Below are 71,382 nucleotides of genomic sequence, written 5' to 3'. Positions count from 1 at the left end.
GGAAGTTTATTTTTTTTTAAGGAGAAAGAAAACGCACACACGCACGCACGCACGCACGCACACCCGAAACTTTTTTTTTGTGTGTATACATTATACACATTGAAAAAAAAAAACAAAGTTTTTTTTTATTAAGTGTTCGACAAGTTTAATACTTTCTGTCATAAACACATAATTTAAAGCTTAAATTTAAAAAAAAATTTTTTTTTTATTTTATTTTCTCCATAAAAGGAAAAAAGTTTTTTTTTTGGAAAAATTGTGAAAATTTTTTGATTTTTTTCCCCAAACAAAAAAACAAAAAAAAAAATGGCGAAACGACACACGTTTATTCATTTTTTTTTTAAAAAAAAAGGTTCGACCGAAATAAAATTTAATTTTTTTTTTTTTTTATTATTTTCCCACATCTTTTTTTTTCTCTCCAGTTTTTTTTTCTCCCCTGGAATATCCAATCACGAGTAAATTATTGGCTGGTTATCTCATTATTTAAAAAAAAAAAAAAGAAGGAAAAATTTATGGTAAAAAGTTAAGTTCGGGATTTCTTTTATTCATTTTTTTTTTTTAGTTACTTAAAAAGATAAAAAAAATATATTAAAAAGTTTTCCTTTTTTTTCCTGTTTTTTTCTTTTTTTTCACCAGGTTTTTTTTTTGGAAAAATATTTCGAATTTACATGAAGTGGACATTCGAATCGTTACGGATTTATATATAAATAAATTTATATTTTTTTTAAATTTAATTTATTACGAAATATTTAAAAAAGATAAAAAATTTATTATTATTATTATTATCATCATCGCGATGACGTCACCGGTCCTTGACGTTAATGCCCTTTGATAATAATTTACCGTTAGTGAGGCTAAAAACGCACGAACGAAAATTATTTTTTTTTTTAAAAAAAAAGGAAAATCGAACGCGAGTATTTTTTTTTCAAAAAAAAAAATTTCCCGCCTTTTTTTTGTTAAAAAAAAAAAATTTTCGTTTGCTGTAAAATAAGAAAAAAAAAGGAAAAAAAGGAAAAAGAAAAATGAAAATAATTAAGAAGATCTTTCTAATTAAAAATTTTCCGCCATTTTTAGTTTTTTTTTTTTTTTACTAGGTTTTCAAGGCATTATTATATTGCCAACTAATGAAAAAAAAAAAGATATCGTTTCCGGTTTGAAAAAAAAATGTTGAATCGGTGCGCGCATTAATATAAGATTAAATGAAGGTGAAAATTTTTTTTTTTGTTTTCTCTGGAAAGAAAAATTTTTTGCGCTAATTCGACTATTGCTAATTGACATGATCCGGCTTTAAAATTGAGATTAGCTATAAGGAAACATTTTTAACAACCCGAAAAAAAAAGCAAAATGAACGCCAGCAAAAAAAAATTTTTTTTTTCCTTTTTCTAATTTTTTTTTTTTTAAATTCATAATAATAATAAAAAAATATTTACGATGTCGAAACGCGTGCCCGCAAGCGTTTTCTGTAAATACGCAACAATAAAAATCATTCATTCATTCAGTCATTCATTCATTCAGATATTCAGTCATTCATTCATTCATTCATTCGATCGATCCATCGATTTTTTTTTTGGTTGAGAATTAATTTCTTAAAAAGTATTAAAAAAAAAAGTTTTTTTTTTTGTTTGTTTGTTTTAATCGAACTGAAATTCGACGATTACGTCATGACAGGTTATAAATTTTCTTTTACCTTTTACCACCACCACCATCATCATTATTATTATCATTATTATCATTATTGACTTAAACTTTTTTTTTTAATAAAAATTATTAAAAAAACCGCACCGGAAAAAAACAAAACAAATTTTTTTTTTTTTTAATTATTTAAATTGAAAATGGAAAACGCGGCGGCGAATCGATTCGATACAATTTTTTTTTTTCAATGATAATAATAATAATAGTAATAATAATAATAAACAAGCATTTATACCGTTCAGAATTGCGTGGATAGAGAAAGAGAGAGAGTGAGAGAGAAAAATCTGAAACAGGAAAGAATTTTTTTTTAAAAACTCTCAGAAAAACATAAAACTTTTTCGTAGAATAAAATCGAATATGATGATGATGATGATAATAATAATAATAATAATAATAATAATAACAATAACAATAATTTTAAAAAGTTTATACGTGGACGCATACGCACGTATTTATATTTTGTTTTCTTATAAAACTTTTAAGTCTCTCCCTTTCGCTCCCCCCCCACACCTCCTTCCGTTTTTCTTTTCCGAAAGTTTTTTTTATTTTTTGACGAGAAATTTAAATTCCAGCAAAAGTTTTTCACGAATCACCGCAAAACTTTTTTTTTTTTGTATTTTTGTTTTTTTTTTTTTGAAATTTAAAAGCTATTAATAATAATAATAATAATAATAATAATAATACTAATAATGATTTAGAAAATGGTTGAAACTTTTCACGATGTAGAGAGTAGTAGAGGAGTATATTAATCGTAATTTTCACGTTAAAAAAAAATTGAAGGTGAACGAGTGGGGTGGAAAGAAGGGTGGTGGTTGTTTTCGTAAGTTTACGAATTACGCGCGTAAAAAGGTAATAAAAAAAATAAAATAATAATAATAATGAGAACAAACAAAAGTGTTACGTAATAAATACGTATACAGGAGGAGTGTGTAAAAATAATTTTGATAAAATATAAAGATACGCATTCGGTTCGTGAACATGAATAGGTTGAACGATGTGAAAACATTAAACAAATTTTAATTATTATTATTATCATCATCATCATCATCATCATCATTATTATATATTTTTGAAGAATCACAATGCATAAACTATAAACAATCGAAAAAAAAAAAAAAATGTTTTTTTTTTCGAGAAAAGTTAATTAAGTGACACGTTAAACGTAAACAACAACAACAACAAAAAAATTAATTTTCCTTCATTTTTACGTTAAGAAAAAAAACCGAAAAATCGATGAATCGAAAGTGTGTCTAAAACCACGAAAAAAAAGAGGGGGAGGAGAAAGGAGGGGGAGGCTTAAGTTCACCACGTTTGAATCGGTTAAGCGTGTAGAAAGCTAAAGGAAAAAATTGTACGTGAGGGAGGATGCGAAAAGATTTTCGGTGTAAGGAGCTAAGGGAAGAATGAGAGGGAGATAGAGAGAGGGGGAAAAAGAAAAAGGAAAGATAGAAAGAGAGAGATAGAAACAAAAAAATTTTATTTTTAATTCCTTTGGTAGTTTTTCTTTTTTTTTAAAAAGTTTTATCGGTTCGAATCATTAATTATATAATTTAAATTTTTAAAAAGTTTTAAAAAAAATATATATATATAAATTATGGCGCTTAATAGCGAAAATGAAATTAAAAAATAAATTTTTTTTTTTTATATTAAATTTAATAAAAAATTTAAATTTAAAAGTCTAGAAAAGTAAATAAATTTAAGTTTAGGTTTCGTTATTATTATTATTATTATTTGTTTAAATTTGAAAAAATAATTAGTTTTTATTTAATTATCGTAAAAACAAAAAAAAAATTATTAATAAATTGTGATTTATTAATTTTTACCGGGCAATTTGTTTTTTTTTAACCTCTAAAAAATATTTATTATTTCTCTCTCTCTCTTCCCTTCTCTCTCTCTTTCCTCTCTCTCTCCCCTTTTTCTTCTCTTTTTCTTTCTATCTAATTTTTTGTTGTTAATATGTCGGTATCCCTCACTCAGTTTCTCTGTTGTTCTCTCTTTATCTCTTTATCTCTGTTTCTCTCTCTATGTTTCATTCGATTTCTCTCTCATTCTGTTGCACTCTCTCTCTCTCTTTCTTTCTCTCTTTAACTTTTTTTTTTCACTTTACCATTTTTTTTAAATTTTGAACGTTTTGCTACGACGGTAAGTCCCACGAGTAAAGTATTCCTAACTGTTTTGTTTATATTTAAATTTACCTAAATTATGGTTTTTAACATTAAAAAATGTTTATTTCATTTGCTTTTCTCTCTCACTCACTCTCTTTCTCTCTCTCTCTTTCCCCTTCATTCTTTCTATATAAAAATTTATTACGTTTCCTGCGGTGGATGAACAAAACAAACAAAATTTATAATAATTTAAAAAAATATTTTTTTTTTTTTTTTTACCTTTGACGAAAATTTTTAACTGGGGGGAGGGAAAAAAACCCGGGGGAGGCGGGGAAGGGGAGAGAGAGAGAGAGAGAGGGGAGGAGGGTGCGTGCTTCATCCCCGTGTTGTGGTTTTTGAGTTAATTCAACGAATACGAAAAATTGTTTAATAATAATTTTTGTTTTTTTTTGTTTTTTTAAAAAAAAACCGATCGATCGATGACGTTTGTTTGTTTGTTTGTTTGTATTTTTTTTTTCATTACAAAAAAATGTCGAAATTGTCGATTGATTGAAATTTAAACGCGTCAATATTTACTTTCTCTCTTTCTATCTCTATCTCTCTCTCTCTCTCTCTCATTTCTTTTTTTTGAAAATTTTTACGTGAACGTTTTTAATTATTTAAGTTTAAAAAAAGAGAAAAACAAACGTGCGTTGAAAATTTTCATTTGCGTAGGAATAAAATTATAAAATTAATATAAAATAAAATAAATTTTTTTAATAAATAAAAAGAAAGAAAATTTAAATTTTATATTTTTGACGCCAAACGAACGAACGAGATTTAAATTTAATTTATTTTTTATTATTAGAAAGAAAAAAAAAGAAAAGAAAAGAAAATCATTTAAAAAATAATTTTGCTAAAAAAAAAATTTCGCATTACGAAAAAATTATTTATTTCCCGCTTTCTTTCTTTCTTCCCCCCATCTTCTGAATTCCTCCCCTTCCTCTTCCTACCCGCCCCACCAAAAAAAAAAACGTCATAACTTTAAAAAAATTTTAAAAATCATCATTCGAGAGTATCAAATAAAAAATGCGAAAACGTTTAATGACGCGTAAAAAAATTTTAATTTTTTTTTTTTTTTTCGATTTTATTATGAAAAATGAAAAAAAAGGGGGGAAAGGGAGGAAAAGAGAAGAGAATGGCAGGGGGAAATGCGTTCGAGGGGGGAAAAAAAAGGAAAAATAAAAATGGAAAAGAGAAAAAATAAAAATTATTACATTGACGCGGTCGGTAATTTACCGGAAAAATTGATATCAATTAATTTTTTTTTTTGTTTTTTTTTCGGTTCATTCTTTTCTAAAACAACAACAGTAACAGCAGCAGAAAAAAAAAATTTCTCTCTCTCTCTCTCTCTTATTTAATAATTAATAATATTGATAATAATAAATAAAATGTTAATAAATTTCTTTTTTTGTTTTATTTAATTGTTAAATCGTTCGGTTGTAAATCGATGAATGGAGAGGAAAAAAAAATAAAATAAAAAATTAATGATAATAATAATGATGATGATGATGATGATGATGATGATGATGATGATGATGATGATGATGATGATGATGAAAATTTAGGAAAATTTAGGAAAATTTATTTTTAGTTAAAATGAAAATAAAAACAACCCGAGAAGGGATAACAAGAGAAAGTAAAAAATTTTAAGTAAGGTTAAAAAAAATAAAGAGTAAAAAGAAGAAGGGAAAAAAAACCGTTTTAAATTCATGATGATGAAAATAATAATAATAATAAAGCAGAAAACAATTTTTATTTTGTCAAGGTGATCAAGGCAACAACAACAACAAGAAGAAAATTAAGTAACGAGGTTAAGTTAAAGTAACATAAAACTTAGTTAAAAAAAAAAAAAAAAAAACTTTTAAAACAAATAAAAAATTCAAAAGAGAGAAAGAGAAAGGGGGGGAGGGGGGAGAGAGAAAGGTCGTAAGAAAAAAATGGGCAAAGATAAGAAATTAAAGATGTTTTCCATGGCTGTAAATATTATTAAAAAAAAAAAGGAAAAAAAAAATTTGAGTTACGGAAAAACGACAAAAACATGAAAAAGAAAGAAAAGAAAAGAAAACTTAAATTAAGTTTTTAAATAAATGAGTCTTCCATTTTTACAAAAAAAAAAAATTACGCAAACTATAATCTAATTTAAAAATCTCCCCACTCTCTCCCCACCCCCCAGCTTCTTTCCCAATCTAAAAAAAAATTTTTTTCGCGTCGAGAAATCCCTCGCCTCTCCACCACCCCCGAATTACAAACAATTATAACAATTTATTGTTAATTATTAATAACGAATGACGATATCATATATAATAAATTATATTAACGACTTTAATTATACATATATACGCAAAGAGCTCTTTGAAATTACTATTTCCTCTTCCCCCGCTCCCCTCTCTTCCTCTTCTCTTTTCCTCCCCCCAAAAAAATGTAAATTTTTAACGGTTTTTTAATGATAAATAATAATAATTTATTCAATAATATTTTTCGTTCACGTTTAAATCGTCTAAACCGCTGACGCGTCATTCGCCTATGTACCACTATTATTATTATTATTATTACGTTCAATCACAGCATGGTTTACGTTCTTGTGTGTACTGTGGTGTTGCTGCTGCTGCGGAAATTTGCTGTCGTGACTGCGCTTAGAACGTGTTTGTATCTTTCTTTGACGATTTCATTCCTTCATTAGATATTTTTAGGTGTTATCGTGAGTGTTTTCTTAGATGTACTCGTTTTGCCAATCAATACCGGACGACAAGGGGAGGTGAAAAGGTCGATGGTTTACGATTAGGATTGGCAATATTGTCAGGTTGTCAGATTTTAAAAATCAATTTTTCGTAATTGTGTGTCTGTGGAGTTTGTTTTTCTGCAGGTTTTATTCAGTTTTTGATTTCCCACGTGGGTGTCAATTATGCGCGTTCTTTCCCTTATCGAAGTCTGAAGCGTCATCGTATTTAAGTATTGCCAACTTTTTCTATTTGTCCTTGAGTGTTTTTTTTCGGTGAAATCATAAGTTGCTGCTTGGGATAAGGTAGAGTGTTAATGTTGGGGGGGTTTCATAAAATGTGCCCCTCACCCTTTCGCTCAATCGAAAAGGCAAAACCACAGTCAAAAACTGTTCATTTACCGGTTACGTTTATTTATTATTATTATTCTTGCCGTTATTATTATTATTATTATTAATTAAATTTAAAAGTTTTTTTTGTACATTTTTTTTTAAAAAAAAAAGTTTTAAATTAATATCAAATAAATTTTTTTTTTTTTTTTAAATTCAAAAAAAACTTGTTAAACAAAAGAAATAAAAAAAATGTAAAAAAAAAAAAATAATAATAATAATAAAAGTAAATAAAAAAGGTTTTGTTTTAACATTGTTTAAATAAATAAAAAAAAAAAGAAAAAGTGGAAAGAAAGAAAGAAAGAAAATTATCCTTGGAGGTTTTTCTCGTAAAATCCACGGAGCAACGGTTATACAATGACGTCACAATTATGAAAAATTTAATTTTTCTTTCGAAAACAATTAAAATTGTAAAAAAAAAAAAAAATTTAATAATTTTCCGGTCGTTATTAAATAACAATCCAACTTTTTTTTATTTACGTTTTGTTTTCCATTTTTTTTTTCATTTCTATAACTATTATTTACAATTTTCCAAAAAAAAAAAAAAAACAAGCATTAATGAAAACAAACAAACAAACAAACGAACAACACAAAAAAACAAACAAACGATAAATATTTATTAAAACTCGAATAAAAATTTTCGGGATGAAATTAATAGAAAAAAAAAAAAAAAGAATCGAATACATTTTTTTTTTTTTTGTTTAAACAATTTTCATTATAAATAAATAACTAATTAATTAATTTTAAAAATAATAAAAGTTTCGAAACCTTATTTAAAAATAACTTTTTTTTTGTTTGTAAACAATTTTTTTTTTGTTTCGAAACAATGAAAATTAATTTTTTTTTGTTAATAAGAATTTAATTGAAATTTTTTTCACATTTTTTTTTTCTGGGAGAGGAGGGGCGGGGATGGGGCGGGATGGAAAATTAAATTAAATTCAAACACGTGAAAGAGAGTAGCGGGAAGGAGGGGAGGAGAGGGAAAGGGGGAGGGGGCAAAGCGAGAAGTAGGCTAAGCGGAAGTAAATAAATTTAGTTCGTAGTATTTAAAATAATAAAAAAAAAGGTGGTTTAAAGGTTAAATGTAAACAATGAGAGTGAGAGAGATAGAGAGAGAATTTACTTTACGGTAATCGCGTTGAACACAAAACCATTTTGAATTTATATATATGGAATTTAAAAAAACTGGAGAAAAATTATTATTACTATTAACGTTTCTCCAGTTTGTTGGTTTTTTTTCTCGTCTCGATTAAGATTGAATAGGTTTTAATAATGACGATTTTAACTTTGGTTTTATTTCGCTACCCTTCCTCCCTCCCCGTCACCAACCTTTCTTGGAATATCTTATCGAGATAATAATAATAATGATACTAATAAAATTAGAAATCTTTTTACCGGAAATAGTTAAATACGTCAAACGTTATCCGAATCCTTTTTCGTAACTTACCAAAAAATAAAGTTTAAAACGAAAGTTAAATAGTTTTAATTTAAATAAAAAGAAAAAAGAAAAACTTGAGAAAACTTTTTTGTTTTTTTTACACGAAAACTTTGAAATTAATTAAAAAAAGAAAAAAACTGGAGAAAGAGAGAAAGGGAGAGAGAGTAAAAGTGAAAGAGAGAGAGAGGGAAAGAGGGTGAGGAGGAGCGAGAGAAAAAATAAAATAAAATAAAATAAAAATTTAATTTGACGACAGTCAAATAACAAACGTTTTTCCTTTTTTTTTTATTCCCCCCTTCCCCTTCTTTATTCCTTCCACCTTCATTCATTCATTCATTCATACATTTAATTTTTTAATTAATTAATTAATTAATTAATTACTTTTTGTTTTTTTTAACAGTTTGAAAAAATTAAAAAAAAAAAAACGCAAATTATTAACGGGGGAAAAATATTTTTTTATTTTTAATTTTTCTCCAGTAAATTCTCCAAAAAAAGAAATAGAAAAAAAATAATAATTATTTACGTAAGCTCAACTACAGACGCAATAAAAAAAAAATAAGAAAAAAAAAATTTAGTCATTATTTATTTTTATTACTCTCTCCAAAAAAAAAAAAATTTTGGTGAATTTTTCGTTTTTTGTTTTTTTTTCCGACGGAGGGCGGAAGGGAGGAAGGGACGGAGGAGCGGAAAGAATGTTCCAGATTATCATTAAGTTTAAAATCTGATAGAAAAAATCAATAAAACTTTCTTTTTTTTTATTATTATTATGTCCTAGGGCGTAGGTAGTGAAAATTTTGTTTTTTTTTCCGGTAAAAATTTTCCTAGAAGAAAGGAGGAGGGGGGAGGAAGATAAAAAAGGATTTAAAATGAAAAATTTTTTACTGTCGAAAATCTTGACAATTTTTTGTAGGGGGGAGGAGGATGGGGCGACCGAAAACAATAAAAAAAAAAAATTTTTTTTTACGAAATAAATTATTTATAAAAAAAAAAAAGTCGACATTAAAATAATGATCGGGAAAACGAGTAGGTAGGGAAAAAAAATTTGACTTGCAAAATATAGGAAAAAAAAAAAAAATTAAACGGAGGGGGAGAGGGAAGAATAGGTGGTGACGTCATCGGGATGTCAGTAAAAAAAAAAATAATAAATTTACATTTATTTCAAATTAATAATTTGAATGTCATTAAATTTTCATTCGTTTATTAATATTTTTTTTTTTTTTAAATTTCGAGATTTATATTAAAATGAGAGATTTAAACGCGTGACCATGGTTTTGATTTTTTTTTTGTGCGACATGGCAGCAGATTATTTTTTTTTTCTAAGAAATTCTAAAAAATAGTCGTTATTTTCCAATTTTCGATAAGATGATAAACTTAATCAATAAGTTTTAGAACAAAAATTATTCCGTTTGTTTGTTGTTTGACTTTGATGAAAAACGTTAATATTTTATTTATTGGCAGCATTGTTTTCTTACCTCATAAATATAAATGAATACCTACTTAACAAGCACAATATTCTTATCATTATTATCATCATCATCATTATTATTACTTTTTAATAGAAGAATCGAATCCCCGACAAAAGGAATTTAAAATTTTAGTTTTTTAACTTTAATAAAAAAAAAAATTATCAAATTTATTAAGTATAAAGTTTATATGTCTTCTTAAATTTTTTTTTTTTTTTGTTTTTTGAAATCGTCAACGAAAGTGTTGCCAACCGAAGAACAAAAAAAGAAAAAAAACGAAATTTATTATCAGGGAGTAATGATTAATAATAATAAAATGTTTTTATCTATTGTGTAAAAAAAAAAAAATTTATTTTAGCAAAAAATCGCTGGAAGCAATTTAATCCCGCCCCTCATTTTTTTTTGTTTTTTGTTTTATTATTATCATAATCATCATCATTATTATTATTATTATTATTATTATCCACCATTAAACACGACAAGGCTACTTGTCGGAGTTTTTAAGTATTTATCCGAGGTTTCTACCCGATTCCTTAGGGACAAATACTCGAATTTCGGTGGTGCCACTTATTATAAGATAGCACCACATCAATTCTTGAAGGTCTTCCTGAGTCCGTCTTTTTCGATGGGAACGATTTGTCTCCTGAACTGGGCTCCGGTGACTAACATCTTTGGAGTGGCCAGGGTCAGAAGCAGTGAAATTCACGTTCTCGTCGAGCTGCCTCAGGTCGACAGTAGAACAAGATTTTGTTTTTGGTTCTTACTTTGTCTTGTTCTCATTTTTTTGCTCTTTTTAAGCCAACAGCACGTGGCGTTCTCAAACGGTCACCCATCCAAGTTTGCACCACGCCCGATGCTGCTTAACTTCGGTGATCGTACGGGAACCGGTGTGACCAGCACGCTATGGCCGTTGGCTTTATTATTATTATTATTATTATTATTATTATTATTATTATTGTTTTTTTTTGTTTTTATTTCAATGAATTCAATGGAAAAAGGAAAAGTGAGATGTGAATGAGGGGGAGAGAAGAAGGGAGGGTAAGGGGAGGAGGAAAGATTTAAAAATGCAAAATGGTGGAAACGCGCGTTTTTTTTTAATTTTATGTTTAACGAACCGTAAATTCGACGAATAATTCCAATCGATGACTACTGATGCTGGGGATGTCATCTCAATCGTGATCTTTCATTTTATTTTCAAGACGTCACTATCCCTCCCTCCCCCCACACCCTCTCTATCAAATTTTTAAAATCTCAAATCAAATTTATTTGGGGAAAAAAAAAAAATTCCGCGTTTGTATTGATTCGTTGCGGTTAAAAAACAAAAACAAATTTGATAAAAATTTTCTATTTAACAATCGGCCTATGTAATGAAATGAAATTATCATTATTATTATTGTGTGTTTTTTGGGGGGTTGGGGGGAAAGGTTTGAATTTTATTTTTTCACAAAGGTTGGTTGTGTTCCATTTTGTTGTTGTTATTTTAGAAAATTTTTCTCGTTTTTGCAAATATTTGATCGGAATAAAGTAAATAACGGGTTCTTTCCCCTTCCCCTTCTTCTCCCCTCACCACCAACTAACAAAAAAGAAACCATTATTATTATTATTATTATTATTATTATTAACTTGCGGAATTAAAAAATTTAAAACGTTTTTTTTCTGTTTCTTTTTTTTTATAAAACCGCAATTTTTTTTATTTTATTTTATTTTTCGTTAAAAAGTTTAAATAAATAGGTTTTAATTTTATTATTTGTAACCGCTAATACGGTTTTTTCTCTTACCTATTTTCCCTCACCCCCTCTCTTTCTCTTTCTATCTCTCTCTTTCTCTCTTTATTCAACATACAATAATACGTTGCTACGTATATTTGTGTTAATAATTTATTTCCAGCGGTTTTTTTTTATTTTTTTTAATAAAATACTTATATTATTACACTCTTGCGAATTTAAAAAAAATTTCGTAAGCTTATATAGTAAAACATACAGCAAACAAACAAACAAACAAACAAAAAACAACAATAAAAAAAAAAAAACAAAAAAAAATTTATACGAAAATAATTCAAAATAAAAAAAGAAAATTTTTGAATTAAATTTATTTTACGCGAATGACCTTTTTTAGTTTATTGCGTATTCGTTCACGCACGTGCACACACACACGCGTACACGCGCACGCACGAACGCACGCACGAATAATAATAATATTTTTTATTTTTTCCAAAAAGAAAAGAAAATTAACAATAAAACATAATTGACTGGATAATTTTAACTAAAATTATATGAAAATTTAAACGTTGTTAAAAACAAGAGAGAGAGAGAGAGAAAGAGAGATAGTCGTGAATATTTAACATACATGACTCGGTTTTGTTAACTGTGATGTTAACTCTTAATTACATTCAACTTGTAATGAAGAGAGAGTCAGAGAGAGAGAGAGAGAGAGAGTTTTGAGGTCAATCAAAGTTTTGTTTTAAGCTTTTTTTTTTTTTTCTTTTTGACTGACAATCGTTTTTTTGTTGTTGTTGTTGTTGTTATTACGTAATTTAATTTTCGCATATATGTATATGTACAATGAATGAATTTATTATTATTATTATCATTAATATTATTATTATTTAATAACAATAATAAAACAACCCGTGTTTTTTTTTTTTTAAATGTAAATCGATCCTCCCTTTCTTTCTTTTTTTTTTTCATCTTGTCATTATTATTAATATTATTATTATTATTATTAATTGTAAAAATTTTAAAAAAAGATATCCCGGAACCGGAAATACCGATCTCATGGAATTTTTTTTTTTTTTGGTTTTTTTTGTTTTTTTTTGGTTTTTTTTTTTTTTTATGGCGTTTTTCGACGGCAAAAAGGATACAAACGAAACTCGATCGTAGAAATTTTAAATTGTTTTTTTATAATAAATTTTAAAATTTCGTTTGTTTTATTTTTTTTTGATGTCTTCACGAGGAATTAAAACGACGCCATATTTAAAAATTTTTAATAAAATTCAAACGTTCTCTTGTGCTTTCATTTGTTTGTTTGAAACAACCAAGTGTACTATATCCTGCTTCTTCATTTCTCTCCCCCTCACTCTCTTTCTCTCTCTCTCTATCTCTTATTTACACCAAATATATATGATTTCACATCGTAAAAAAAAAAAAAAACAAAAACTTCTAATTTATAACTATTATTATCGTCACATTCGTGATTTTCTTTTACTTTTTTTTTGTCGAAAAGTAGTAGTAGTAGTAATAATAATAATAATAATAATAATAATAATAATAATAATAATAATAATAATAATAATAATAATTTAAAAAAAAAACTTTTATAAAACAATAGTTAAAGTTAAAAACAAAAACACACAAAAAAAAAAATATATTGATTTAGTAATTTACGAAAAAAAAAAAAAACTCATTTTTAATTCACACAATGAAAGATTTAACGTGGCAACATGGTGCCAACATTTTTTTTTTATTTTTTTTTCGTTCCGTTTTCCGACTCGTGTGCAAAAATAATAATAATAATAATGATAATAATAATAATAATAATAATAATAATAATAATAATAATAATAATAATAATAATAATAACGCACGTAGTTTTTTTTTATTTATAAATGTAAATTTTGGTTATAGTGCGATCAATAATTATTAACGAACGTATTTTTTGTATCCCGAAAAGGGGATGATCAAAACAAACGAAATTTTAATCGTATGTATCGGATAATAATCAAGGGTTTGCCTGTTTTTTACTCCTCCTCTTCCCTCCCCGCTTCAGAAAAAAGAAAAAAAATTTTATTTTTTTTTGTTTTAAACATGAAAAAGGTTGGTGTTAGAATAACCTTGGGGAAATAACGACAGGATTTGTAATAAAAAAGTAATTTTCACGGTACGCGAGAAAATCTATTTTTTTACGTTTGTCCATTTCGTAAAGAAGTCGAAGAAACGCAAAAAAAAAAAAATCGTCTGAACATCATTTTAAGATTTTATGTATTTCGTTTGTTGGAAGAAGAGGGGGAGAAGGTGATGGAGAAGAAAGAGGAGAAAGGGGAGAATGGGGAGAAGGTAGAGAAAAAGGAAAAAAAAATTTCAAAACGTAATAAAAGTTATTTTATTTTTATTTTTTTTTTTTTATTCAAACCGGATATCATTTTCGTTTCCTCTTAAAATTTTATATTACATATAAATGTATATAATTTGAATACAAAAAAAAAGAAGCAAAATCACAGAAAACGATTTCGATAGTGGCAGCAGTAACAGCAGCAAAAGCAGTAGAAAAAAAAAAAAAAACGTATGAACGAAAATGATACGAATGATCGTTTCCTTTTATTATTATTATTATTAAAAAATTTTAAAGACTTTTCATTACGTATGTATGTGCGTGCGTAAATTTGATAAAAAGTTAAAGATGAATACAAAAAAAAAAGGAAAGAAAATGGCGTCGATACGGTGAAAACACGACGATAAGGTGATGGAAACGTTGATGTTAACACACAATACAAGTTTTACATTCTTATTCTTAATTTCTCTTTATTATTATTATTATTGTAAGCCGAGTGTATGACTGGCTGGCTGGCTGGCTGGCATTTCTCCAGTTCCAAAATAGATATGGGAGAATCGCTTTAATTGCTCGCATCGTTTAAATTAAAATTATTATCATTATTATTATTATTACGAATAGATGATAAATATTTAAACTGACAATAAAATTATGAAGAAATTCGCGGTGTTAAAATAGATAAAATCGTAATTAAAAAATAACGCGCGCACGCACACGCACGCACGCAAAATTATATTTTGTAACGATATAATAATAATAATAATAATTAGTAATTACGAGTGTGATGACGTCAACGATGATGACGTGTAACGATTAGAAATTTAATTGTACTTTTTCGAATTTCGAGATTGATTCGCGTAAGATGATCAAAGCGTGCGGGGAAGAGAATTTTTTTTTTTTTTACATTTTTTGTTTCTCTCTCTCTCTCTCTCTGTTAGAAATTTCTAGAAAATTTTATTAAAATAAAAAAAAAAGAAATCTATTTACGTATATTTATCGAATTTGAAAAAAAAAAAATTTCAATATTGGAAAGCAATAAAAAATTTAAAAGGTAAAAAAAAAAAAAAAAAAAAAAAAATTTTTTTTTTACATTTGAGAAAATTGAGATTTTAAGATTAAGAAGAAGAAAAAGAAGAAAAAGAAGAAAAAAAGAAAAAAAAGAAAAGAAAAGGAAAAAAGAAAATTTTTTTAAACATAATGCAATGTGACGAATAATAATAATAATAATAAAATTTTAAACGGTACGGAGAAAAAAAAATAAAAAAAAAATTTTTTCGCGCGAAAAAATGCGTCGAAAAAATTCGTTTATAAATTTATTTATTATTATTATTATTAATATTTTTTTTCTTTTGTAAAACGAACGCGTGATAATTTAAATAGAAAAAGAAAAAGGGGAAAAAATTCCCTCGTCGTTGTAATTTAAATTTGAATCCATAGAGTAAAATAAAAAAATAATAATAATAAGAATAAAAAGAAATAAATAATTTTTTTAATTATAACACTTTTCCAACAAAAGTATTTTAAAATTAATTGATCAATTAACACGCAAAAAAAAATTTAAATTTAAATTGAAATTGAAAAAAAAAATTGAATAATTAATTTTCTTACGTAATTAATTTCGTCATCACCACCACCACCACCATCATCATCATCATCATTATTACAATTGAAAAAAGAAAAGAAAAAGAAAGAAATTATCAATTTTTTTTTTTTTGTGGATTTCTATAATAATAATAACGAAGATAATAATAAATTAAGACGATATTAATAATAATAATAATAATAATAATAATAATAATAATAACTCAAGATCAGGCATTGCGGACCCATAACTATGAAAAAGTAATTCTCAAAGTCCGCCAAGATGACAAGTGCCGAATTTGCCAATCACAATCGGAAACCATCGATCATTTAATTTCCGGTTGTCCGATACTGGCAAAACATGAATACTTAGAAAGGCACAATAAAATATGTCAATATCTCCATTGGAATATATGCCGAGAATATGGAATGGATGGATTACCCAAGGAGTGGTACAACCACATTCCAAGCCCGGTTACGACAGTAGGTCCATGCACAGTTCTATATGATCAACAAATCCACACTGATAGAACTGTGCCAGCTAACAAACCGGATATCATACTCAGGCATAATGGGGAAAAATGGTGTAAGTTAATTGAGGTATCCGTGCCGGCAGAAAAAAACACCACAGCCAAAGAAGCAGACAAAAGGCTGAAATACAGAAATTTGGAAATTGAAATAACCAGGATGTGGGGAACAAAAACTGAAACGATTCCGGTCATCGTGGGAGCATTGGGAGCCATGCCAAATTCAATAAAAGGAAATTTAAAGAAGATTATGAAGAACCTAAAAGAAGAAACCATCCAGGAAATCGCACTATGTGGGACGGCCCACATTCTTCGGAAAATATTATAAATAGCACCACCGATATTCGAGTATTTGTCCCTAAGGAATCGGGTAGAGACCTGGGATAAATGCTTAAAAACCCCGACAAATAAGAGCCTTGTCGTGTTTAAGAGTGACCATAATAATAATAACACGAAGAAAATCGATCAGCAGGAGCAGAAGCAGCAGAGAGAGAACAACCGGAGTGTTGTTTTAGGTTATTATTTAACTTTTTATTAATTAATACAAGATAAGAAATTTGTTTTTATTTATTTTTTCCTGCATTATGGCGGCAGCATCAGCATCAGGATCAGGAGGAGAAGAAAAAGTAAAAATTAATTTCATGCACAAGTTAGAAGAAAAATAAAAAAAAATTTACAATTTAAATTAAATTACATCAATTTAATAAAAGTCTCGCGCGTCGCGTTCGTTTTGCGAATTTTAAAATAATTTTTTTTTTTTTTATTACCCGTAATATTTATTATTTTTTACGGTTTTTTGCGCACACGTGCGTGATTCGTTAATGTCACGCGCACACGCGCACACACGAAAAACCTAATGACGTTTAATAAATTTCAAAACTATTACTATTATTATTACCGTTACTAATATAAGTAATTCCGAAGTAATAAGATTCGAATTCGTCGTCACGCAAACACACACCCACACACGCGCAATAAATTCACGCGCGTTAATAATAATAATATTTAAGTATTTAAAAAAAAAAAATTACGTAATAATAAGGACACGTACGCAAGGGTTGTTTAATAATTATTTGTTATGTTATTATTATTATTTTCCCGCGTAAAAAATCTTGTAGTAGTAATAATAATAATAATAATTAGGGGGTAATAAAACAAAAAAAAAGAAAATCTTTAAACTCAAAACGGGGTAATAATTAAGGTAATAATTTTTTTTTTTTTTATTTCAAACCAGATGTTTAATAAAATGAAAGGCAAAAAAAAAATGATTTAATTTTTTTTTGTTAATAATAATAATATTATTAATAAAAAATACAAAAATTTAATTTTTCAACCTATAAATAAAAAAATAATAATGATGATGATGATGACGTAATTTTAAATTGCAGGGAAAATTCAAAAAAATAAATAAATAAATATAAACGTACATTTTTATTAATGTTATTTATTTATTTATTTTTATTTATTTTTTTTCATCTGCATTAACTTTTCAACTTTTTTTTTTATTTTTTTCATTTTTTATTTCTTCTGCTTTCTTTCTCTCTCTCTCTTTCTCTCTCTTTTTCTCTCCCCCCCAACCCCCGTAATTCTCGAGCAAAAAAAAAAAACAGAAATATTTTTTACAAGTTGTTGTTTTTACAAAAAAAAAAAAAAAATTGTAATAATTTTCCACGTGAAATTTTCAAATTTTCCCCCCGATCTAATAAATAATAATAATAATAAAATTAATTACATTTTTTTTATAACGGCCTTTTTTTTTTTACTTTTCTCATCCCTTTTACCTGAATAAAAAAGTAAAAAATCAGGTAATAAATCCGTCGATAACAATTAAACGTGATAATTTTTTTTTGTTTGTTTCTTTGGTTTGCATATCGAAGTCGTTGTTTGTGTTTGTGTGTTGTTTGTTTTTGTTTTTTTTATTTATCGAATGATAATAAAAACAATTTTAAAAAAAAAATTTGTATATTAAAAATCGATAAATCGAGAAACGGAAACGTTTGGTTTTTTTACGTTACGGTTGTAAAAAAAAAAAAAAAAAAGTAGAAACTTTAAAAAGAAATAAATAATTTTGTATATTTTTTTCACTTTTTTTTGAGAAAGATTTAAAAGAGAGAGAGAGAGAGAGACAGAGTGAGAGGAGAGAGAGGGAAAAAGAGAGAGAGGGAGACGTCGTTCAAAAAATATTTCATAAATTTTTTTTTTTTTTTTCACATCCGAATCCCCGCGGCCGTAAATTTTACGAAACACATAAATTACATTGAAAAGAGGAACAATTACATAAAACAGATATGTAAATTAGAGGGGGAAGGGGGAGGAAAAGGAGGAGGGAAAATGTGTCTTACGAAAAAAGAGAAGGAGGAGATGTAGAAAAAAAGGTAAAAATTTAAAAAAAAAATAAAATAAAATAATAAAAAAGATTAAAAGCTTTTATTTAAATTAAAAATTAAAGATTTTTTTTTTATTTTTTATTTAAAAGTTATTATTGTTTAAACAAAGACAAAAAAAAAAAAAGAAAAAAAAAAGCAGAAGAAAATGACGACGAATCGTAAATAATAAATTTTTTTTTTTTATTAAACAAAAAAAAAAATAAAAATAAACGATTTACGAACTTTGATGATTTGACATGAAAAGCTAAAGATTTTCTTTTTTTTTTTAAATGTTTACGTCAGAAATAAATAAATAATAATAATAATAATAATAAAGGTAAATAAATAGTACGGTATGAGGCACATGTGAGGAACGGAAGGAATTGCGGAAGAATGGTAAAAACACGTTTCGAACCCGATAACGGGGGCCCGAGGACAGTTAAACTGATAAAACCGTTTCCAATTTCACAAAACCGGATATCATAATCTCAAAGTTTGATTAAGGTCGTCGTGGCAATAGAAAAAAACACGGAAAAATTCCAGAAAAAAGAATAAGAGATATATAAATAATATTATATAAGAGAGAGAATAAATTTTGAAAAAATTCTAACGAGTATAAAAGAATAATAATAAAATAATAATAATATTAATTTAGTTTATTTAAAAGTCCAAAAAAAGAGATTTGTTCGTTCATTCATTCATTCATTCATTCATTCATATTAATTTTTAATCGCGAGTGGAAAGTTCAAAAAAAAAAAATTTTACTTCGTCCTAATAATTATCACGATTGACTTTTTTTTTTTTTTTTTCTTCTTCTCATTAAGGGCAGTGAATGCATGATGAAAAAAAAAGCTTTGCGGTTATATCCTGCGGGATAATCGCACTTAAAAAAATTACTTTTAAGAAAAATGTAAACAAACAACGACAAAAACAACCGATAGGGTTAATAACAAACGACGATATGACGATGACAGGTACGAAAAAATTGTATGCAACAACGCATTAAATAAAAATTTTATTTCACGAACGATTAAAATTGATACAATTATTATTATTATTATTATTATTATTATTATTATCATAAAGTTTTTCCGCGGATAATGATAAGGGAGAGAGAGAGAGAGCGGATTTTTTATTTATATTGTTGACCTTATTGATGAGAAAAAAAAAAAAATTTATTAATTTCAAAATTATTTTTTCCCACTTTTTAACCGACAAGCAAACTCCCCAAACTCCCTCCCCTTTTTAAAGATTATTATTATCATCATTATTAGTACAATTCTTCCCTTTTTTTAACGAGTATTTATTATTATCATTATTAATACAAAGAATGTAATAATAAAATCATAATAATAATAAAAAGAATAATTTAAAATTAAACACAGGTGGTTCTATGTTCTATGTTATTATTATTATTATTTCGATGATATCGATTCATCGATCGATCGATGGATCGAGATAGTTCACATTCATTTTATCAATTACCTTTTCTTTATATGTTTACCTTTTTAAGAGGAGCTCAGGTGAGATATCGAAAATAAAGTAAAATTTTTTTCCTTTTTTTTTGTCTTTTTCGATAATTTTCGTAAAAAAAAAAAAAAAAAATATCGTTTGTCGGATTTGGAAATAATAATAATGATAATAAAGTGTATAATATATATATATATATATATATATATATATATATATACATTACGTAATTGATATTATAATTATTGTTATCGATCAGTCGCGGTCTTTGATTGATTTTAATTTTTTTTTTCCTTACTTCCTTGAAAATATTTACGTTTGTTAAATTAAATCGGTTGAGAGGGGGAGGGGGAGGGTTGTTTTTTTTTTTTTTTTCAAAAAAATTCTCCAAAGAATTTTTAAAATTTTTCACAACGTCATTCCAGAGAGATGATTAACGTCGTCGAATTAAAAAAAAAAAAAATCGACCGGATATCCGGGGGTCAACGGGAAATACCACATCATTTTTTTATTTTGTTTTGAATCCTTTTTTACTCTCCCCCTTTTTCTCTTCTCGTCCTCCTCCTCCCCTTTCGAGTTTTCGAAAATTTTTTTTTTCCTTTTTATTTTTTTCTGATTATTATTCTTCATCGATCCTTTTACGAATTTTCTAAAATTTTTTTTTTTATAAAAAATTAAACAAAAGAAATTTAAGAAAAAAAAAAAAAAGTTTTCCAGTCACACTCTATGAAATGTGATTTTTCAATAATTCCTTTACAAAAGAATCTCTTAATTAACTTTTAAAAAAAAACTTTTTTCTTTTTATTATTATTATTATTATTATTATTTTCTGTTACAGATTCTGAATTCTAATTCCTTTTTTTTTTTTTTAAATCACCAATGACGACAAAAATGTAACGACAACGAGCAACAACAACAACATCAACAAAAACTACAGCAATTATGAACTGGATAAAAGTTTAAAATGAATAAAAAATAAATAAAAAAGGAAAAAACAAACAAAAAAAAATGTCAACAAACGTAACAAACGTATGATGATGATAATAATAATTTTGGTATTGAATGTTTTCTTATGTTTTGGATCAGCTGATATTTGGTGGACGCCCATCAGCTACGAAGAAAACAGTAAGTTCTTTTATATCATTATTATTTTCAATTTCCCCGCCCCTCGCTGCCACACACCCTCCCTATTCATTTTTCGCACCGCGTTCCCCTAACTTTCCCCACCTCTTCACTCTCGCATTTAAGAAATTTATTTTTTCAAACGGTTTAAAAATGAATATTATTACTATTATTATTTTTTATTTATTTATTAATAAATAAATTTTAAATTAACGTTTGTTAATAAACTGCAGACGGAAAAAAGTAAATAATACATAAATAAATAAATAAATAAAAGTAAATAAAAACGAAGAAAATTTATCCGCACACGTGCACGCGAAAAATTTTTTTTTTTTTTCCGAAGGATTCGAATTTTATTTTTAGTATTATAAGATTTAATTCGATCACGTTGAAAATCGTCGTATAGAAAAAAAAAAAATATAAAACAAACAAACAAGGAAACAAACGAACGAAAGAACGAGGGAGGGGGTAGGGGGTGGGAAGCATTTATGTTTGCACAAGTATTAACATATTCATAAGTTTATATGCGTGTTCCTCTCGTTGTTTTTGTAAAAACGAGAGAGAGAGGAGAAATTGTTGAAAATTTCAAATGAAAACATGACGATTTTTTGTGTTGTGTTTGTTGTTTGTGTTTAAAAAAATTTGTACGACGTTGTTTGTTTTTATTTAAAATATATAAATATATGTAATATACAAACTATAAATACAGTAATATTAATAATAATAAATTTTTACGTTTTTCTCTTCGATTCTTTTTTTTTTTTGTTTTTTTTTTTTTTCCCCCGTCATCGTCAAACAATTCACGTCGTTATTATTATTATTATTATTATTATTATTATTATTATTATTATTATTATTATTATTATTATTATTATTATTATTAATATTATTACTGTTTTTCTTCGACACGTGACGTTTCGGTGATATAGATACGTCACTGATGAGTGATTTTTTTTTTTTTTTTTTGAAAAATCAGGAAAAAAAAATGATTTCTTTGATTCTATACGAAAACAAAAAAAAAAAAAAATTTTTTTTTCCTTTTTTTCCTTTTTTTTCAATCCATTGTTTTTTTTTCTTCCTTTTTTCCATTTTTTCCTTTTTTATAGTCTTTTGTCGTGGTTGAAGAAGAGTTTTTTTTTTTTTTTTCCTTTTTTTTTTTTTTTCGCTATCAAATTGACAGCTTCATTCCAACTGACATATTTTTTTAGGAAGTGCCTAATTTTCCAGACCGAAAAATTTAATTTTCCGGGAATTTTTTCTTTTGCCGAATTTAATGTCCGCTCCTATTGTTTTTATCTTTTCTTTATGGTTCATTCCCTTCCAATATTTTTTTCTATTATTTTTTTTTTTGACAACTTTCTCTCTCTCTCACTCTTTCTCTTTCTACTTTTTCTTATTATTATTATCAACATTATTTTTTTTTTACTCTTTTTTAGGCTGATTTTTTTTTCCTTTTAGTTTTTCTTTTCTTTTTTCTATTTTTTTCCGGTTAGATTGTTTCCGATTAAAAAAAAAAAAAACTAAATAAATAAATAAAAAATTTCTCGTTATTATTATTATTATTATTATTATTATTATTTTAACATTTATTCATTCATTCATTCATTTTTTCTTTGTTTGTTTGTTTGTTTTGTATTTATTTCAAATAAATTTTACCCCAAAAAAAAAAAAAAAAAAAAAAAAAAGTTTATTTTGTTTTGTTATAATTAAATAAATAAAACAATAAATAAATAAATAATTTTTAAATGTTTGGAATGTTTGTTGTTGTTGTTGTTTTTATGTGAATAAATTTTTTTTTTTTCCCCTTTTTTTTATATTAAAAAAAAATTTTTTAAACGCGGAGAAAAATATTTGAAAAATTTTTTTTTTTAAAAAATCGTTCGGTCGTAATATAGTCACGTGATTGATGATAACGTAATCAATAATTTATTGCATCGCGTATTGACTTTTCATGTTAAAAAAAAAAAAAAAAAAAAAAACCGACATTACAAATTTATATTTTAATTTTTTTTTTTTTGTGGGATTCGAGTTTAAAATTAACTGGAATCGATTTGATGGAAATGACGGCGACGACGATGACGACGATGATGATGACGGTGACGACGACTTTTATGACTTTTACATTGTTGCAATTTTTTAGTTTTATATCTTTTTGTCGTTATCGTTATGTCGTTTTTGAAATTATTACAATGTTTATTATTTATTTATTTTTGTTTTTATATTATATATATGATAATAATGATGAAAACATGATTATAAAAAATGTAAAATTAATCTGGAGCGAAGAATAGAAGAGTAAAAGGAGGTGGAGAGAGAATGAATGATAGAGTGAGAGAAATAGACAGACAGAGAGAGAGAAAGAAAAAAATAAATGATAAAAAGGATGTGTTAGAGTTAAAAAAAAAGGGCGGTAGAGCGAAAGGAAAAGAAAATAAAGCACGGGGGTGGAAATATCTAAAGAAAGAGAAAGAGAGAGAGAGAGAGGGTGTATTTGAAATAAAAGTAGAAAGTGATAGATGTTGAAAAAGAAAAAGACGAGAGAGAGAGAGAAATGAATCGGTAGTAATAGAAAGAAAAGGTGATAGAGGTAGAAGTAAAGAGAAGTAAGAAGACCGATAAAAATAGACGCAGAAAGAGAGAAAGAGAGGGAGAGAAAGAAAAGAGAGAGAGTGAGAGAGAGAGAGGGGGAAGGGTGTAAAAAAACAAAAATTCCAATCATAGTGGAAATACATTTATGATAACCATACAGTAATCGATCACGAAAGGGCAATTCGAAAAAGATTTTTTCAAAAAAAAAAAAACTTTTTTTTTTGTAGAAATGAGGGAATCTCAACGATGGCACCTTCATGCACCCTCCACCCTCCTCCTCCTCCTCCTTCTCCCCCTCACAAACTTCTCAAGAAAAAAAAACAAACTTTTTTTTTTTCTTTTTGTTTTAAAACCATCACGTAAAAATTCCTTTGGGATCAAATAAGAAATCTAAAATCGATGCCGATTGAACTCTTGACAAGTGTACGCAGTGAAAGAATCAAAGTTTAATACCTTAAATAATAATGATAATAATAATGATGATAATAATAAAACAAAGGCCAAAAAAAAAAAAAATGTAAACGATAAAAATGGCGTCGTAAAACTATTAATTTGTTTCAAAACGTCGCATAACAGGGGGGGAGTGGCAAAGGGATAAAAAAAGAAAAAAAATTGTATAAATAATTCATATAAATAATAATAATAATAATAATAATGATAATAATAAACAATAAATTCGGTAATAAAAATTTAATTAGAAATAATAAAAAAAAATAAGAAGACAAAAAAAATTTATTATTATTATTATTATTTAAAAACGTTATTGTTTATTATAAAATATATATATATATATATATATATATATATATATATATATATATATATTATTACAATATAATTCACTCGTAGAAAAATTTATTATTATTATTATTAGGTTATTTTTATTTTTTATTAATAAAGATAAATATCTGATTTCCGTTAAATCCCTGCGAACAAACAAACAAACACACACGAAATCGTTTTTTTGTAAAACAAACAAACAAGCAAAAAATAATAATTTTTTATTTTTTATTACAACGTCGTTGTAGTAACAACATTAGAAACATAATATAAAAAAAACATAAAATGTTTTTGTTGATTGCTTTGTTTTTTTTATTCATTTAAAAAAGTATTCAACAAACATGATTAAAAAATTGTTTTCGTGGGTTTGTTTTTTTTTTAATATATACGTTTTACATAATTTTATACGTACAAACGGCTGCGTGCTAAAAAAAAAAAAAATTCTATAAATATTTTTATGTTTACCTTATGAGAATCGAATGAAACAAAAAAAATTAAATTTTTGTTGTTGTTGTTTGTTGCCGAAAGGGAAGGATATTAAATATATAATTCACGGGTCAGTGAATCCTAATAAAATTTCAATACATTTAAGTTTTTTTTAAAAAAAAAAAAAAAAAAGTAAGCTGGGGGGAAGCGGAAGGTAGAATTCAGAGAGAGATAGGGAGGAGACAAAATTTTGACCGAAAAAAAAAAAATTAATTTTACTCTGATTTCCCTTTTATTTATTTTTTTCATACTTTTATTTCATACATACATAAACACAATCGATGGATCGATCGATCGATTGTGTTTTTTTTTTTTTAAATCAAAACATTATGTTTTTAACGAAACATTTGCGTTATCACGTGATTACGTACACGAAACAATATCGGTTATTGTGTGACGCACAAAAAAAAAAAAAACAAAAATTAATTAAAAAAATAATAATAATTTATTTATTTATGTATTATTATTATTATTATTTCAGAGCGTGCGTTAGTTAGGTTTCTTGTTATTAAATGAAAATGGTTTTATAGACTATAAAAACACATTTTTTCCCGGCCTAGAAAGAAGAAAATAAAAGAAAAGTTGTAATGAAAAAAGATTTTTTTTAGGTTTTTCAAGTTTTCGCAGGTTATGCAGTAAATTTTCCTTCCTTCCTTTTTTTCTTCTTCTCTTCTCTTCTCTCCAGACTTTAAACGTTTTTTTTTTTTTTCATTCTAATGGAAGAAAAGAAACTGAAAAACTGGATGGAAAAAAAAAAAAAAATTTTTTTTTATTTTTCATCCGGTTCGCCAAGGTGAACGAGGAAAAAAAAAAGAACTGGAGTTTTTCTTTTTGAATTTTTCTAGAAAATGTTTTTTTTTTTTTTTTATTTATTCGAGTTTTTAACACGTTGTAACTCGGGTAATGAAAAACACGTTCGCGGATTAATTTAAAACCTTCTTCTTCTTCTCCTCTTTTTTTTTCTCTTCTTCTTCTTCTCTTTTTTTTTTTTTTATATGAAATTGTTTCGTACAAGCCGTAATTTTTTTTTTTTTTGTTCGTTACATTATTATTATTATTTACGTTGCAAAAAGAGAGAGGAAAAAAAATTTAATTAAAATAATAATAATAATGATAATAATAATGAAATTATTTATTTTATTTTTGCGATAAAAAGGAAAAAAAACTCGTCGCCATTTTTATTATTATTTTTCTTGTTTAAATGTGTGTTGAAGTAAATCGTTTTTTTTTTTTTTCTAAAAAAATTACTTTTTATTACATTTTAAAGTAATTTAATTTTTTTTGTCGTAATGACGTTTTCCTTTTTCCGAAAATGGTGAAAAAAAAGGTGAAAAGAAAGAAAAAACATTTTTAAGGTTTTTAGAAATGGAAACTTTTTTTTCTGGTTTAATTAACAGTTGAATCGTTACGATAATAATAAAACCGATAAGTTAAACATAGAATAAATAAATTAATGGCGGATATGTATATAGATATTCGGCGGTTGGAATATGTGTTTGTTGTTTGTTTTTTTTAACTGGTGACGTATTAAAATTTTATTTCTCACCTCCCTCCCCCCTCCACGAATTTGACGGAAAACTAATTTTAAAACTTTTCCTAATCAGACGACGGGAAAGAGAAGATGAAGGGATGGGAGGAAAATGGATAGTGGAAAGAAATTCGGCGGAAGGGAGGGAAAATTATTTGAATAATGACGTATTACTCGTTCGTGATAACAATAAAAAAAATTTTTTTTTTTTTTTCCATTTTTACGATGATGAAACGGATATGCGTGCGTGCGTGCGTGCGTGAGTACGCACACGTAATGATCACAGACTGAAAAATTTAAATAATATCAAAAGTTCCATCATCAAAGGTGAATTTAAATAATAATAATAATTTTAAATAAATAATAAATAATAATTTTTTTTTGTAAAAATAATAATAATAAAAAATTATGGGTGAGTGAGTGAGTGAGTGCGTGCTATATTTAAATATTTAAACATTAAAAAAAAAAAAAAGTTATGTATTATTATTATTATTATTATTATTACGTCATAGCTTTGTTGTTAACGTTTAATAAAAAAAGTTATTGTGTGTGTTTGTGTGAGTGCGTGTGCGTGTGCGTACGCAACGTTATTTATGAAAAACCTTTTTTTCTCTCTCTCTCTCTCTGTGAAAACCGAAAAACTAGAAATTTCAAGAGAAAACTTTTTGATTATTTTCCTTGTGTGCGTTTTCCACTTTTGAAAAATCCACTCGATCCATATATATAATATTTTATTTAATAATGTGTTGTTGTGAGTTGTTAAAGGATTATCATTATTATCATCATCATTATTATCGTTATTATCATCACTATTATTATTATTACTTTTGTTACCTCTTTTTGTATGAGACGTTTCAATATCGTCGTTCACTTACTTATCTCGTCGTATATAATATGAAATTTTATTCGAAGGAAGGATAATTATTATTATTATTATTATTTCGATTTTTTAAATATTATTTCCGCCGTTATTTTCATAAATTTTCACGGAAACGGAAGATGGTGGCGGGGGGGGGAGGGGTAGAAACGGCGACGATGATGATGTTTCGAACTTTTTTATCGATCGATTGCATCGAATGGATTCGACGATACTATTTTTAACGGTTTTTTTTAAAAATTTATTTGTAACAAATAAATAGAATAATTGAATGTTTGATCATTATTATTATCATTATCAATATCATTATTATTATTATTATTATTATTATTATTATTATTACTTAGAGTATAAGAATTTGTATTTATATATATATATATATATATATATATATATATAAGTTTTTCGAGATTACATTTAAAATTTGTTAAATTAAATTGAGCGAGAATTTAATTAAATTAAATTTTCAGAAATAATAGAAAGAGATAGAGAGAGAATGAGAGAGAGAGAAAAGGAGATTCAATGTTTGTAAATAATCCGCATCATCCTGATAATGTTATCATTAAAACAAAATAAATAAATTGTTTGAAACGTCGACCAATATATATATGAATGTATAATGTTAAAACCTTTAAATTTTTGTTACTATAAACAATTTTTCTCTTTCTCTCTTTCACTTTCTCACTTTCTCTCCCTTTCTCTCCCTTTTTCTCTCTCTCTCTCTCTCTGATTATTTCGAATGTAATTAATAATTTATCCCGTCGGCTGGTTTTTTTTTCTTCTCAAATTCAAGGATCCGTTCATGAGAACTCGTAATTGTCGATTGCGAAAAAAAAAAAAAAATTTATAATTAATTTTTAAAAAATTCGAGAGTGCGTCGAGTTTTTACGCGTTCGTCGGCGTTCGGTTTCGTCGTCCTCGTCTCGTTTATTATTTTTTATTTTTTTTTTTTACCCTTAATTATTATCATCATTAATATTTTTCACCCTTCCTCCTTCCCTACCTCTTTTTTACCCGTTCGAAAATACGTTATCGTTAATAACGAACGAATCCCCATTATTTAATTTACGATTTCATTAATGACAATTTATATTATTTATTTATTTACGACAGCAAAACGAAAGCGAGAAAAAAAATTTTTTTTTTTAACGTGTAATTTATTCTTCGTTTAAAAATGAAGATAATGATGATACTATGATAATGATAATGATGGTGATGATGATGATGATGATGATGATGATGATGATGATGATGAGGATGTTGATGATTTTTTTTGCGATGGTAAAATTCGCGGGAAGTTTTAATAAAAACAAAACGAATGTTTTAATTAATTACTTTTTAAATGGACAAATCCACAATTTTGAATTGTTGCACAACAACAACAACAGGATTTAAAGTAGCAGCAGAAACAGGAGTAGAAGTAGAAGTAGGAGCAGAAGTAGAAGTAGAGGCAGGTGCAGAAACAAGAGCAGAAGCATAAGCAGAAGTAGGAGCAGAAACAAGAGAAGAAGCAAGACCAGAAATAAAAGCAGAAGCAGGAGGAACATTGGTAGCTACTTAAAAAATGTCGGTGGTAAAATAAATATTTTTTAGTTAGAGTAAAAAGAAGAAAAGAATTTTTTTATATTCATTCGATGTAAAATAAAACCAACGTCGAAAAGGTTATTTTAACTTAAATTTTTCTTTTTTTTTGGTTGAAAAAAGATCAAACTGAATATTTTAATAAAAAATTCTGTGAAATATTTAAAATTTGGTAAAACGTGATTGTTTCAAAAGAAGAAGGATGAGGGAGAGGGAAAATAAAAAAAAGAAGAAAAAGAGAAAAGATTTTTATGGAAAAAAAACTTAAAAAAAAACTAACTTATTCATCGTTGATGTTTTTTTTTTTTTTTTATTTGTTAATGCACGTTAAAATGAAAATCAAACGAACAAACAAACCGTACAAACGATCCATATAAATGATAATAACATTTATAATAATAATAGTAAAAATTTATTATTATTTTCGCGTTTTTCTTTGTTTCGAGGTACAAAAAAAATGGCGGAAAAGTTGAAATCGTTTGTTCGGGTATCGTTTATTAAAAAAAAATTAACCGAACAATCATTTCCGGTTTGTTTTTTTTTTTTTTTTATAAAAAATGATTTTAAAAAATTTTTTTAAAATCAGGTACTCGAGGGAGACACAAAAAGGAAATAAAAGGAAGAGAGAGAGAGAGAAAAAAAATCTGATAAGAAACTGACGTGGAATGAACCTCATAATCCTTTTCCCGTCGTGTTTTTGCTTCTTCTTCTTCTTCTTTCCCGTCACTTTCATCTTTTTTTATTTCGTTTATTATAAAAATTTTTTTGTATTTCCACGAAAAAAAAAAGAAAATCCGGTCGTTAAAATTTAAAATGACGAGTTTTTTTTTTTTTTATCATTTAATAACAACAAACGTTATAGCCTCTACAACCACGACAACAACAACAACAACAACGACACATTTTTACCGATTGTTGCGTGTGTTTGGTTTATTCATTTTACTTTCTTTTTTTTTTTCATATTCATCAAATTTTTTTCTATAATCGCCAAAAGAAGTGAAAGTAAAAAAAAGTTAAAGAGAGAGAGAGTGGGGGCGAGAAAATTTGGAATTTGAAGATGGGGTAAAAAGAGGGGAAGGGGGATGTTTTCTCACGGTTAAAAAAGAGCTCAAATACTTAAAGTATATATATATATATATATATTTATATAAAATTTAAATTATTCTAAATATTTAATAAGTAGTTTTTAAATAAAGTTATACTGGAGAAAATTTTAATTAAAACCCCCTGCCCTCTCCCTGACCCCCTGCCTCTTCCCCCTCCATCTCATAATTTTAAGAATCAAATTTACACCGTTTTTGTCGGTTGAAAATTATTTTTGATGGAAATTTTATTTTGATGGTTTACGAAATATAGACTGTTCTTTTTCTTCTTCTTCTTCTTCTTCCTCTTCCGGTTGTTGTTTTTTTTTTTTTGTGGGAAGGGAGGAAGGGGGTTTTGATTTTTCTGCTGTAATATTTTTTACAAAAAAAAAAAAATTAGGGAGGGAAAAAGTTGGGGGAAAATCGAGTCCGAATTTTAAAATGTAATTTTTTACTTAAACGCGATTTTAACCACCGTAAAAAAAAAATAATAATAATAATATTAACGGTTTTTTTTTTTAAATAAAATTTCTTGAAACTTTAAAAAATAATAATAATAATAATAATAATAATAATAACGCGGCAGTTTTAGGGTTTCTAAACTTGGCAAAACCAGATTTTTCAAAATGAGATTTTGGTTCATTAAATTTAATAGTTGAAAATAATAGCGTTTAACGACGTGTTTTTTTTTTTCTGTAATGCGAAGTGAAAAAACAAACAAACAAACAAACAAGGAAAAAAAAAAAACCAAAAGTAACGACGTCGTAAAATTCAACGGCTTTACATTTACACCTAAAAAAATTTTCGAAAAGGTCATTCTAATAATGATAATAATTTTTTTTTTCTCCTCCCTCCCACGTCATCAAATTAAAAAAGTCGAATGTGGGTTTTTTCTATTTCCACGAAAAAAAATGAAAAATGCAATTCTTACGCGAAACAAACAAACAAACAAACGGATTTATTTATTTTACTCTCGTTGTAGTTTGTCGGTCGAATAATTTTTTATTTATTTTTTTCCTTTGATTATTATTATTATTATTATTATTATTGTTGTTAATTTAAACGTCATCACGTGTGAGATGTTTTAAATTTTCGCGGGAAAATTTTTTTTTTTTTTTTAAATTCAACGTAGTTAATATCGCGAAAATTGAGTTTTTCGCATTTAAAAAAATTTATTTTTTTTTTTTTTTTATTTCCATTTAAACAGTTTTACGCTTTACGCTTTAGTCAACAATTGAAAATTGCTTTTTTTTTTGCATAAAGTATTAAAAAAAAAAAGTAAAAGTAAAAAAGGGGAAAAAGGTAGAAAAAAAAGGGTAAAAAGGGTAAAAAAGGGTAAAAATGTTTTTTTTACGCGTCGAAAACGAAAAAAAATAAAAAATAAACAGAAACAGAAACACTTCAAAGTGTGACAAAGTTTACATTTTGAAAGGATAAATATTTAATAATTTTTTTTTTTTTTTTTGACAAGACGTTTAAATAAAAAAAAATAAAAAATAAAATGGCGGTTAAAATGTTTCGTCATCTTTATAATTTTACTAAGGGTCTAAAATATTTTTTAGAAAAAAAAAAATTGGAAAAAGAAAGTAAATAATAATAATAATAATAATAATAATAATAATAAGTAAAAAAAATTTTTTCCTTTGAAAAAAAAAATTATCATTTACTCTCAAACAAAAATCTTTTCCTTTTACGAAACGAATTTTTACTCCATCGGAATTATTTTTTAACATTTATCATCATCATCATCATCATCATCATCATCATCATCATCATCATCATCATCATTATTATTGTTATTATTGAACAAAAACCTCACTCAATTATTTATAATTGAAATTTATAGAAAAAATTTTAAATTCGGGCATTAATTAAAATAAATTTAAATTAAAAACAAAAAAAAAGACATAAATTTAAATACAAAACTAATGATAATAATGATGATGATGATGATGATGATGATGTCATAGGTTATTGGGAAAAAATAAAAAATAAATAAATAAGAAAAAATTGTTGCTTTAGATGAGACAAAAAAGTAAAACAATAGGAATTTTTTTTTTCTTTTTTTGGAGAGTACGGGGATAGGGGTTGGAGGGTGGATGAGGTAGAAATGATGGAGGGGAAGAGGAGGGAGAAAGGGAAAAGGAAAAATGTCAATTAGGATTGTGAGATTTATTTTGACCTGTTGTTATTTAGTATTTGTCTTTCATTTTTCTATAAATAATACGAAGAGAAAGAGAGAGTGAGAGAGAGATAGAGAGAGCACAATCAAGGATACGAATCGGAGCGTGAAAATAGAAAAATCACTCATCTGATAAGTATAATTGACCTCGAGGTTTTTGGCAAAAAAAAAAAGGTAAAAAATCTATGACTTCAACGATGAAATTCGAAAAATTTAAAATGATGTCACAAAATTTTTTTTTTTTTTTTTTAAATTATTAACCATATGAATAATATGAGACAATGAAAGAACACGCGTTTCCAACTCGAAAACGATTTTAAAAATGTGATAAAAACGTGAAAATATTTTTTTTCTTCTTTTTTTTTTGTATAAATTTGAAAAAATGAAAATAAGTTTTACAAAAAAAAAAAATATTTTTTCATTAAAGTTTAAAATGAATCGAATAATAAGACCGAAAAACAAATAATTACAAAGACCCCCTTCCCCCTCCCCAAATAAAAGAAACGTTTACTATTTAACGTGAAATCGAAAGAATGGAAAAGGAAAAAAATTGTTTGAAATCTCATTAAGGCCGCGTGTGTAATCCTTAACTAAACGACAGCATTAAATGATAAAACCGCAGGAAACCGAGTTCAATTATTAGTGGAAAAACACATTGGAAAAAAAAATAAAACGAAGAAGAAAAAAAAATGTCAAATACAAAGAAAATCAAATAATGATAACAACTTGTACGATATTTAAAAAAAAAAATGGACTTTACTGACGTTAAAAAACACAAAAAAACGCGCGAATACAATTAAAAATTTATTTATGTACGATCAACCAGGTTAGGTTATGTTTAAGCAGATTAGGTTACATATAACAAGGTTAGGTTATGTTTAAGCAGATTAGGTTATGTAAGGCTAAATTACATTTTTTGTTTGATTAGGCTCTTTTGTGGCACTGCACAAATGTTTTTAGGGACAAATATAAAATTTTAACGGATAAATTTAAATAAATATAGAACCCGAAAGATTTAAAAAAAAAAAAAAAATGAAAAATTTTTCCGTTTCGACTTTGGTTAAAAGTAAACAAACACACACACGCGCGCACGCATGCAGGCGAACATAATCGGAAACGATACTTAAAATCAATTAAAATAAGTAATTAAAACTAAGTTTGAAAGTAAATCTCTGTGTTTTTAGAAATATTTTTAATCCGAACAATAAATATACCCCCCTTCCTGCCCCCCCCCCAAAAAAAAAAAAAAAAACTAAAATAAAACTGTAGTCGTAAAAGAGACAAACCGCAATATTTCGGTCGCGATGCTGTGAATGAATAAAATTTAGTAAAAATTTATTTCTACGAATCGTAACCGAAAAACTAAAAAATTTATAAATTCCCGATTATTTCGTACCCGCAAGTTCTGTTATAGAAAAACATCTCTTAGAAAATTTTCGAAATTTCTATTTTCTAGAAAACAATCAATAAAGTAGCAAAAAAAAGAATAGAGGAAATAATCATGATAGAATTCTGTACTGTTATAAAGCAACCTTTTTTCTCCCCCCCTCAAAAAAAAGTGAAAATTCTGTTAAAATGTGTATATTAACAAAAAAAAAACATGCGTCACATGATACATTCAAAGGATACAAGTACAAAGTCGTAGCATCACGTGACACGTAATATTCATTCATTTCCATATAAAATTTTCTTTTAATTAAAAAAAAAAACAGCGTTTTTTTTGGAAAATGTTAAATTTTCAATCGGTAAAATCGATGTTAAAAAAAATATTAATCGATTAATCGAACGTATATAAATATATATTTGACTTTTGTAAATAAATCAAAAAATTTAAATACTTTTTTTTTGTTTTAACTCATTGATTTAACGACGGGAAAATTCTTTGCCAAAAACAAAAAAAAAAAATTCTTAAAACTCAAATGAAGCTGTCGCAAAACTTATTACCTTTTTTTTTTTTTACTTTTTCTTCTTCTTTTCCTTTTTCTTTTTTCTTTCCTTTTTTTCCCTTTTTAAAAAAAAAAAAAAGAAAAAGAAAAAGGTTTTGAAATTTTTTTTTTTGTTTCATTTAGAGTGAAAAAAAAAAAAAAAGGAATTTTTAATTGGTTTTTTGAAAAATTCAGTTCAAACCTCACGTGACTTTTCTCACCATTTTTTAATTTATCTTTTGCCATCTTTGTTCGCCTCTTTTTTTCTGTCTTTTTCCCTCCCTTCCCCGCCCCCCCCCCAAAAAAAAAAGAAAAAGGAAAAAAAAATTTCTTTTTTTTTCTTTTTTTTTTTTAATTTTATAATTTAAATGGACGAGAATGTTTGTTTGTTTGTTTGTTTGTTTGTTGGCTTTGTAACAAGATTTTTTTTGTTTTCATGTGTTTGTTTTATGTTTTTTTTTATTTTTAATGTTATTATTATTTAAACACAATCGTGGGTAAATAGTATTTGAAAAGATAAAAAAAAAATTATTAAACTTATCCGATTTCTTACCGCCACCGTCTTTTCCAACTAAATTTTCTTCCGCATCCGTTTTTTTTTTTCCTTAAATTACTTTCCTTTGCAAGATTTAAAACAATCTTTCTTTCTTCCTTTCTTTCTTTCTTTTTTTTTTTTAGTAAGAAACTTGTTATAATTTCATTAAAATTTAATTTTAATAAATTATTAACGACGATACAACAAAGCTATGAAAGAAACTGGGAATAATATACATTTTAATGTATTAAAAGCTTAAATGTTTCCATCAATAAAATGAAAACTGAATTAAATGTAAAACCACACAGATTTACTTAATTATAATTTTATAAGCTTTCTTTATTATTATTATTATTATTATCATCATTAATATTTTCTTAATTTTGATTATAGCAGACGGATTTTTAACCTTCATGTTGAATGTTTTTATTTACACTCCGCAATCTGTGTTTTGATTTTTTTTGTATATTTTATTATTATTATTATTTTTTAAATTTTGTAAATTTTTTTTTATTTTAAAAACTTTAAACGTGAAGAATTATCATTATCATCATCGTTTTAAAAACGGTTGTTTTTAATTGAATTTTGTGTGTGTGCGTGCGTGCGTGTGTGTGGTGAAAATGTCGACGCCGAAAAAAAAACCAATTTGTAAAGTGTGTCCGAAAAGAAAACCATGTGTAAAAAAAGAAGAACCATTTGTGTTGGAAGAAGAATATATCGAACCAGAAATCGAAATCGAAGATGAAGATGAACCAGAGGAAGAAGAGTCGATTTATTTGGATGAGGAAAGTTGTAAGGAAATCGCGACCGCGGGTTACGTTTTGGATGATGTCGAAGAGAAAAAAAAAGAAAAGCCGCCATTTTTTTGCGGTCAAGCACCGAAATCGAGGTACGAAAACGTGTTACCCGCCGACGTGACGAACGATCATCAAGAAGAAGCTGCCGAAAAAGAAACGATCATTGATCACATGAGTGCTTTACGCGTGACGAGCGAACCGTTTTGTAAAAGGTTACCGGTAATCATCGGCACTATCGGTCCTTCGTGCACGGAAGTACATCAAATCGAAGATTTGCTCGATTGCGGCATGAACGTCGCACGTATTAATATGTCGTACGGTGATCGTTGCTGTCAATTGAATGCCATACATAATTTTAAATTAGCCGCTGATAATTTTATACAAAAAATAGGTATGTACGTTCCGATCGGTTTGATGATGGATTTAAAAGGACCCGAAATACGTACCGGAAGAATTTGTAAACTCTACGCTTGCGATCCGGACAATCCGAGAATATTCATTGAAAAAAATAGCATAATCAAAATTACGACAGAAATTACATACGTCGACAAAATCACGCCGACGTTGATTTACGTTGATTTCCCGCTGTTTCCTCAACACGTTCGACCGGGAATGAAAATTTATATCGACGACGGTTACATTTCATTAATAGTTCAAAAGGTCAACGAAATAGATTTGATAGCTTTGGTCGAATGTGAAGGGTATTTAGGAAATTACAGGCCCGTTCACGTTCCCATGGTACCGTTGGACCTTCCACCGTTGACCAATATAGACATGGAAGATATTGATCTCGCGCTCGAAGAAGAATTCGATTTTATAGCTCTGTCTAAAATAGAAAACGCCGAAGCCGTGTACACGTTGAAAAGTAAACTCATCGAAAGTTTACTTCTCCAGAGAAAGTTCAGAGAAAAACCCATAATGATATTTTCGAAAATATCAAATTTTCAAGCATTGAAAAACATTGACGAAATAATCGAAGCCACGGACGGTATAATAATTCAAAGAGGAGATTTAGGTTTGGACATACCGCCGGAAAAAGTTTACGTTGCACAAAGAGAAATAATCGGAAAATGCAACATGGTAAATAAACCGGTAATTATATGTACACAATTAATGAAATCAATGACAACTCACCTTTTAACGGATCGATCTCATATTTTTGATGTAGGAAGTTGCATAGAGGACGGAGCCGACGGAATTTGTCTGACGGGAGAAACGGCCATCGGTAAATTTCCAAGCCAAGTCGTCGAACAAACTCACAACATACTTCGCGAAGCCGAAGCAGCGGATTCACGTAAATATCATTTCAAAGAACTCACGGATAAGTTAAAACCCCCCATCGAACCCATCGTCGCGGTAGCCATGGCTTCATGCATAATTTCGCAAAAGATAAAAGCTACCGCGATCATAGTTTTAACGACGTCCGGAAAATCCGCTCAACTCATATCGTGGTTCAGGCCTCGTTGCGTCGTTTTGGCGGTGACGAATTTCGAAAGAACCGCGAGACAGTTGCACATGTGGAGATCCATTTGTCCCATCATTTACAACGGACCGTGTTTGAAAAACAATTGGTTTGTCAATCTCGATCTTAAATTTCAATACGGGATAACGTTCGGTAAAGAAGTGGGATTCATAGAAGCCGGTGATCCGTTGATTCTAGTCAGCGGATACGGAAGGCATACATCATTTACAAATTGCATAAGGATCGTTTACGCATCCACCGAACCTGGCATATACCTACAACATTCTAAAGAATTTTACAACAACATATACCTTCAGAGAAACTGTCCGAGAACGTGTAATGACGGTCCTTGTAATAAAAATAATAAAAATCCTAAAACTTAACAATAAAAAAAAAAAAAATTTCATTTTTAATGTTTTTTTTTTTTAATTATGTAAACAAACACAAACGATCATAACAAACACACGAACGCGTGCGTAGAATAAAATCATCGATTTATTATTATTATTATTATTTGAATAAGTTGTTCTTTTTTTTAAAAAGAAATTTAATTTAAAAGAAAATTTCAAAAGTGAATTAATATTTGATTCGATTCGATTGTTATTGTTGTTGTTGTTGTTCTTTTCTTTCATCCATTATTATATACAAAAGAAAACAATCAATTTTAAAAACGTCAAAGTTACTTGAGATTTATTAATAGAAATAGAAATCAGATAATCATTTTCTTAAACACTTTTCAACCGAGTTTTCCGAGTTTTTTTTTGGACTTTTGTTTTACATATAAACAATCGTATTAATGAAAAAGTTTTTTAAAAAGGTTTTTTAACTACTACTACTACTTTTTCCCATTGTTTGATTGTTGTTGTTGTTATCGAGAAAGAAACTGTTTTAAAAAAATTACATGTATTTAAAATCGATTAAAAAATATGTATACCTCAACGCGTATTAAAAATAAAATGAAAAATGGTTAAACAAAATGTTATTTTCCTAAGTGGAGGAAAAACCTACCAACGAACCAAAGGAAAACTTTGTTAAATAAATGTTAGGAGACGTTAAAATCACCGCAAATTTAATGTTCCCGCATTGCCTTGCACGATGACAAACTAAACAAACGCAACAAACATTTTCATTAAATTAAAATTATAAAATCGTCGCGGTAATAAAATATAAAACAAACGAACGAACAAAACGACGATTGCTACTTTTTTTTTTCTTTTTTTTTTGTAATTATAAATTAAAACCGGAAACGGGGGAATGGAGGAAGGAGGGGAAAAGAAAAAAAGAATCGAAAGATGTTTGAATGTCGTCTCATTACTACGTAATTTTTTTTTTTTTTTTTTAGAAAATTTTTTTGATTAGGTTTTTTTAAATTGGATTCGTACGTCGAAAAAAAAAAAACTCAATTAAAAAAAAATTTCGTGGCAATAGATTGCAAGTCGTTACTCTAATTTTAAAAATTATTATCATTATTTTTAAAAATCGAATTTAATTTTCTCGTTAAACTTTTTTTTTTTTTTGTGAATTAAAATGGCGCGCACTTAAGTAGTACGTCACCAACAAAAAAACACTCAATCATAAAATGTGTGGTTAAGTGGTTCAAAAAAAGATTTTTTTTTTTTATAAAAAGTTTATTTATTTATATACATCAAGTGCATCATTTTCTTAAAAAAGAATTTATCATTATTATTATCATTTTTCTATTCCCACGATTATGACGTCGCATTAAAAAAAAAAAAAAGGAAAAGTAAAAGTAAATGAAATTTTTTATTTTTTGTTTTATTTTAATTTGAATACATTTTCAATAAAGTATTCAAATGTAAACGTAATCATTTTATATTATTATTTAACCATGATTTTTCCCTTTAAACCTTTTTTCGTTCGATTTCTTTACTCGATTTCCTTTTAAAGTCACCTTTTTAAAAACCTTTTTTCTAATCCGAGATTTTTGTGGGTTTTTTTTCGTTTGTTTGTTTGGTTGTACGACTTTAAATTACAAAAAAAATTTTAATTTTTAGGTAATATTGATTTATGGACGAAAGAAGCAAGCGGTTGTCAATGTAGTTTCGATTCTGGTAAATTAGGATGTGCTTGTTGTGCAAAAGGTGGATGTCCGTGTGGTAGAGCAGCACCTAAAAGATGCATACAATGCGGATTGGAAAATTATTGTTCAAACAGTGAGTATTTATCATTATTATCATCTCAACTCTTATCGTTTAATTTGAATTCCACGGAACAACAGCAGCAACAACAAAAAAAAAAATTATCATTACGTACGAAACGTCAAGGTAATAAATAATAATAAATAATAATAATAATAATAATAATAATATATTATACGTACGGTGAGCTTAATCAGAAACGAAAAAAAAAAAAAAAAGGTAATGTTAACGAGATTTTGAGGTCGTCGAAAGAAAGACAGTCGTCATGTCGTAGAAGAGGATTTTAAAAAAAAGGGATTACGCGCCTTTTTTTTTTTAAAAAAAGTAATTTTAATTTTTTTTTTTTAATATTAAATTTTCTCTTTTTTTTTGTTCGTTCACTCATATCCTTTTCGTCGAAAGTTAATCCTTTTCGTTAGAGTGATAACCTTTTTTTTTTTAATATTTCGTAAAAAAAAGAAAAACTTACGTACGTATCATGTGTGCGTACGTGTATAACTTTAATAATTATTATTATTAACTGATGATATTTAATAAATAAACATTTACGAATCGTTGTGAAAAATAGAAAAGAATAATAATAATAATAATAAAATGAAAAATGATCTGTCACAACACGCACACAACATCATTGATTGATGAAGTTCTAAATGAGATCGTCAACCATCTTTTTCTCTTTTCATCATCAATAATTTTCCTTTTTTTGTTTTTGCTTTTGACCGTTACTGATAAGAAAAATTACAATTGTAGTGATAATAGTTTTCCTTTTTCTTTTTATAACAAATAATTAATTTAAATTACAAAAAAAAAAAAAATTATTATTATTATTATAAATAAATCGTAAATTATTTAAAAAGCAAGAAGGCGTTCGTTGTTGACATTTTTTTCTATCATTACTATTATTATTATTATTAAATAAAATGGCGGAGACGTAAAAAAAAAAAAAAAAAAATTATATCACGTCGTGCACTTTTTTTTCTTTTTTTGTTATTGTATACGTGTTATTAAAAAAAAATATCTTTTGTTTGTTTGTTTGTTTGTTTGTTTGTTTATCGTCAAAAATTAATTTCATCGTATAAAACAAACGTTAATATTATTATTATTACTTTTGTTTCATTGCGAAGAAGTTGAAAAAAATAAAATAAAATACATGAAAAGATAATTTTTAATATTATTATTTATATAAGGTTCGTAAATATTAAGAAAACTTCCACGAAAATGATAATAATAAAAGGACGACGCGTCGTTAATGTATTTAAAATTATTATTTATTTATTTATTTATAGTCGTCGTTATTATTATCATTATTATTATTATTTTCTTAAATTTGTTATTTTAGGCAACGGTAGAAATTTAATGTTGCGTTAAAAATATTTGCACTATCGTGCGAAACCCCATCTTCCCCCCGATTATTATTATCATCACGAAATTTTTTTTAAAATAAAAATTTAACTATTTACGTCTTTTCCTTAATACGGCCCTTATTTTTTTCACGGTTTCTATTATTTATTTATTTATTTAAAATTATTTAAACAAAAAAAAAGGAGGAATTATACGGTTAAACGCCCAAACGAAGGAATTAATTTTATTATTATTATTATTAAGTAATTTTTTTAAACAAATAAAAAGTTTTTGATTAGGGGAAGAAAAAAAAATTTAAATAAACGCGCCATATTGAAAAAAGAGGGAGGGAAAGGCGATAGGCGGGGTGGGGGTAAAAGCGTTAGAAAAAAATTGATTGAATTTGATTTTAAGAAAAATTTAAGAAATAATAATAATAATAATAAATTACGATAAATTTTTTTTTTCCGTTGGGAATTTGATTTTTTTTTCCTCCCCCTCAAAAAAAAAATCGGGAATGGGTGGGCGGGGAGTTGGGCGGTTAAAAGGGAGGAAGGAAGAAAGTTGGGAGGAGCAAAAAAAAAGAAAAAAGTGAAAATTTTCACGCACCGTTTATTTAATTCAGTACAATTATTTTTTTTTTTTGGAAAAGTTTTACGTAAACCGTGTCAAAGGTCAACTCTCGCTATATATCATAAATTTAAAATTTCTTTAAAATTAAATTTTCTTAAAATTAAACAAAAAAAAAATCATGTATAATTAAATTCTCACTTCGCTCACTTAAAAAAAAGATTTAAAAAAATTATTTACGCACGCGCACTTGCATACCATACTCAATGCGTAATGACGATTGTAAAAATATAATAATGATGATAATAAAAAAGAGGGAAAAAGTTTTTTTTTTTTTTTTTTATTATTATTATTAAAAACGATGATGGGAAATGATTAAAGTATTAAAAAAAAATTTAAAAATTTTTTTTTCAAATATAAATAAACGGAAACGAACGTTATCACCTACAATTATTATTATTATTATCGCGTATTATTATTATTATTATTATTACGAATTAAATTCGAATTACCGTGGAAAAGGGGGGAATTTTATTTTATTTTTTTATTAAAAAATTTCGTCGCTCGCGTATTTAATATAAATGATAACAATAGGGAAAAATATTTTATTTACCGACGGAAACTGTTACGTTACCGGAAGTGGCAAACAAACAAACAAACAAACAAGCAAACGATTCTTAAAGTTTGAGTGTGAATGTGAAATTTTCCAAGAGTCGGAAAACAATGTGTCATCTCGTTTAATTTTTTTTTTTTGTATGAAAAACGCGCGTGCGCGTACGTTAAAAACGCGGTTAAATTTTTTAAAATTTTTTGGAAAAACTCGCGCGTTTATGTTTCCGTTTCCCGCGTAATTTTTTATTTAAAAAAAAAGAAAAGAACAGGATAAGGAAAAAAAAGTGTTGAAATGGAAAAAAAAAGAAAATTTTTTTTTTTCGACGCGTTTTAACAACGTTTAAAATAATAATGATAATAATAATGATAAAGGAAATCAACGTTATGAACGAACGTTTTGTTTCCGTTTGTTCCTCTGTTTTTGTTTTCCCACGTTAATAATAATAATAATAATATTTTAGTATTAACGTTGTCATTACCTATTAATTAATTTTCTTTTTTTTTTTTGTTTTACAGTTTGCAACATGACTTTAGATTCGCGTGAATTATTATCGAGATCCGGTAAAAGTTTTGGACAATTAAAATCACCATCTATAAAAGGTCCAACAATTTGCTATTATTCATTCGTACCTTCGCAAAAGCAAAGAATCGAATTACAATTTTACAGATTAGTTAATTTAGGAACGTTCAACGGAACCGAGTAAGTAAAAATGATTTTTTTTTTTTCTAACGCCACTTCAACTATCAAAACCCGCAAACGTGTAATTAACTCGTGTCCATGACGATGATAATAACAATGATGATGATGATGATGATGATGATGATGATGATGATGATGATACGAAAGCAAATTGGATAATATTCGTCCAAGGTATACATATAAATATTTTGAAAACCGTCTATATATTTCGAGAGCGATTTTTTTTTTCTTTCGTATTTAATTTCGTAATAAATTTAATTTAATCGTTTTACGTCGCAATTATTTTACTAATAATAATAATGATAATGATAATAATGATAATAATATAGCGGATAAATTTAAAATTTTATATATTTAATTACTTACAATCGATGAATTTCGTTTGTGCCAAAAATTAAAAAAAAAAAAAAAAAAAGAAAAAACAAAATTCGATAATAAAAACATAGTCGGGGTAAAAAATTTTAGAAAATTTTATTATTATTATTACCATTATCATTATTATCATTATTATAATTATTAATCGAATCGAATGGAACGAATGAATTATTTTAAATAATAATAATAAAATTTATTTATTAATATTTTTTTTATTTTTAAATTTAATTTCGTTCGAGTATAAAAAAAAAAAAATGGCACGAAGTGTGCGTGTGCACTTATTAAAATAAACCTGAAACGAATACATAAATAAATAAATAAAAAGTTAATAATTTATTAATAAATAATACGTTGTTTAAAAACTTGAAAAAAAATAAAAAATAATAATAATAATAAAATCACATTTTTTTTTTTTTTTGGCAAATGCCCCCCGATTATTCGCCAAAAACTTTAAAGGCTAAATTTTTTTTCTTCCCCCACCCCTTTCCCCCCCTTTTTTTTAAATGGCTTAAACGCCAAAAAAAAGCTTAGATAAAGATTTTGTAAAGAGAAAGAAAAAGAGAGAGAGAAATGTTGTTATTAATAATGATAATAATTCCACACGGATAATATTTAAAAAAAAAAAAAAAAAAAAATTTAAGTCTACGTTTAAGATGTAAATAAAATTTAAACGCGTTTTAAAAATCGTCTGCTAAGATGATGATAATTGAAGGAAAAGTCGTTCGTCACTCCTGATTGCAGGGTGTCTCAAAAAGTATACGACGAACGATGGAGATGTTATAAATCAGGAAACGGAAATAATTGTTAAAGACTGATACAAACGCGGTTACGACAAAGTGTTCAAGGGCGTGGTTGCGTATGATCGGCAAATAGTACGCACTCACAAGATTCTATAAACAAACAACAAACAACATAAAACATTAAAAAAAAAAAATTAAACAATCCGACGTAGTAAAAAAAAAAATGACGGAAGTGTAGAAAATTAAAGTTTTAAATCACTAGGAAGTAGGGTTTGAATACAAACGGAAATGGTTTGTGGCACATCGACAAAACAATGACACAATTATTGACACAAACATTTGACAAAAAAATTTTATAGAATTTTTCCTCAAGTGAAAACTTTATGAGATAAACATGAAGAAAATCGTCGTAATAATAATAATGATAAGTAATAATTTTTTTTTATCAATGACGAGTACACGTACACGCACATAATAAACTAAAAGACAGAAAAAAAATTAAATAATAAAATAAGTAATAAATAAAATTTTTAAATTAAGTAAGTAATTCATTAACTAAAAAAAAAAAAAAAAGTTTAAAGAAGAAGAAGAAACAGAAAAATACAAAAGAAAGTTTTTATAAAAATAAAATTTATTATTATTATTATTATTATTATTATTATTATTATTATTATTATTTTGTAACTGCTGGAAAAAGAAATTTTTTTTTTTTTTAAAAGTTTTTTTTTTTTTTTTTTGTTATAAGAACGTTAAAAAATTCAAGAAAATATTTCATCATACAAAAAAATTTTTTTTTTTTTTTTATTTTGACTATTTTTAAGTTTCCAATTCACGTTTTTTTTCTTTTTTTTCCTTCCTTTTTTTCCTTCCTTTTTTCCTTCCTTTTTTCCTTTTTTATATGTATTTTTTCCATTGCGAAAGTTTTTTTTTTTCCTTATTCGACCCTTTTCCATAACAAATATTTTTCCATCAAATTTTTAAATTTATATACTCCATATATCTCAGCCTAAATTTTTTTTTCTCTCCTCTTTGACTTTGATTAAAAATGAAAACAACAACAACGTCATTTTTTACTTTTAAAAAAAACGGGCACGCAAACGAACAAACAAACAAACAAACAAACAAAAACAAAAATGTTTCCTTTTTGTTTTTTTTTCTTTTACGTTACTACTACTATTATTACATTCCAGCAGACGGCGAATTTTTTTTTTTTTTCTTTTGTGTTCTCACCTACCTGGAATCAATTTTTCTCCAGGAATTTATTATTATTATTATTACAAAGTAGATCGTAATGAATGTAAATATTACGGTTGGTTAATTGCTATATTTGAATTTTTTTTTTTTTTTATAAAAAAAAAATTAAAAAAATAAAAAAACTTCTGGAAAGAGTAAAAGAAGATTTAGAGAAAAGGGGAGAGAGGAAAGGAAGGAGGGAGGAGAGGAGAGGACAATTTAAAAAAATGAATCTTTTTTTATACCTAAAAATTCTGGAGAGAGAAAAAAAAAGAAAAGAAAATTAAGTCAAGGGTTAAAAATTGTATAATTAATTTCATTAACTCGAGAAAAAAAAAAAAAAAAATTTTTTTGTGTTAATGGAGGAAGAAAGAAAAAAAATAAGAACGAGTAGTGGATTATTATTATTATTATTAATATTATTATTATTAAAAAAATGATGTTTGCACGGTTTTGTGATGTATACTTTACGTATATCAGTCTTTTGACCTTTAACAAAATTGACATTTTCTACCGTTGACCTTTTACCTCGTCGTTCGGTCAAGTGAATTTTTTTTTTCTTTTTCCTCATCCGCTAAAGTTCATCACAATTTTTTTTGTTTTCATACCTTCGGCTCTTTAACGTTCAAATTATTATACAAAAGGTATTCGAATGAAGTATTCGTCGTTATCGTCACCACCCCCACACCCTCCTCCACTCACCCACACAAGCGTGATAACGAAAAAAAAAAAAGAAAAAAAGGCGTGACGTAAATAAAATGAAAAAAATGAAAAAAAAAATTTTTTTTTGTTGGAAACTTTTTAATTCTGTAAAAGTGTTTTAATAAATTCATTTTTTTTTTCCAGCATAAACCTAAAGTTAGTTAGATAATAACATTATCAATGTTTTTTTCTTATGAATAATTTTTTTTTCTCCAGTTAAAAAAAAAAAAAGTAATTCAAATTCGCCAACCAATAAATTCATTTTTTTTTTTTTTTTTTTTTTTTTTTTATAATAAATTAAATTGAGCAAATAAAAAAAAATTAAAAAAAAAAAAAAAAAAGGAAAAAAGTTTGCAAAACTTAATAAACCGTATTTAAAAAGTGAATTTATAAAAAAAATAAAATAAAAACTGGAATTTATGGAATTGGAAAAAAAAATCTGGAATTTTTTATTTTTTTCGCGGCGCGCCCGCGTTTCTTTCGTAATTATCGATCGAAACGTTTAACACGTGTACTGATAACGTCGTACTGTGATTGAATAAAAAAAAAAAAGTTAAAATGTTTCCCTCTCTCTTTCTCTTTCTCTCTCCCTCCTCTACTTTTCTTTCTCGATTTCAAATGTCAAAGGAAACTTCTTCTTCTTCTTTTTTTTTCCTTTTTAAATTAGTTAACGAAAAAGACTTGGTCGAAACCAAAAGTTTAAAGTTCAAAAGGAAGATTTTCTAACGGTATTTCAAATTATTGAACCGCCGGACCGGCGGTTCGGACCGAACCGCCGAACCCGACCCGTTCAAAAACTTTTTTTTTTTTTTAAATTTTGTTAATTTCGTTTGATAAATGATTTGACGACGACGACGACGACTTCTCCAGTCGTTTCAAAAACGACATGGGGTAATCAAAAATAAAAAATAAATAAATATCGGAAATTTTAAAACGTGGAATATTCTAGACTTTATCCTTTATTTTTCTTTCGATTTGTAAAAAAATTTACAACGTGTAAAAGGAAAAAAGGAAAAGTTTTAAAATGGCAGACTAATTTTTAGTTTTATATATATATATATTTAGGTGGCGTTTTTCTTTTTTTTTGTATCTCTCATATCATATTTCATATAAGGTTTTCCCAACTTTTTTTTTTTGTTTATGTTTTAATTTCTTTTGTATTATTGGCCTGCGTACGAACAAGCAAACAAACAAACAAACAAACACAAAGAAAAAACTAATAAAGCAAACGTGATTTGAATAAAAAAATGGTTATTATTATTATTATTATTATTTTTCATCTTTTTTTTTACCAATTTACGGCGAGTTTTATTATTAAAAAAAAAAAAAAACGTGGAATTAGAATATATATATCCTCGTGCTTATAAAACAAATATAAATTTTTTTACATTTTTTTTTAGGTTGCTAAAATCTCGTTTTCTCTCACACGCACACGCACACATGAGTGACCAATTTATTAAGACGTTTATTAATAATAATAATAATTATTATTATTATAATAAAGCAGAAGAAAAAATAATTAAAAAATTTTGTTGTTGTTGTTATTACGTTTTAAAAATTTTTAAAGTGTGTTTAATTTTTTTTTATTACGTCACGAAGAAAATCGAAATCGAAAGTTTTTCAAACAACAACAACAGCAATTTCAACAACGTGAGAGTAACGTTTATAATTAATATTATTATTATTATAATTATTATTATTATTACCATCATTATAATCATCATCGTTTCCGTTTTCATTTTTTTTGTAAACCTCGTAAAAATTATAAAAAAGTATTTCCGGTTTATTTAACCGCCGTAAAAAAAATTTTTTTCGGTTTTTTTTTTTTTTTTTTTTTTCGAATGGGAAGAATCGGGGAGGGATGAGGAAAAAGGGAGCGGGGGAGGGTGCGAGAGAGGAAGTCAAAAGAAAAACTAAAACTTTTTTTTTTTTAATTCGATTAATTTTCAATTGAACTCCGCCATGATGATAATTTTCATTTCAATTTTTTTTTTTTTTTTTTTATGAAAATGTTTATTCAACCGTTTTTGTTTTTTTTTTTTTTTTTTTTAAAACAAAGTAGTCGGAAGTCGTTGGTGCGAAAATTATTTAATGACGATGATAATGATAATTTTTAATAACGATGATAATGATGATGATGATGATAATTTTCTTAATGATGTTAATGTTTCGCACCGTGTAACGAGCGCGGAAAATTCAACGTGGAAATTTTTTTTTTTTGTTTTTTTTTTTTCTCTTTCGTTAATGTTAATAATATCATCATCATCATCATCATCATCATCATCATCATTATTATTATTATTATTATTATTATTATTATTATTATTATTATTATTATTTTCGTCGGAAACTTTTAAAATTTGGGGTTCGATTAAAATTAGATTCGATTCAACGATTATTTAAAACCTATTAAAATATTTATTCTTAACTTTTGTTGAAAACCCATTATTATTATCATTATTATTATTATTCTTTGAGAATCTCTTGTCTTTTAAAAACACACTCGCACAATTTAGTTTTACGATGAAAATTAAATATTAAAATATTTCTTAATAATAATAATAATAATAATAATAATAAACAAATCCAGTTGGAGATCATTAAAACTAAAAAAAAAAGAAAAATAAAATAAATTTTTTTTTTTTCGTCTTCGTATTTTTCCAGCGGGTGTTTTTTTATTTATTATTATTATCATCATCATTATTATTAATAGTAATATATTTTTTAAAACATAAATAAGGGTTGCGAGCACAAGGGGTAAAAATAATTTTTTAAGGTTGCCAAAACACGAAGGGGTTTACGTTGTTGTTGTAATTTTTTTTTTATAAACATACTTTTTAATAAGAATAAGATTTGACAAACGACAAACGACAATGACAACAACAGGAGGAATCTTTTATTTCGACTGGAATAATTCCAACTGTATTATTATTATTATTATCATTACACGGGGAAAAAAATAGGAAAAAAAAAGGAAAAAAGAGGGAAAAAGAGGAAAAAAAAGTTATAACATAAATTTTTTCGTTTGTTGTTGCGTTGTTCCAGTTGTCAGGGTGGATATTTACAATTGGTCGATGGTTCCATAAATTCCATAACAAACAAATCGGAAATAAAAATATGCGGAAACAATGATAGATACGATCCTCCAGTATTAATATTTGCCGATAACGGTCCAGCAACGTTATTTTTTTAGTGAGTAAAAAAAAAAAAAAAAAATTTAATTAATTCAATTAATTGTTTTTTTTTTCCCCCATTCGAAACGTTTTCTCTCTCTCTCTCTCTCTCTCTCTCTCTCTTTTTCTCCCTTTCTCCCTTTCTCTCTCTCCCTATTTCGAAAAGTAAATAAAAACAATTAATGACGTCAGAGATTTTAAATGTCCACGTGGTTGACATTTTAAATAAAAAATTTTTTTAAATGAATTTTTTTAACGAACACAAAAAAAAAAGGAAAAAGTGTTATTGAGATTTTCGTTTTCGTTTTCGATTTCGATTTTTTTCGAGTTATCGATTATTTAAGTTTTTTTTTTTTTTAACACTCAATCCGTTATAATTTTATTTATTTACATTAAAAAAAAAAAAAATAGTTTTTGTCATTTATTGTTGTTAGGAGGATATTAAATGGCGTCGGTGGTGAAAATTTGCGGTCAAATGAAAATTGTTTGTTGTTGTTAAGCTGCCGCCGCCGCCGCCATTGCCGCCGCCATCAATTGTTATCGATAAAGATTCGTTTTCGTTAAAATCTTTTACGATAAAATCATTTCCCTTTTTTTTCCTATGATTTTGGGAGAAAAACGAGGATTTAAAGTTTAAAAAAAAAAAAATTGATTGTTTATTTGTTTGTTGTTTGTTTTTTTTTTATTAAATAAATTGTTTGTTCAGTCTTTCAGATGACACAACAACATCTCAATTTATAGCTTATTTTAGTTTTACATCAATAACAAACGAAGAACAGGGTAATTTATATAAAGGTGGAAAAAAAATAGCCAAAACAGGTAAGATGATAATGATGATGATTAAAAATGATGACGGTAAAAGAAAAATTTTTTTGTTTGTTTGTTTGTTCGAATGCGTTTCACGTAAAAGTAAAAAATTTTTTTTCTTTTTTTTTTTAATGCGGTTTTTTTTAGATTGCGACTGGCTTTATCAAGATTTTGAATGCAGGGCTCCAGAATCGTGCGTATTAACTTCTCCGGGATATCCTGGACTTTACGTACCTAACAGATTGTGTAAATATCACATTGCCATCAGTTCCATGCAAACAAAAGTTAAAATATCATTTGCATCTGTTTTGTTACCAGAAAAGTGAGCGAACAAAAAAAAAAAAATTTTTTTTATGTAAACTTTTTTTTTTATTTTCACTTTTGAATTTTTTTCTTTTTTGTTTTGTTTTCCTTTTTTTGTATTTTATTTTTATTCAAAACTTTTTCTCTCTTTTTTCTTTTTTCCAGAGATTATATTACTTTTAAACTTTTTTCTCTCTTTTAATTTAAATATTTTTTATTTTATTTCTTAACTTAAAAGTCGATAAATATTTACAAAAAAAACAAACAAATTAAAGATTTAATGATGATAATGATGATCATACCACGTGTTATTTATTAAGGCGATTTTTTTAATTATTGATTGATACTCGTACGTATGTAATAATAATCAATATTTTAACTTATCGATTAGGTAAAGAAAAAAATTGTAAAAAGATTTTTGCGTAATTGTTATCGACACACACACACACACATGCAGACGTTTCGTTTTTTATTTTTTTAATTTGTCGCCAATTATTTAAATTAAATTTTTTTTTAACGAACGAACGAACGCCTCGGAAATGAATTAAATTACACATCGTTAACAACACGAACGTGTACGTTTTATTTAGAAAAATGTATAAAAATAAGGCTACGTAAAAAAAAAAATAGATGTGACATCTATTTGTGGCAGTTTATTTAAAATAAATAAATAAATAACTGCTTTTTCCACATTTGAAAAGTTCAAGCGTTCTCTATCAGATGGTGCGCAAATAGTTTTTTTTTTTTTTTTTTAATTTTCCATTGCATGTTTTTTTTTTTTTTTTATCAATCTTTATGATAACAACAAATAGTTTTAAATAATATGATTATTTCGTTCGGCACTTAAACGTGTAAAAAAAAAAAAAATTTTTTTTTCATTTTGTTCCAGGCAGTGCAAAACAGATTTTATAGCCATACATCAAGGAACGACAGTGCTCAGTCCTGTTGTTGGCACAATTTGCGGAACGGATAAAAAAGAATTTATTTTTTACGGTCCTAATTTATTATTAGAATTTAGGTAATAAGTTACAATTTATAATTTTTAATTATTATTATTATTAACAGTTGTATATCGGTGCCTCATTTTTTTCAGGTCTGGGCCTTCTTTTCCTCCCTACAATTACAACGGATTTCAAGCTTCGTTGGAATTTTTCGAACAAATGAATTTTATTAATAAAAATTCATCTCACAATATTTTTATACAAACAACAGAATCTAATTTTCTCAGTAAATAATTTACTTTTCTTTCTCTCTCTCTTTGTTTTCCCCTCTCTCTCACACCCTCTTGTCATGAGATTTTTATTTTTTTTGTTTCAGTGGATAGTACAAGTTCACCAAAAACGACATCCGTCAAAAATGGCTGTGATATATCATTTTCGGGTAACGTATCACGTTCTGGTACTTTCGATACGAGAACGTTGAAATGGAGATCGACGTGTTTATTTACGTTTACCGGAAGAGCAACAGATGTTGTACACATTTCTTTATTTAATTATTATTTAAGGTGATTAGTGATAGATCGGATTTCGTAAAGATGGCGACGACGAAGAGAAAATTAAAATTTTTTTTTTTCAGAGCGTCATCGTGTCAAAACGCCATTGAAATTTACGACGGGCTGTATCGTAACGGTCTCAAACCGGTCAAAAAAATATGTAGTCCCGTGTCAAAAAGAGCACGGGATTCATTAACGGGTCGTTTTATAGAACAGCAAAGTTTCGTGTCAACAGACAACACTTTTAGCATAAGATTAAAAAGATCTTTACAATCGCATAAAAAAGATCAAATGGAATTTGTCGACGGAGCTTTTTTATTTCACGACGGTATACATAAATAAAATCACCTCCCATTTCTTTCTCTGTAAACCTTACGAATTTTTTTTCTCCATGCAGAACAAGTCGATGGAACTCTACGACCTTTGACACTGTGTGACGTCGATTATTACGGTTTGAGCAGTTCGACAAGCGGTCAAGTTAACAATCCGGGAAGTCAAGATTTATATTTTAACATTGAACGTCCGTTACGTTGCGTGGATCGTTTCGTACCAGCAGCCAATCAAAGCATAACACTCACCGTTCGTATTTACCTTTTACTTATTTATTTTCCCTCGGTTATGACGTCATTAATTATCATTATTAATTTTAGATCAGCAGATATAAAATATCGCATTTGGATCCGTATTGTCACACTCAATGCGGTGACGGCGGATGTTTTTGCGTTGTTTTAAATTCCAGAGATTTGTCGCAAGTCGATCATTTAATGCTCCAGACTGATAGTGGACAAATATTATCATGCCTTTGTGGAGAATTTCAAGTGAGAGTTCATTGAACCCTTTTCAATCCGTTCGTAATTTTTGTTTTTTTATCATTCTGTAAATTTTTGTTATTAGGAAGACTGGCTTCCGGTCACGTTAAAAAGTTGGTCGGCTTTAAATTTAATTTATTACGTGGCTCATTTCACGTGGGAAGAAAAAGGTTTTAATTTTACAACAAATTATTCTTTTAACACGGACGGCATATGCGGTCATTACACATTCACGGCGCCCGACGGAGAAATCGAATCAATACGAATAATACCGGACGGACAGCTCAATTATTATTATCATCAAAAATGCACGTGGTTGTTGGATACGAAAATCGAAAGACAACTCACGATAGAATTATACACTCCGCAAAATAGTGAGGAGCAAAACCAATAGAAAAATTTAATTTTTTCCGACGACAAACCGGAAATTGTATTATAATTATTATTTACAGGGCATTGCGGAGCGTGGAATTTAACTTTACACGATTACGATGAAAGTTCGTCCGATAGAACAGGTACATATATCGACATATTTTGTCCTAGGCAAAGACACAAAGTGTATAAGTTGCCGTGGAAAATGAATTTGGTTGTTGTTAGACTTCAAGCAACAACGCACACGCCACCGGAATTTACAATTAAATGGCGTTCTCAGGTTTTCAGGTCTAATAATAGAATATCGGATCCCTTACCCTCACCCTCATGGGCAATAAGGGATCAAACAACATTTCTTTTGTTTTTAATTATTATTTGCTTGAAAAATACACTTTGTATTTCACAATTGAACTTGATTATTATTAATTAGGTTTCTTTTTTTTTCTTTTTTATTTATTTCTTTTTTTAAATAAATAAATTGTTATGTAATTATAAAAATATCTGTTTCGTTTTTAATAAATAGCTTATGTATATTGTTGATTTATTAAATGTTATGAATGAATTTAAAAGAAAAAATTATTATGATTACCTTTTTTATTAGGGATTTGTTTTTGGTGTTAATTGAGGGGGTAAATTTTTTTTTTATGTGAAATATGTTTGAGTTTTTTTTTGATGCGTTTTGGTTTTTGGAAAAAATAATTATTTTATTTGTTTTTTTTAGGGATGTGTGTGGGGAGGAGGGATGCGGGTCTGTGTTTGTTTCGTTTGTTTTTAAAAACAAATAATATTTATTATTTAAAATTTATATTTATAGACAAAATTTTTTTTTTCTTCGTTTTGCCATCGAAATAAAATGTTTAATATTTTTGTTTATAAAAAAGTGATGAAAAACCAAATAATTAAAAAAAAAAAAAAAATTATCGAGTTACTTTTTTATATAAAACTAAAAATTAAAATGATAATAATAATAATAAAAACTGTGAAAAAAAAAATTTAAATTTTTACATAAAAATTAATTTAAAATTAAAAAAAATAAAAAAATTTTTTTATTTTTTTTAATTAAAAAGGAAAAAAACGCTACAGAGTCGTCATCTATCGGAATTTTCTGTAAACAAAATAAATTTTAACGATCGATGATGACGTCGACGTCGACGACGTCATCATTCATTTTATTTCACTGCTTTTTTTTTTTTAAACGAAAAAAAAATTTGAATTTTTTAAAATATGTTAAACATTATTACGTAAATAAAAATAATGACGTTCAACGAATTCAAAACAAATAATGATGATAATAATAATAATAATAATAATAACAAAAATTTTTTTTTATTTAAAGGTTTTTGAAGGCCTGCGTTGACATTTTTTGGGGATTAAATTCGCGTATATGGCGGAAAACCCGCGGATGAAAGATTCTAGAAGATGTATTGTTTACCGCACGTCAAAATTCTGTAATGTATAATTAATTTTAAAGTTGAGGTGGTGGTGGTGGTGGCAGCAGCATCAATAAATAATTAATTTTAAAAATTTATCCGATCAATTTATTACACCATTAAATAAGATACAAAAAAAAAAAAGAAAAAAAAAAGTGTTAAAAATTATTTTTACGTTCATTATCATTGTGTCCTTTTTCAATAAATGTTATTTAAAGCATGGATAAGGACACAAATATTCTGGGGGGCAAGATTTTATAACGGTTTTAAAAGGATGTTCGATTCCTTTAGCTGGTAATTCTTTAATAACATTTTTTATCCTTTCGATTTCTTCATCTTTTTCCATTTTTAAACGTCTCACAAATTCTTCTTCTTCTTCTTTTTTTCTTATCTGTCGTTTAAAATGAAAACGAATGAGAATAACAATAATGATGATGATGATGATGATGATGATAAAAGGTCAAAAAACTTACTCTGTTAGCTTCGTCTTCTTGTATTTGTTTTAAAAGTTGACACCTGTAAGCTTCTCTCTGTTCAGCACATCTTCTATCGTAATCTTCTCTTATTTTTCTTTGTTGTTCTATTGCTAAAATTAACAATTCTTGTTCGTTTCTTCTAACTTGTTCTTCTCTTAATTCTCTTTCTCTTTTTTCTTTCATCTGTACGCATCTTTCTTTCAATACTCTCTGATGTGTAAAAAAAAAAAAATAAAATTTTAATTTTTTTTTTGGTGCGCAGGTACCGAAAAGTGAGAGAGAAAAAAAGAGGAGGAAAAAAAGTTTTCTCTTGTTTTTTTTTTCTTGAGAGGGGAGGGAGAGGGTGGTGATGGGGATATAAAAAAACTTTTTTTTTTGTTTTTATTATTAAATGAAAATTTACCGAAAACATTTCTTCGCGAGCCTTTTTTACTTTTCTCCTTTCTTCGTCTTTTTCTTGTCGTTTTTTTTCATTAAATTCTTCAAGCAAATCGTTTAACTTTTTCTCTTCAATTTCCTTTTGCCTTTTTATTTCTCTTATACCTTCCAAATACATATCCATTTCTCTTTTTATCCTTGCCTGAAAAAAAAAAAAATAATAATAATAATCATTTCTAGTTTTTTTTTCCCCCACTCCGTTAAGAAAAAAAGAAGAAAAGTCGTTGCGGAAAAAAAAAAACAAAAATTTAAAAACACAAACAAGTGTGACGTAAAGAGAGTGAGAGAAAAAAGGGAGGAAGAGGTAGAAAGGTTGGGAGGTAAGGAGGGGAAACAAAAAGAGTTAAAAAGAAAGAAAGAAAGAAAAGAAAAAAAAAAAAATTTACTTTGTTCGAAAAACCTTTCATCTTTTCCTTTTCTTCTTCTATTTTCATTAATTTGAAAAAAGTTTTCTCTATTTCTTCCTCTTCTCTTTTCCTCCTTTCTTTTATTTCTTTTTCTCTTGCTAGACTTCCGCTTACGTCGTTTTTCAATTCCCATCTTTTTTTTATTTTTTCCAATTTTTCTAAAATATTAAAAAAAAAAAAAAAATTTATTGATATGATTTATAAACATGGGTGAACGCACTTTTTAATTTCATAAAAATAATAATAGAGGGGAAAGTGGGGGGCGGATGTGGAAAATAAGAATAATATGACGTCGACCATTTTATTATTATTATTATTTATCATGTATACATATAAGAATTCAATCATTTTGATACCTTTTTGCTCTTCTTCTTTAAACAATCTAACCTCTTCTTCAATTTTTATCCTTTCGATTTCTTTCATTTTTTCTTCTTCTTCTTTTTTCTTTTGCTTTATAACAATTTGTTCTTGAAATACTTTTTGCGCTTCTTTTTGTTTGTAATAAATTGATTTCGCTTCTTCTTCTTCCACTTCTCTCTATTTTATCAGACAAGAAAAAAAATAAAAAAAATTTTTTCCCTCACACACACACGTCGTTCGTTAAACATCGACCAATGATTTTCATCATCATCATCATTATTATTATTATTATCTTACCATGGATTGTAAATTTTTTATCATGAGATCGTGATACATTTTATCTTCTTCTCTTTTCACTTCCATTTGCGCATATTTTTCTTTTATTTGCCACAATTGATCCATTTTGACTTCTTTAACTAATTTCTTTGTCAAAACCGTTCTCGCATCATCGCATTCGCTTCTACGTTTCCCCCCACCCAAAAAAAAAAAAAAAATTTTGTAATCATCGTGATTGTTAGTTATGATGATGATAATAATAGTGATTGTTGATAGACTTACATGGCACGTTCCAATAATTTTTCTTCTACGAATTTTTTTCTTTCGTTTTCGTATTTCGTTTGTAATTCGAACGCTTTCCTCCTTAATTCTTCTTCTCTTTTCGCACCGGCTTGTTGACATTTTATGATGTATTCCGTCGTGTACGCAACTTCTTCAGCCAATAAAAGTTCTCTCAGCCTAAAATTACCTAATATTAAAGTTAAGAACGATACATAAATGTAATCGATATGGTATTTTAACGGTTTTTTTTTCTATGTTTAGATTATCGATAATATTACCTGGTACGTTTTTGTCCGAGTAAATGATCGGTACTTTGACAAGCGCATTTGACTTTTTCGTTTATGGCACCGAACAAAGCAAGTCTCGTTCCTTTATCTTTGAATTTTTCTCGCAATTTCGCTAAATTTTCTTTTTTTTTTTTTTCCGGATCAACTTTTTCCACGATAAAATATTCATTCGCGTTTTTTTTTTGCTGATGCACCGTTGGATACTTTTTCTGCTTTGCATCTTTCTTTTTTTCATCGTCTTCTTCTGTCTGTTTCGAAGGTTCTACCAAATCGTCAAATTTCGACTAAAAATAATTTTTATATATAAAAAAAAAATTGTAATGTTTCCCTTTCCTCCCTTTCTCTTTCTCTCTCCCCACCTCTTTCTCTATAAAAAAAAAAAATGATTTCGTGAAAAACTTACATCCATATATATATCGATCAAATTGCGGTAGAAATAATTGGTGGGGCTTATGACGTCATTCCCTTTTTTTTTGTTAAATTTAACATTTGTTTATTTTCGTTTTTTCGTTATTAAAGTTTGTAAATTTTTTTTTTTTATTTTTTTGGGGAGCAAAAAATGATATCGAATTATTTTTTTAATAGTTATTAAAAGTTATTATTATTAATTAATTAATTAATTAATTACCGATTGTGTTAGAAAACAAACAGGTAACGAATATAATAAAAATTATATGTATTTTATTAGTGTTTGTTGTTGTTATTAAATTAGTACTAATAATAATCTATAAATAATAATAATATAATTTTCATAACTTTTTTTTCATAACTTTTTTGCATAAATTTATATTAAAAAAAATAAGTGAAAAAAGAAATTAATTATGAGTGACGGGTTAATTATAAATTTTATCCATTAAAAAAATTTTTTTTTCATTTTCTCCAGGTTCTCCCCACATTATCTCACCGTTTTCTCCCTTAATTTCTCCAGCATGCGTGTGCGTGTGTGAAAATCACAATAAATTTTTTTTTTTTATTAAAAATATTTAAATATGACGAAAAAAAATTTTTTTTTTTTTCTTCGCTTTAAGTGTAAAAAAAAAGAGAGGAAAAAAACGAGGTGGGGGGCAACTGGAGAGAGGGAAAAAGAGACCTTTAAAATATCCGACATTCGATAATCGTTTAAACTAAATAATCGATAAAACATGACAAACTTACATGTCCCAACGGTGCTGTTGGCGTTCCCTTAAATGTTAAACATATTTTTGTGGGATCACTAGAATTATCTACGCAACATAAAATTTCATGTTGTTGTTGTTGTTGTTGAGGACATGATACCTTCGACATTTTTATAAATTTTTTTGCATTTTATACACATAAAAAAAAAGAAAAAAAACCTTAATAATAACAATAACAATAATAATAATAATAATAAACGATGATGGCGACGATGACTAAAACAATATTTGTTTGTTTATTTTTACAGAATTTTCTGAACTGTTACTACACGTTTCCATAGATACGTTGTTACGTTTTGGTTGTTGTTGTTGTTGTTGTCGTCGTCGTATATACAAATGGAATGCTGTGGGTTGATGAATTTAACGAAAATTGGTAAATAAAACGACGGAAACTTCATTTTTTATTTATTTATTCAAACGAAAAATAAAATAATAATAATAATAATAATATATTGATTATGGAAAGAAAAAAATTCGATGGATTGTTAATGATAATAATAGAAAAAGAAAGAAAATCATACATAAATGTTTTCAAATCCGGAAACAGTGAAAATAATAGCTTTGCTTATATTGGGTATGGCGAAATTGATAGCAGGGCTCACTCCGATGCATTTGGTAGAAGTTTTAAAAGGTGGTTACGGTGAAAGACAAGTGAAATGCATAACGTCGTTGTCCATGTGTTTCGGTGGTGGCGTCCTTTTGTCTTCTTGCATGCTTCACATGATACCAAAAGTTCGTGACGGTTTGATTATGATGGATTGGAAAAGTTCTTTTCCCATGGGAGAATTTATTGTCTGCTGCGGTTTTTTCGCAGTTTTTTTAATCGAAGAATTTGTTTTATCGATGACACGCGATACGAACATGAGATCGATCGAAGCCGAAATGAGAATAAATGGAAAAGTCACGCCGTTCGCGAGCACTTCCGGTAACTTGATGATGGAAGATATGGAAATATCGAAAAAAACTCATCATTTGTTGGTTTTGTTGGCATTGTCGCTTCATTCCGGTCTCGAAGGTTTGGCACTGGGATTGCAAACGAGTACTCTTCAAGCCGTTTGGTTACTTTTCACCGCCATATTGATACACGCAGTACTCATTTTGTTCAGCATGGGTTTACAATTGGTTTCCGACGGTTACACGGAATTACAAATTGTTTTATACATGGTGACGTCAGCGGTGAGTACACCTTTGGGCGGCGGAATCGGTTTGATTGCCGTGTGGAAAATGGAAAAAATTTACGGCGGTACCGTTTTAATATTGCAAGGTTTGGCTGCTGGAGCCATTTTGTTTGTGACTTTTTTCGAAGTTTTGGAAAAGGAAAAGAAAAAAGGCGGATTTTTGAGATTTTTATTTGTTTTTTTAGGATTTTTAGCCATGGCCGGATTACAAACTTTAGGTGAGTAACGTATTGCAACCGCGTCACCGTAAATTATTTAATAATCATCATTATCATTTCTTTTTTTTCCAGATACGCACATTCACGATCATGATGATATAAAGACTCAGGAAACGATATATAAAAAATTAAATTCAATAGAAAAAAAAACAACAAATCGTTAGAAAGAAATAAAAAAAAAAAATTTTTCGCAAAAACGAATCTCATCCCATTCTCCATCATTTTTATTTGATGATGATGATAATGATGAAAAAAAATTAATAAAATTTTATATATATGGGTTGTATAATAAAAAGTTTTTCGTGTAATTAGAATGCGGTTTAGAATATTTTATATTTGTGGTCCTAAGTAAACTTTTCTGCACGAGAGTGATGGATGTTAAGCAAATAAAAAATCCTCGCCACCGAATCCTGATAAAAAAAAAAATAAAATAAAATATTTCGACCTTTTAAATTTAATTTATAAAACTAACCCTCTCCGGATGGGTGTGTGCGTGTGCGTGCGCGTGCGCGTTTGTGTAAATATTAAATTTAGAAAAAATTTATGACCGGATATATTATCAACAAAAGTTTAATTATAAATCCCTACTTCCTCTTCCTCCCTCTATCACTCTCTTACTCTCTCTCCAGAATTTTTTTTTTTGCGTGGCATCGATTCGTTGTCGAATTTTGTCTTAAATCCGTTTCAGAGATTTAGAATCAATCGTTTCCGGTTTAAAAAGAAAATTTTTTCGTAACCGAAATTTTCACTCTAGTAAAATTATTATTTATCAAGGTCATGCTTGATTAATTAACACGTTTCGAAGGTAAAAACGTTTCGATAAAAAATGTCAAAAAATATAATCTCCAACGTCCGTTCCAGATTTCTGGAACAAAAAAAAAAAAATTTTAAGAAATAAATATTTTACTTTTTTTTTTTGTGCTACAACAACAACAACAACTTCCTGTCGTTTTTAGTAATATTTTCTTTGGGAAAAAAAATATAAATCGTGTCAACGACAGGATTAACAATATCTTCTCAAACCTAAACCTTTTTTTTTCTTTTTTGTCATCAAAAATTTTCCAGGAAAATATTAAAATAATTTAACTCCTACCGGAAACTTTAAATACAGAGCTAACACACACGCACATCATCGGGTTAAACATAAAGAAAATAATAATAATAATAATAATAAAAGCCGGAAAAAAAGAAAAAAATTTTTTTTTTTCTTTCCAGATGTTGTTGCGTGGGTGGCGGCGGTGGTGGTGGTGGTGGGGGGAATGAGGAGGCAAAAGAAGAAGAAAGAGAGAGTAAATGAAATTTATTATTATTTTATTGTAATTAAAAAAAAATTTTTTTTTTTTGTACTCTCAAAACAATTTTTGGCAGAAACAAGAAAGGCAAAAAAAAGGGAAAATAGGGAAAAAAGGTTTTTCCTTTTTTCCTTTTTTTTCCCAAACTAAAATTTGGAAGTTTTTATTTTTTTATTTTTTTTTCCAATTTTACTTTTTGCATTCTTGTGAAAAAAAAAAAAAAAAAATTTTTTTTAAGAACTTAAAAGACAATTAAAATAATAAATCACATAAAACGAGGTGTTGAAAATTTAAACGTTTACAAGTAAAAGGCGTGAACCATTCATTTTATAAAAAAAAAAAAAAAAAAAAAAAAACATATTATATAGATTTTTTGTGGAATTTGAATTATTCTCCGTATTTTTTCTTTTATCTCACTCTCGCTCACTCTTTCTTCTACCCCTCCCCCTCTCTCTTTCTCTCTTTTTAATTTTTTTTCTTATTTTAAAGGGTATTCATCCGTCGTAAAAAAAAAAAAATAAAAAAATTTTCTTTTTATTTTCGTAAATATTTTATATATGCGTATATATTCGCGGAAAATTAATATATTTTTTTTCTCTCTCTACAGCTCTCTTTTATATTGTGTTAATAATAATAATAATTAATAATAATGATAATAATAATATTGGGACGGCTCACATTCTTCAAAAAATATTATAAATAGCACCAAAGAAATTCGAGCATTTATTTTGTATTAAGGAATCGGATGAAAACCTGGAATAAATGGTTAAAAATCCCGACGAATAAAAATTTTGCCCTCTTTAAAAGTGATAATAATAATAATAATAATAATAATAATAATAATAATAATTGTTTAAACGATGACCCCGTAATTTTTTAAAAAAATTATAACGATAAATAAAAAAAAATAAATTTTTTTTTTCTTCTATATCTTTCCCATGTTATTTGCCCTCCCCCTAAAAATTATTATCATTATTATTATTATTATTATGAGGGGATAAATTTTTTGAAATTTTATCCGTCAGAAGAGATTTTCTTTTCAAAACGAATTTGTGTGTGTAATTATTTAACAAAGTTAACAATTAAACTAAAGTAATAATTTTTTTTTTTTTTTAAGGGTGAAAAAAAAATGACTGCTGGAAATTTTGGATTGTTATCATCATCATCATTAACATCCGAAGAAGGTTAATGAACTCAAAATGAAAACGCATGCGTTGAAAAGTCGCACAGTTTACGTGAATATACACGAGGAGAGAGAAAGAGAGAGAGCGAGGTAAGTTGAAAATTTTTTTTTTTATTTTATTAATGTTAATATTATTATTATTATCATTATTACTTAATGTAAATAGATTTTAAAATTTATGTTTATGGTTGAATGATTCGATTATTAATAACGAGATTTTTCGAGAAATCGAAACTTTTTGACTTGCAAATTATCATCCACCTTTTCCGTAGCCTAAAATATTCGGGTTCCGTAAGAAAATTTTCTTTTTTTTTCCCCCCATAATAAAAAATTATTAATTGTTTTTCAATGACCGTAAATTTATCATCATCATCGTCATCATTATTATCATTATTATCATCACTGTTTCTAACCATTTAAATAAATTATTAAAAAAAAAAAGAGAAAAATTTTTTTTGGTTCGTCGGTCTCTTCTGATTATTATTATTATTTTTTTTTTTTGAAAAAAAAAAACGTACGAAAAAAATAATAATAATGATAAAAATACTAATACTAATAATAATGATAATAATACTAATACTAATAATAACGATAATAATAATAATAAAAGTTGGGAAAAAAAAGTCGTTAAAAAAAGAAAAAAGAAACGGGAAATCGTAAAACTAACCACAAAAAGCGAAAGAGTAATTGAAATTTAATTTTTTAACGGAAATCAATTGAATTTTCTATTATTATTATTATTATTACTATTATTATCATTATCATTATTATTATTATTTTCATAGAGTCGTAGAGAAAACTCGGTCGTAAAAAAATTTTTAATTAAAAAAATATACGCGGCGTGTAAAAAAAAAAAAAAAAACTAATCGTAACTGTAAAATTTTTTTCGGTTTTCCTTAGTTTGTAAATTATTATTATTATTATCATCACAACGATTACGTGGGCGTATTTTTTTTCAATTAGTTTATTTTGAATCCACACAATTTTATTGTTTATCCCCCCCAAAAAAAACAACGGCCTAGATTTAAGAAGGGATCCTCGTAAAAAATTTTTGTGATAACAACAACCGGATGAAGGATTTAAAATTTTGATAGAATTTTAAATTCTGTAAACTTTTCCATAATAAAAATATTTAGTTAAGTTAACCGAAAAAATTTTCTTCTTATCAGTTTCTTATCATTTTTTTTTAACGTAAAATAAGCCGCTTCGTATTTTTTTTTTTTTTAAAGGTATTAAAATTTTCTTTTTTTTTTTTTAAATATATTCTTTCGTCGGTTTTTTTTTTTACAATTTAACAAACAAAACAAACGGGTAGAAAAATTTATTTCGTTATAAATCATTCAATTTTTTTTTTTTATTCTTAGAATATTCTAGAAAATTTAATTTTTTTAAATTTAAATTAACAATTTAATTGGTTAAAAAATAAAAATTGGAAATTTGTGACAATTTAATTTAAAAAAAAAAAAAAATTAATCTCAACAAACGTCTGGAAAAATTGTAAATCTTAATTAATTTGAATAATAATAATAATAGGAAAAGACACGATAATAACAAATAAACAAACAAACAAACAAAATGCAAATTTTTCCAGTTTGTTGTTTAAAAAAAAAAAAAAAAAAAATTTTGCAGTGAAGGAAAATAAAAAAAAATCTTCCCACATTTCGATGTTCGATTACGTGATGAATATGCATTTACAAAAAAAAAAAAAATTTACGCGTTGATTTCCTCCTCCTCCTCCTCCCTCTTTCCACCTCCTTCCCAACCTCCTCGTATAAAAAAATTTAAATAATAGTAATAATAATAATTTTGTTGTTGTTGTTGTTATCCCTCCTGTATAATCCACTAACGAGCGGTACGCGTTGTTTAAACAATGAAGGCACAAATGAAGGCACCGGCGTCTGTGGTGGGGGGGAGGTGAAAAATATACATAATCGCAAAATTACCATAAACTCGCCCACGTGCAAAAAAAAAAAACATGGTGGGAAACAAACAAACAAACACGGTAATACATTGTTTACACAGTAGAAAAAAAAAAAAAAAAAGAATTAAAACGTAGCCGTGTTAAAAAAAATTTTTTTTTATCACCGTACGTGTTGATTTAAAAATAAAAAACTGGAAAATTAATTGCTTAATATTTTCTCTCTGTCTCTCTCTCTCTCTCTCTTTCTCTTTCTCTTTCTGTTTCCGCGTGTGTGTGTGTGTGTGAATTTTCTAGAATGCCCAACGGTCTTTTCTTCGGTTTTTTTTTCTAAAAATTTATTACCGGAATATATTTAACGGAAATTGTTTTTTTTTTTTTTTTAGTTATTGATATGAAAAATTAAAAAAAAAAGTTTATAGAAATGTTTGCACCTGAAATTTTCCAAAAAGGGGGAGGGTGAAAAAAAATTTTCCAGTTATTTTTGTCCGGGAGTTGCGTTTCCGGTTTTTCCGGAAATCAAAATGGTTATTTATAAAATCATTTTATGACTAATTATAAAAAAAGAAAAAAAATTGTGTCGAACTTTGTGAGAAAGGAGAGAGGGGAAGGGGTATTAAATTACAGAAAAAATTTGGGGAGCAGGAAAGGGGAAGGGGGAGGAAGGTGGGCGGAAAACGGAAATAATTTACGTGGGAGCAGCACTGGGAACCGTGCCACAGTATCTATAAAAATATTTCTAAGAAAATTTTTATAAATACCAAAGAGAACGAGAACAAACAAAAAAAATATTCGACGCAATAAAAAACCGTTAATAATATCCTTATCAAAAAATATACATAATAATAATAATGAGAATGATAATAATAATAATAATAATAAAATTTATTAATATCGATGACGAAATCACAAAAGAAATATTTACAAGTAGTAATAACAAAAAAAAAAAAGGGTAAGAAAAAAATTTTTTTTTAAGGTCGTGTCACATTTTTGTCGTTTGTTTGTTTGTTTCCGTTGTTTGTTACCGTTGTTTTTCTTACGTGAATTATTTAAAAAAATTTTTTTTTTTACGGGATTGTTTACAAATATTATTTATTATCATTTCACAAAAAGGGGAAAGAGAAAGAGAGAGACATTTTGTATTGTTTTTATATAAGGTCCATCAAATAACGTTTAATTTATGTTTTTGATTCATTAAAACAAACAATGGATAGAAACAAACGAACAACCCCTATTAAATTAAGGGATGATTCGATAAAAAGGGTCAGTCAGTTTAAATTGCTTTTAGATGCAGTTTTAAATTTTAGATTCGTAGAAAAAAAGAAAAGGGATTTTTCGGTACGGATAAAAGAAAATGAGAAAGAGAGTAAGAAAGAGAGTAAAAGAGAGAGAGAAAGAGAGAGTGAGAGAGAGAGAGAGAAATTTGAAAATTTTTAACGTTTTTTTTTTTTTTAAATATTTTAATTTCCGGTTTTTTTTTGTAAGGTTTTCAGATTTATAAATTTTTTTTTTTTTTTTTGTAAACTTTTCCCTTATAACTATTTTAGATAAATAGTTGAAAATAATCTTGTGATTTAATAATAATAATAATAATAATAATGATAATAATTGAGTTTTCATTTCGAATCGATTGTGATAAGAACGACGATGATGATGATGATGATGATAAAAAAGGATTTTTTTTGATAATGGCGACCTTATCACATTCAATAGTATAACAAAAATATAAGAAGAAAATGATAGATTATACTTTTTGTTTTAATATTAAAATTTATCACGCCGCGTTTTTTTTTGTTTGCTTTTCGTACGCGCGCGTTATTTTCCTTTTTCGAAAAGGTTATATTTGTTTTAACCTTTTTTTTTTTATTTTATTGTGTCTCACGAGAAATTTACAAGAATAAAAAAGAAAATAAAATTCAGGGAAAATTTTCTATAATAATATGAAATTTAAAAAAACATTTTGATGACAATTTATTCTTATTATTTATTTAAATTTTCAACCTGTAATAAAAAAAAAAACCTTATGTTATTATTATCATTATTATTATTAATTTATTTATTGTGGGAAGAGAGAGAGAGGGAAGGGGTAGGAGGGGAAGGGGAGAGAAAGAGGAAGATTCGTTCGGGAAAAGCGTTTTTTTTTTCTTTTTTTCTTTTTTCATTCGATTCGTTTTATTACGTTTTCAGATGAAATGTGCGGAGGGTGGTAAGGGGTACGGGGGGGTGTGACGTTGGCGGCGAAGTTTAAATTTCCCTTTGAAAAATGTGCAACGATGTCTTGGGATTTATTTGGTCGATAAATCTTATAATCGGCCCAAAGGAACACACAAAATTTTTGTTCAACTTTTAAACTTTTGTTAAAAGTACTTTTGAAAAGGTGAATCGATCTAGAAGAATTTAACATTCCTTCATTTCGAAAAATAACGTCTCACCCTCCCCCCATCCGTACCCCTCGCTCCCCTCGCTCCCTCCTAACCCTACCCAACCCTCATTCCAACTTGGTGAAAAATTATTTTTACGTCATTTTGAAAAAAAAAAAAACTTGATAATTTATTACATCAGGTAACTAATTAAAAAAATTTTTTTAAGTATTAAAAGGAAAAATGTCAAAAATGTGACGTTGTTTACACGTTGTAGTGCTTTACTTTAAAAACTCACTACAATTTTCTTCCACATTCGATCCGACAGTTATAATAATAATAATAATAATCTTTATTAATATTCGTAAAAAAATTTTTTTTTTTTTATATATATATTTTCCCTATCTGGGTGGTGGTAATAAAAAAAAAAAAAAAAATTTTCTTTTAATGTACACGCGATAAGGTCTGGAAAAGCATATTTCACCATTATCTATACTTCCTCGGTCCGCACACAGTTAAATGTTTTTTTTTTTTTAAAACTGTCACTACTATTTTATTTTCACCCCTTTCCTTTTACCCCCTCCTCCTCCCCAATACCCTCTCCCCAGTCTTTAAAACCGTTTTTTTCGGATTAAAATTTTTCTTTTTTTTTTTTTTTAAACTAAAGGAAGTCAATAAAAAAAAAAAAATTTTTTTTTTTTGCTTTCTCTAAGGGAGTTTAAAATCGATAAATTATTTTAAAATCGTACCTCGCCCCTTCTCCTCTTCCCCCCTTCCCTACCCTCACTGCCCCCTCTCACAGAAAAAAAAGGGATGATAATATTTTAAATTTCTTTTTTTCTTTTTTTTTTCTCGAAATGATTCGTACGTAATTTAAAAAATGAGGATCGAATGAATGGATGGTTTAAAAAAATTAGCTTTTTTTCCGGTCCTGCCCCGTCCCACCGCCCACGTTTCACCACTCACGCCCCTCTCCCTACCACCTCCCTCCATCTGGAAACCCGGAGAATTCTAGAAAAAAAAGTTTAAACAAATTTTATTTTATTATTAATAAATGAAAATTATTTATCGTTGTTAAAAATATTTTAAATAAATTTTTTATTATCTGTTACCCCTTAATTAAATAAATAAATAGAAAAGAAAAAACTTTTTCTATTTACACGTCAAAAAAGGTTTTTCCAATACGACGACCCCGCGTCGTTTCTGTGTTTACGATTATTAATTATTATTATTATTACTTAACTTGGGCTCGTCGTTTGATAAATTTTACGTGAGTGAGTGCGTGCGTGTGTGTGCGTAACAAATTTTAGTCTATTAAAATTTTAAACAAAACGAACGACAGGAAACGGAAATTATTATAGTTATAGAACGAGCAACAGGTCGAAATTGTGACTTTAATCTTTAACTTTATTTAAATTATTTTTTTAAAAATTAAAATGAGAAAATGAGTAAAGTGGCAGCAAAAGAAAAAGAAGAAGAAGGCGAGAAAAATTTAACGATCCAATCAATTTTTAATTGTTATCTCTTTTCGTTGTTGTTGTTGTTTGTTGTTGTGCGTTAACGCACACGTTTTAATTATTTAAACGTGTCATTAACAATAACTGTTATTTTTTTGTTCTATTTCAAAAAATTTTTTTTTTTTTTTTATCAATGCAAATTATTTATTTTTAAATTTAAATATGTGTCGTCTGCTTCGTCGGAGATATACCGTACCGTTTTATTTTTTTTTTTTTATTTAAAACTTTATTGATAAAAAAAAAAAAAACCGTGGCACGCAAATTTTATGTAATTTAAAAGTTTTTTAAATTTAACGTTGAGGAAAAAAAAAAAATAATAATAATTCATTCCGTTGAGATATTAATTATAATTATATGCACGTTATTTTTTTTTATTTTACGTCACACGAGAGGGGGTAATAATTGAAAATTTCGTGGGAGGAGGAAGGGAGTGGGGAAAGGGAGGGAAGGTAATATTGGAGAGGTCGGAAAATTTTCTAAATAAATATTTTTAAAAAAATGGGATATGAAAAAAAAACGAATGCGAATTAAGGTACGTAAAGAGAAGAAGAAAACTAAACCGGAAATGGAAAAAGACAGATTAATTATTGAAAAAAGTTTTTTTTTTTTTTTTAAATTAATTTTCTTTTCCGGTGTGGGAAAGAAGTAAATAAAACGTTCAAGATTTTTTTTTTTTTATAAATCGAAAAACTTTACGTGCTCCCCCACTTCATTATTTTCCTTCCTTTTTTTTTTCTTCCTTTCACCTCCACCTCTCCCCTTCTTGCCTCCTACCTCTCCCCTCCCCATTCTCCCGGCATATATTTATATTAATAAAACAAACCTAATTTTTTTTTTTGGGGGGTGGGGGAGAAACTAAAATTTTTCTATAGGTTTTTTTTAAATTTAATAATAAATAATATTTAATTCGAAAATGTTCGAGTTTTTTTTTGGGGGAGGGGGGTGGGGTGGGCGGTGAGAAGGAAATAAGAAAAACACAAAAAATTTAATAATGATAAAAATATTACGCTGTTGATTACGTTTATAAGTAATAATATGTTTATGTTGCATTTTTACTAAAAAAAAAAATTTCGTTTTGAGGGGAGCCGGAAGAGGAGGGAGGGAGAGAGAAGAAAATAAAAGATGATGTGTATTCAAAAAGCAACACGTGATATACGACGACAAAAAATAAAAGATATATCAAAAAAAAAAAAAAAACGTATACGTAAACATAAACAAGAAAACTGATTGAAATTTTTTTATTTTTTATTTTTTAAATCCAATCAATCATTGAACTGATAAAAAATCATAACTTTTAAAAAAAAAAAAAAAAAAAAAAAAATTTTTTTTAAGTGTCGTCGCGCATCAACAACAACAACAACAGCAACAGCAGGAACAAGAGCAGAAGCAGGAGCAGGAGCAACAGCAAAACCCCGTATAAAATTTCAGTTTAACCCGAAGTTTCATGACGTCAAGTCAAAACGAACGGTTTTTTTTTCTTTTTTGTTTTCTCGGTTTTTTCTCTCTCTCTCTTTCTCATTGTTTTTTCGTATATAAAATTTTCGTTTTTTTCGGTTTTCGGTTTTCATTATTCTTGTGATTCGTTCGTTTTTCCCCCGAAAAAAAAAATGCGTTGAGTGAATTTTCTTTTTTGTTTTCTTTTGTTTTCTTTTTTTTTTTCTTTTTGTTTTGTTGTTTTATCAATCGAACAACAACAAACGTGAGTGATTTTTTTTTTTTTTTTGTTAGTTAACACGGATATTATTAAGGATTAAAAAAAAAAAAATGGTGAGAAAAAAAAATAAAATAAAATTTTTAACGATTTAGAAAATGATTTTCCGGTTCGATTTATTTTATTTTCGATAGGAAATAAATAAGTGAGGAAAAAAAATATTTTTTTTTATTTCGCAACGTTGGTAACGAAAAAAAATGTTTTGCTAGTAGTAATCGGAAAAATAAAATTTGCTGCTATGATCAACTGCAAATTATAAAAAAAAAAAAATTTCACTTGAAAAAAAAAAAAAAAAAAGATTCGCAATGATATTAACTAACCGTCGTTTGTTGAAATGAGAGAAAGAGAGAGAGAGAGAGAGAGAGAGAGAGACAGAAGATTCTTAAAAAAAAAAATAAAATAAAACAAACGCGAAGGGTCGTTTCACCAATTAAGGGAGAAAAAAAAAATCCGTTTGATCGATATAAAAAAAAAATTTATAATTGATGGATGGTTCAAGGTGAAAATTTTACATAAATCAAATAATTTTCGTTGTTTATATACTTCGATTACGTACGTTCGAAAACACGTTCGATAATTTTTCCCCCCCTCTAAAATTACTAAAAAAAATTTTTCCCGTTCTCTATAACCTATATATTAATAATAATAATACTTTTTTTACACGTTCAAAATAAAAAACTAAAAAACGACGGAGTAGTAATAATAATAATAATTTTTTTTTTTATAACGATTTCATTATCTCTTCCTTTTTAAAAAAAAATTATTATTATTATTATTTTTAAGCATTGTTTTTTGTTTGTACGACAACAACAACGAGCAATCGACACGTTTTTTTTTTTTTTTTCATTGTAAAATCTTTGTAAAAACAAACGGAAAAAAAATATAATTTTTATTTTATTTTTTTTTTCACTCTTAAAAATTTTTATTTTGTTATTATTATTATTATTATTATCATTATTATCATCAACGTAATCATCGTCGTCATTTTTTTTTTAAAAAAAAAAAAAGGGTAAAAACTCGGAATTGAAAACGATTGTAACAGTAATAATAATAATAATAATAATACAAACTATTTAAAAAAGCGTGATTTTAAACGCAAAAACCGTCGAGAGCGTTATTATTATTATTATTATTATTATTATTATTATCATAATTATTATTATCATCATCATCATCATAAAAGCTTTATATACCGATTTCCGATTAGATTTTTCAGTTTTATATATATATATATATTTTTTTTTTTACCGTTCGCACGAAAAGGAAGAAAAGGGGGAGTTGTTCGAGTAGGTGGGGGAAGAGGGGGGAAAGGGTTGAAAGGAATAAGTAGAGATGGTAGAAAGGGTTTAAAAGGTGAAATTTTTAAAGGATACGCGTAAGGTAAGAGAAGTTTTTGTTTTTTTTCAGACTACGTGCTTTGAACGCGTAAAAAAAACGTTCGCTTGAAAATGTTTTCAGGCAACATGCGGGTCGATTCCGAAAAAAAAAAAAAAAAAAAAACAAAAACGGATTTCCCTACCACTACTCCTCCTACTCCTCCCTTCCTCTCTCTCTCTCCCCCTTCCTACCCCACTCTCCCTCTCTATCCTACCTTTTAGTACCCTCTTAGCATTATTTTAGTTTTTAATTACTGCGAGTAAAAGAAAAAAAAAAGTTTTTCGGTGTGCGTGTGCGCGTTTATATGGGTGTCTTATTAGGAGAGAGAATATATATACTTTATGAAAAAGTGATTATTAATAACGAACCTTTTAAATATTCTATGGATAAAAAAAAATTTTGTATCTTTTATTTTTTAATGCCCCGTTTTTACATATTCATAAAAATAAAATTACTTGATTTATTTATTTTTTTCTCTTAAGTGTTTTGCTATCGTTTATTTTATTTTTTTTGCGCCAAATAAAACAAAAACTTTTAAAATACGTAAATAAATCAAACGAAGTAATAATAATAATAATAATAATTAATTAATTAATTTTATTTCGACGTGTTAAAATTTTTTTTTTTTTTATTTTTTTTTATTGCACGCATTTTCTTTCCGTTTTTTTTTTTTTTTTTTAAATTTAAAACTAAATCGATTTGAAATTTTGTATATATAAGACGACGACAGAAAATTGCTGAAGTCGAAGCAGCCGACAGCAAAAAAAAAAGGAAAAAAGGAAAGGAAAGGAAAGAAAATTAACCTTTCAGACACGCCTAAAAATCGAGAAAAAAAAATTTTTTTTAAAAAAAAGAAAAATTCGAAAAATTATTTGAAACGTTTGAATTTTTCCGCCGTTATTTAATTGTGACGTCATCGATTTATTTTATAAAATTGCGACAATAAAAATAAATAAATAAAAAATTTATTTACGTATTGCGACACGAAAAACGAAAAAAAAATGTTTTCTTTTATTTAACGTTAATTACGTAAAAAACAACATCGTGTGAAAATTTATTACCCCTGGTATTTCATTTCGGGGGAGGTTTTTTTTTTATCATCACCACCTCCCTGAAAAAATCAAAGGAGAGAAGCAGGAAAAAAAAAAACATTTAAAAAACAAACAAACTCAACAACCGAACAAACAAACGAACGAAAAAAAAAGATTTATTAAAAAAATTACGTCATCATCATCATCATTTTATTTTTTATTTTTTATTTTCCCGTTGAATTTAACACGTAATAATTTTTTTTTAAATTTTTTAATGGCTTACCTTTTTCTTTAATTA

General features: G+C 26.9%; 5 protein-coding genes across 5 annotated transcripts; 4 read left to right on the top strand and 1 right to left on the bottom strand.

Moving 5' to 3' along the window:
- Positions 1-35,141: 35,141 nt before the first annotated feature.
- On the top strand, positions 35,142-37,497 carry Phum_PHUM383930 (pyruvate kinase, putative; the record flags this gene model as incomplete). Its single annotated transcript, XM_002428432.1, has 2 exons — positions 35,142-37,125; positions 37,481-37,497. The coding sequence occupies 2 exons, from the start codon at positions 35,142-35,144 to the stop codon at positions 37,495-37,497; spliced, it is 2,001 nt and encodes a 666-aa protein (XP_002428477.1).
- Positions 37,498-38,359: 862 nt separating this feature from the next.
- Positions 38,360-42,166, top strand: Phum_PHUM383920 (uncharacterized protein; the record flags this gene model as incomplete). Its single annotated transcript, XM_002428431.1, has 3 exons — positions 38,360-38,366; positions 38,820-39,065; positions 41,979-42,166. The coding sequence occupies 3 exons, from the start codon at positions 38,360-38,362 to the stop codon at positions 42,164-42,166; spliced, it is 441 nt and encodes a 146-aa protein (XP_002428476.1).
- A 5,204-nt stretch (positions 42,167-47,370) lies between these two features.
- Phum_PHUM383910 (uncharacterized protein) lies at positions 47,371-52,598 on the top strand (the record flags this gene model as incomplete). Its single annotated transcript, XM_002428430.1, has 13 exons — positions 47,371-47,388; positions 47,953-47,969; positions 48,258-48,382; positions 49,100-49,204; positions 49,340-49,514; positions 50,385-50,513; positions 50,589-50,722; positions 50,813-50,999; positions 51,152-51,315; positions 51,385-51,566; positions 51,638-51,805; positions 51,882-52,170; positions 52,249-52,598. The coding sequence occupies 13 exons, from the start codon at positions 47,371-47,373 to the stop codon at positions 52,596-52,598; spliced, it is 2,043 nt and encodes a 680-aa protein (XP_002428475.1).
- Positions 52,599-53,806: 1,208 nt separating this feature from the next.
- Phum_PHUM383900 (Involucrin, putative) lies at positions 53,807-57,408 on the bottom strand (the record flags this gene model as incomplete). Its single annotated transcript, XM_002428429.1, has 8 exons — positions 53,807-53,989; positions 54,072-54,284; positions 54,508-54,654; positions 55,307-55,456; positions 55,577-55,739; positions 55,838-56,014; positions 56,116-56,372; positions 57,280-57,408. 8 exons carry the CDS (start codon positions 57,406-57,408, stop codon positions 53,807-53,809), a joined length of 1,419 nt encoding a protein of 472 aa, XP_002428474.1.
- A 416-nt stretch (positions 57,409-57,824) lies between these two features.
- Phum_PHUM383890 (zinc transporter, putative) lies at positions 57,825-58,859 on the top strand (the record flags this gene model as incomplete). The annotated part of the gene is made up of 2 exons (XM_002428428.1): positions 57,825-58,695; positions 58,768-58,859. 2 exons carry the CDS (start codon positions 57,825-57,827, stop codon positions 58,857-58,859), a joined length of 963 nt encoding a protein of 320 aa, XP_002428473.1.
- Between the last annotated feature and the right edge of the window lie 12,523 nt (positions 58,860-71,382).

The sequence above is a fragment of the Pediculus humanus genome, genomic scaffold, assembly GCF_000006295.1.
Source record: "Pediculus humanus corporis 1103172107866 genomic scaffold, whole genome shotgun sequence".
In the NCBI taxonomy this organism is placed as follows: Eukaryota; Metazoa; Arthropoda; class Insecta; order Psocodea; family Pediculidae; genus Pediculus; species Pediculus humanus.
This window is presented reverse-complemented; position numbering and strand designations above follow the sequence as displayed.